The sequence below is a fragment of the Pseudophryne corroboree genome, chromosome 6 (genome assembly GCF_028390025.1).
Source record: "Pseudophryne corroboree isolate aPseCor3 chromosome 6, aPseCor3.hap2, whole genome shotgun sequence".
Classification (NCBI taxonomy): Eukaryota; Metazoa; Chordata; class Amphibia; order Anura; family Myobatrachidae; genus Pseudophryne; species Pseudophryne corroboree.
In genome coordinates, this window is record NC_086449.1 from 771,851,623 (window position 1) to 771,923,711 (window position 72,089).

Consider the following 72,089-nt stretch of genomic DNA (forward strand, 5'->3'; position numbering starts at 1 on the left):
AGGTCTGCCCCAGGGCAATGGTCCGGCCGCACTGCCCTCGTTATGGCCACGCATCACCAGCCCACCCTTGTTAATCATGACATCACAGTGTGGGGCGTGGTTATGATGACGTGACTTGGATTACATCATTAAGCTTCCAGACCAGGATGTAGCCTGGACCTGGGAGGCTGGTCTGAACTATGTGGGAGTCTCCCCGACTTTCTGGGAGAGTATAATGCTATGTACGCATTAGCATAACATCGCAAACCATACGATGTCGTCTTCGACAGGATCCGACATCGGCAGGTGCATACACACTTGCTGATGTCGGCTGCGACGAGGGGAAGGGGGTGGGGGTGGAGCTATGCTGCATTCAGCAGCATGGCCCTTGTAAGCAATATCGCAGTTCCGACGTGCGATGCAGGATACGACCCGCGGGAGCACGCATCACATTCTGTATCATGCGCACGCATTCTACAATATCACAACAAACCGGCCTATATCAGCCGGATGGTATGCAATATTGCATAGTCTGTTTGCACCCTTAAAGTATGATTCAAATGCTACTTAAATTCACCACACACAAAAACAGGAGAAAATTTACATTATGGCCTAAAATGTTCTCTTATGCCATGTTATGCTTTAAGGTCAAACTCAGCTGCCGCGTATCCTGAGCTCTTTGCTTGAGAACAGACTGTTTACCCGCTCGCCAATCACAGACAGCCCCTAATAGGGACTTTTCCAGCAATTTTCCTGCTCCTGCAAGGCTGCGACAGTGATGTCTTTCATCAGGAGCAGGGAGGTGGAGCGCAAGGATTCAGGGTTCCTAGAATAACATTCACTACCAAGGTTATTCATAAACCTTTCCATGTACCCCTGCACAATACACCCGTGCAAGCCTGTATCATTTCATGCACGGGTGGCGATAAGTCAGGGAAAAGCTGTGACAGAGACGTACAGAGCGTCAGAGGCAATTACCGCGAATCACTTCATCTCCAATAATGCGCTCTGTGGAAACACAAGCCGTGTTTTCTTTTATTTTAGGATTCAGACCAGCAGTTCATTTACAATACTAATTCATTGGCTAACAATAGCTCATTGTGTTCTACAGTTACAGAGCCCGTACAGTGTATATCACAAGATATTGTGGAACCGTTGTGTAGAATTCCTGCAGCTATCTCTGGAGTATAGGCAGGCTGGCTCGTGGCGCACACAGCCGAATGTATATACTGTACAGATGTGTCCTTACTAACCTATCCTCAGATCATGCGAATAAGTAATGTTTCACTGAGTTTGCTTCTGTTTAGTACTGCTAATGCAATAAAAGCACAAAGTATGTGCACCCTGTACAGCAGTTGTGGATCTGTGCGCTGTAGCAGTACGACAAAGAGGCTAATCTGAGATATAGGCAAGAGACTGGGCACCGATATGACTGAGCCGCCTTCATGCCTCCGCCATTCAACATCATGCAATTAGATACTGCCACGGTTGCAAAATAATTACAAATTCTAAGCCGCCAGTAAACTTCAAACTAGTTTATGTGCAACCGTGATGCAAAAAAAGACGCTGTTCTGTGCAATAAAAATGCTGAAGTGAAAAAGTCACTTTTTCCAGTAGAGACACAAGGAGCATGCCCCGTGGGGAAGGGGCATGACATAATTGATCCCAGAGAAAGCCGATGTTATTTATTGAACACTGGCCCTCATTCCGAGTTGTTCGCTCGCTAGCTGCTTTTAGCAGCTTTGCACGCGCTAAGCCGCCGCCTACTGGGAGTGAATCTTAGCTTATCAAAATTGCGAACGAAAGATTAGCAAAATTGCGAATAGACACTTCTTAGCAGTTTCTGAGTAGCTCCACACTTACTCGGCAACTGCGATCAGTTCAGTCAGTTTCGTTCCTGGTTTGACGTCACAAACACACCCAGCGTTCGCCCAGACACTCCTCCGTTTCTCCAGCCACTCCCACGTTTTTCTCAGAAACGGTAGCGTTTTTTCGCACACACCCATAAAACGGCCAGTTTCCGCCCAGAAACACCCACTTCCTGTCAATCACACTACGATCACCAGAACGAAGAAAAAACCTCGTAATGCCGTGAGTAAAATACCTAACTGCTGTCACAACTGAGGGCTGGAGACCGTGACTGGGAGCCTCAGTTGTAGGGGCTGACGGGTACTTAAATTTAGGAGGAGCTATGTGACTCCTGGACATGCGTATAGACAGCAGCAAAGAATGCCCGAGGGCGTGACCACGACAACTGGGAATTCCTTAAGTGCTTTTATTAAATAAAAAGTCAAATAACGTGCAAAAGAATAATAGAAAGTCACACGTGATAATTAGGTTCACAAACGGTAAAGGCCAGTAACCTGGAATATGGAAGAAAGTCCTGTAAACAATAAATGAAGCTGGGGTTCGATGGAAGATGAGGAATGAAGCTGGAGTGCACTGGTAATGATGGTTACTGAAAAACCAGAGTTCAAACACAGGAATCTGAGTAAACTTGCAAAGGGTTAATCTCTGGAGAATCGGGTTACACTGCAGAGTGTAATCACCAGAGAAGTCAGGCTGAACTGCAGAATGGATTTGCAGGAGAAAGTCTGTAGTGAAGCTTGCAGGCTGGAATCACTGATGACAATGGAAGCACTGACGATTTCCTGGCCCAGGCACAGGATACTTATACCTGCAGCAAGGCAGGCATTGGCTGGGCAATTATGCAGATTTCCAGAGGCAGTGGATTGGTGGAACTGAAGCATGTGATTGAATCCAAAATGGCTGCGCCCATGTTAGCACTTGGAGGGAAAGTTAGTTTGGAAAACCATGTGGAGATTCAGCAGTAATGGCGGCGAAGGCCACAGAGGGCAGGAGACGCCACACTGGCATCTTGTATACTGGAACCGCATGGATGACAGCGGAGGCTGCGGCAGACATGAGACGTTACACTGGTAAGTCCGTATACGGGAAACACAGGAATGGCGGCGGAGGCCGCGGAGGGCGTACAACCAGAAGGGAGATAGTGTCTCAGTACCCGGATCGTGACAGTACCCCCCCTTTTAGGAGTGGCCCCAGGACACTTCTTAAGTTTACCTGGCCATCTGGAATGGAACTTCCGGATGAAGACTTGTGCCAACTTGGAAGTGGGGAATCCATGACAGAATCCATCGAGGAATGAACCCACGGACGATGAGGAACAGACAAGGAAACCAGTTGCCTAGTGGGTGACTGGCGGGATACTTTGTGCTGGGCACATTTCGGGCAGGAGGCCACAAATTCAGCAATGTCCTTCTTTAGGGTCGGCCACCAATTTGACCTGGAGACGAATTTTAAGGTCTTGCGTATGCCCGCGTGTCCGGCAAAGCGAGAGGAATGTGCCCGATGCAAGAGCTTCCTCCTGAAAGCCGGCTTCACTAAATTTTTCCCTGGCGGGGGCATAGAGTCCATCCTCACTGCGGAGAACGCCACTGGATCAACAATACAATGCTTGACAGTAGACTCAGACTCATTTTCTTGCTCCCGAGAGCGGGAAAGGGCATCAGCCTTGTGATTCGGTGACCCTGGACAAAACTGTAGTTTGGAGTCTTGGCACGGAGGAGACGGGACATCAGAAGACTTGTAGGAGGATATGCAAACTGGAAGCTCTTTTTGGAGACAGGTCTCTGAGCAGGAAGGACCCTATGCCAGGATATGGGCGACTTCCAATCAACTTGAGGATTATGCAGACGTAGCCATGGAAGGCCTAGGACCACAGGATGGGTGGCCCTGGGGATAACCTGGAAAGAAATCAACTCTGTATGCTGATCCCCTACCTTCAGACAGATAGGTAGGGTCTTGGAGGTAATCACCGCATCAGGTATCCTACTGCCGTCCACGGCAGTTAGAGATATCGGTGATGACAGTCTCTCAGTGGGTAGAGACCACTGCTTAACGAACCTCTCTGTAATAAAGTTTCCGGCTGCTCCAGAATCCAATAAGGCAGTGAGATTCTTAGTACGCTGAGCCACCTGCAGAGAAACGGAGAGATTGCAGTTACTTGGAAATGGAGAAAAATTCGTCACTCCTTGCTGGTCTTCTCCTTGGGGGGCTAGGACTTGAGGTTGTCCCGGACGCTTGGGACAGGACTTGATAACATGAGAAGATTCGGCACAATACAAACAGAGACACTCAGCGAGACGTCTACTACGCTCTGCCTGAGATAAACGAGAGCGACCTATCTGCATAGGTTCCTCCCTAGACGGAGATGGCTGACGAGGAATGGAAACAGTAGGAATCTTGGGAAATGTGGATCTTCCTCGTTCAACAGCCCTTTCACGGAACCGTAAATCGACCTTAGTGCAGAGGGAAATGAGCTTGTTTAACGTTAAAGGTAAGTCTCTAGCAGCGAGCTCATCTTTGATACGCTCGGATAGCCCTCCCCAGAAGGCTGCATAAAGAGCGTCATCATTCCAGGAGACTTCAGATGCCAAGGTCTGGAATTGCACCAAATACTGACCGACAGTTCGCGTCCCCTGACGCAGCCGAAGGATCTCTGAAGAAGCTGATGTCACTCGACCTGGCTCATCGAAAATTCGTCTGAACGTTGCCACGAAGTTAGCATAGGATGACAACAGGGCATCAGACCTTTCCCATATAGGTGAGGCCCAGTCTAGAGCAGCACCACTGAGTAGAGAAATTAGGTATGCCACCTTAATGCGGTCAGTAGGGAAACTGCTGGGTTGCAATTCAAATTGGATCTCGCACTGGTTTAGGAAACCCCTGCAGGCTTTAGGGGATCCATCATATTTAGCAGGAGTCGGCAAGTGAAGATAGGGAGCAGGAACAGGTATGGTGGGTGGGGACACCACCGGAGGCGCTGGAGTCGGCACACTGGAGGCCCCTGATCCACGGAGGGCCGCTTGAATTTCATCCAGCCGGGAGGAGAGATCCTGGAGACAGCGAACAACATGGCCTTGAGCAGCCTCCTGACGTTCAAGGCGGGTTGCCAATTCTTGAATCAGCCTAAGCGTTTGGGCCTGGTCTCCGGCTGGATCCATTTGGTCAGTGCTTACTGTCACAACTGAGGGCTGGAGACCGTGACTGGGAGCCTCAGTTGTAGGGGCTGACGGGTACTTAAATTTAGGAGGAGCTATGTGACTCCTGGACATGCGTATAGACAGCAGCAAAGAATGCCCGAGGGCGTGACCACGACAACTGGGAATTCCTTAAGTGCTTTTATTAAATAAAAAGTCAAATAACGTGCAAAAGAATAATAGAAAGTCACACGTGATAATTAGGTTCACAAACGGTAAAGGCCAGTAACCTGGAATATGGAAGAAAGTCCTGTAAACAATAAATGAAGCTGAGGTTCGTTGGAAGATGAGGAATGAAGCTGGAGTGCACTGTTAATGATGGTTACTGAAAAACCAGAGTTCAAACACAGGAATCTGAGTAAACTTGCAAAGGGTTAATCTCTGGAGAATCGGGTTACACTGCAGAGTGTAATCACCAGAGAAGTCAGGCTGAACTGCAGAATGGATTTGCAGGATAAAGTCTGTAGTGAAGCTTGCAGGCTGGAATCACTGATGACAATGGAAGCACTGACGATTTCCTGGCCCAGGCACAGGATACTTATACCTGCAGCAAGGCAGGCATTGGCTGGGCAATTATGCAGATTTCCAGAGGCAGTGGATTGGTGGAACTGAAGCATGTGATTGAATCCAAAATGGCTGCGCCCATGTTAGCACTTGGAGGGAAAGTTAGTTTGAAAAACCATGTGGAGATTCAGCAGTAATGGCGGCGAAGGCCACGGAGGGCAGGAGACGCCACACTGGCAACTTGTATACTGGAACCGCATGGATGACAGCGGAGGCCGCGGCAGACATGAGACGTTACACTGGTAAGTCCGTATACTAGAAACACAGGAATGGCGGCGTACAACCAGAAGGGAGATAGTGTCTCAGTACCCGGATCGTGACAACTGCATAGCAAATTTACTTGGCGCAGTCGCACTGCGGACATTGCGCATGCGCATTCGCGACTAATCGCTCCGTTGCGAGAAAAATATAACGAGCGAACAACTCGGAATGAGGGGCACTGCAAGAAAATGGATTTGGACACAAATTCTCTGTATACCACATTCATGCTTTTAACTCGAGAGCTTGCCGCCATTCAGCCACAATACCCCTCATTAATTAACACATTTCAATATACTGCCACACCCAAGACTCAAACCCACAACCTGCTGCATCCCACTTGTCAATTATCTGTTTTAATTATTTTCACTTGCAGCTTCCCCCCTTTTGAAGACCGGCAACTCCTGACTGCTCGTTTCCTACCCCAACCCCTTTCGTCACTAATTCCTATATAACATTCATGAACTCTACTTGATAGCTCTTAGTTATTTAATAACACTCTCCTTCATTACATTTCAAGATGCTGACATACCCGGGGTTCGAACCCATTGCCTGTGCACTGCAGTCAGACACTCTATTCATTGAGCTATCTGCTCTTACATAGAAATCTTGAGAATTCTAGCTATTTGAAGCTTACCTTGCACTTGCAACTGTGCAGATCTATGTAGTGTGTGGCTGCAAGGGATTGGATGTGTGACTGCACACTACATAGATCTGCTCAATTGCAATGCTGATTATTTTTGTTACAATGTACAAGTCGCTTCATTTGTTTAGGACTCTCATAGTTTTTATGCAGAATAGCTCGATGAGTAGGGTGCTTGACTGGAATGCAACAGGTTATAGGTTTGAATCCTGAGTATGGCAGTATATTGAAATGTGTTATGTAATAAAGGGTGTTGTAACTAAATAACAGCGAGCTCTCAAGTTAATTGCACATTTTCTTGCATGTGTGAGGAGGGGCATCATAGCATGGGCTTTCTCCGGGATCAACTTTGTCATACCCCTTTCCCATGAGGAATGCGCCTTATGTCCCTATTGGAAAAATGGGGGGGTCACCAATCTCTTTCTGTCACAGGGTACCAAAAGGTCTACTTACGGCTCTGCTGTGCACCATACAGAGCCAAAATGCTACATGATTATCAATTCTCTACATACGTGGCTGAACAAAGTGAAGTTCAGATGCTTTCATTATTTAATGAGTCTATTAGCATATTCTAAAAATTATATAACCACAATAATAATCAATTCAAGAAAACACTGAGTATTTTGTTTTGAAATTTTGGTCAAATTTGGTAGTTTCAAATTTGCTTTTCACCAAATATATTAATGTTCTAGTACTAGTGTTCTAGTTCTACTACTTGCTGCAAGTTATCAAGTTATGCATACAGACTATTAAGCAAATGTTTTGTAAACACATAACATTAATTAGTGTATGACTATACTGTATCTGTAATGTCGCAAGTGAGACACTACTGAATGCAGACAACTGGGCGCTACAACCTGCCCAGGAGACAAGCTTATAGAGAGGATGATACATTTGTATAACATTATCTTGCCTCATAGTTTATGCATCCGGACAGCATCTGTTCTGCAAAGGAGTAGCTCTCAGTGTGGTAGGTGATTGTTTCCTCCTGGTCTATCCAGACACTGCAGAGAGCAGCTGGGTGCAGTCCATTGCCGATGTTTTCTAATATCAGGTAGAATAGCTTATACAACTCGCAGCTTATAGGTTTCGCCATAACTTCTGCAAAACCACCTGCGTGACATTGCAGCAATTCTACCCTGTGCGTTTCTTGGCTAGCTGGCCTAGGCAATATGAATTATTACAGTACAGCGGAATCACCATGCTACAGAAGATTACACTGTGAACACTGTTTTTCAGGACATGCCTTTCTCCGTTGACCTTGGCGTATGGCTTCATAATTTTGGGAGTGAAAACATAAACTGCCTGAATTTCAGGCACTTTGCAGCCATGACCACAGTGTGAAACACTCCTTAATGGTTAGCACCTGGCCATGAATAGCAGTCTTTTGTGATGTGTTATAAGCAGGAGGGTAGTGAGATTTAGAAGGAAAGGATCTTAATTTCTTTCAGGCAGTTGATCATAACTCTGTAGGATATGAATTTGGAATATCCTGCAAATTTATGGTAGAGGAATGTCTATTTATTATTGTGCTAATGTGCTCTACAGCTGGTGCATAGAGGCAAATGGTGCAGGATCCTGTAGTAGCAGATACATTAGAAATGTTAGATATAGATAGAAGACATGATACTCACAATGCCACACTAATGTGGACTGCAAGTAACAGAGATGGTGACTTTATTACTCTTGTGTCACCCTGGGATACATCTGTCCTCACTAATTAAATTCTGGGTAAGGATGACCATTTATAAACAAAGGTTGACAACTATTGATGGTTTCATGGCAATAGCATCCAGTGTGCCGTCAATGGGTGGACATCAATGGTGCACATCGGCAGGAAGGTGTATGATGGCCAAAGTCTACCACTGATGGATTTCCACAATGGTTTAAAAACAATTTTGCTAATTTTGCACCATTGATGGTCCCCCCATTGATGGCAAACTAGTTGCTATCGCCATCAAACTATCAATAGTTTAATTAGAGATGTGTGGGACCCCCGTGTTTTTGTTTTGGTTCTAAAACGGTTAAAATCATGTAATTTTTGCAATCCAAAGCCTGAAATTCGGTTTTAAAAATCCAAATTCCTAACTGCAGGGAGATCTGAACCGTGACTTTGGTCAGATCGGAACTGCTTGGGAGATCTGGACCTGGTTTTGGTTTGGTATGGATCCACAATATTCGGATGGATTTCTAAAGAACTGACCCGCACATTTCTAATAAGGTAATAAAGCAAGTAAGTAAGTTGTCTCTTCCCTGTGTTGTGTGCAAAAAGATCCACCTGAAAGTGGCTTCCTATCTTCATCTGCGCACTATAATTGAGCAAGTAAGTCGGCCTACATGCCCCTTTGTTTGTACAGCAGCCGATTAGCCGTTCAGCCCTTTGGTGTCACAGGAGAATGACCATCAGCCACGACATTTGCATTAAGACGCAGTCACAACTGCAACTGAGCCCAAGTCTCAATCAAGCCCATAGAGCAGCCTTTTTCAACAGGTGTGCCGCGACCAGTTGCTAGGTGTGCCGCCACCGCCAGAGGTGCCCGCCGCACAGACCTGCCACCACCTGCCTCCAGCCAGACAGGCCCGCCACCGGCCACCAGAGACCCGCTGCCCGCTAGACAGTCCCACAGCAACCGGCAGCCTAGTATGCCTGCACGGCCAGCATTGCTCTTCCGCGACAGCCGGCCCATGACCTATTGTGACGCATAGGTCACGCACCGCATTTTGCATTATCGCTCAAACCGCCCACCCACCCATTCACTCACTCACACACTGCTGCTCTTTGCTGCCTGGTCCCAGCGCAGCACAGGATATATATACAATCCAACAGTGGCATGTCTGAGATGCAGAAACTTACAGGATATCAGAACTAAGCAGGTCTGCAGGTTGGGGGTGATCTGAGTGATAAATGATAACACTTGCGGGTTCCTTCCTACAAAAGGGAAACGGTGCTTTACAAAAACATGGTACTGTACAATGCCCACCTGCCCACTGCTCGTAGCACTGTGAGCAACCCCCGCCACTGAGGGACAGGGAGGAGGACAGATGACAGGTAGGGGGCAATATTTGTTATTTTATTTTTCCTGTGGGAAGCAATATGATTTATGTGGGGAGCAATGTCATTGATTTATGTGGGGAGCAATATGATTAAACTATGTGGGGAGCCAGGGACGGATTGGGAACTAAAAGTGGCCCTGGTATAATTTCTGGAAGTGGCCTCACATGGGCGTCACCAAATCAACTATACGTGGTACCAACAACAAAGTAGGCGGGACCAGTACATCACTATACCTGGATACATCGGTGATAGGCAAGACAAAAGCTGGCCATGTACCAAAGAAACTTCCCTCCAACCATCCAACTGACCTTAGTGTCCCAAACAGTGACTCCATAAACTTAACCAACTTTGTAATCAGACCAGCCAACTTTCTCCAACTTGTGATGTCACAGAAGTAGGCGGACACCGTCTGCCTACTTCTGCATGTTTTGAACAGTGACACCTCACAGATGCTGCACAGAGAAAATACTAGCTGGTTACTACAGTCTATCCCCACCACTGGGGTGGGGGTGACACATGGGTGACAGAAACATTTATTAAAACAAAGTGACAAGAGTGTCTGTGAGAGAGAGAGAGAGTGAGAGAAAGTGACAGAGATAGGGAAAAGAGGTAAGGGGAAAATAAGTAGAGAAAGAGATAGAGGAGAGAGATAAGGATTGGGGGTGCTATATAAAAAGAGGTGAGTACAGGTTCCCCCTGTTAATATGTCACTGGCTCTCACTACTTAAAAGCAGTCTCCCTGTCCTGTCAGTTATTACACCTCCTTGGAGCAGTCCTCCGTGAACTCTACGTTACTCCTGTAATGTGTAACTAAGGCATATATACTGTATGTGTAATGCCCCAATATTTGTAAAATGTAAATTCACACACTTTGTGACTGATTAAGGGGAATAGCTGCAGGTGCCAGAACCATATTCATTAGTAATTGTACTTAAATAGTCCTCTAGTGGGAAGACCAGGGCATGAGAAACAAGCACAAGACAATGCCAACACAAGAAATCACTGCAATCACTGCCCCTGAAGGAAATGAGCTCATGTAGCCGCAGCGCTGCACCCAACTGTCCACCAGTAAAACTTTTGCTGCAGGGGCACAGTAGTCCCGGAATTAAGATGGCAGCATTACAGTAAGCGAATGGGACATTTTCTTATTGCGGAGCACTTTCTGTGGGAACCAATCAGTATCTAGTGATGTTGCTGCCATGCTTAAGTGCAATCACTGCCTTTTATGTTCCCTCTCCTAATTCCCGCTCAGTGGCATTACATGGGTGCAGGGCATGTCGGGACCTGGCAGCAGTCCAGGCCACATAACAATGGCATCCCCTGCATCCAGGTTTGCCACCAGATTTGATGGGGCCCAGTACAAATGAAACTAACAGGGCTCCACACGACCACCTCACCCCCTACTGCTGACCCAGTGGATGCAGAGGTATTCCATGAGGCACTGGTACCAAGAACGAGTGCATGCTATGTCCCGGCATACTCCAGATCAGGGGTGGCCAACCAGTCAGAGGCAAAGAGCCGAAAAATGTCTGTAGTCAAGCCAAAGAGCCGGTATCATAACTGACATGAGGCCACAACCCATTTTTGTGCGCCCGCCTTCAGTATGACGTTTGTAGGAGCATGACCATGTGTCACACCCCCATTTTTAGTTACAGTGGGGGTGAGAAACACTGAAACATTTTACACATTACGGCAGGCAAGAGTCCCCATTTTACACATTAGGACAGGCACAGTCTGTCACTAACCTAGGTTGGGGGTGTTGTGAACTCGGGGGTTCTCCCGATGGTAGGGGAGAGGAACCACAGTTGGGTCGGAACAGGGATGGCTTGATATAGGTCTTCCTCATACAGGACTCTGACAGTAAAGCTTGGTGAAAATATTAAAGGACTTTATTGCAGGAAGAGAGCAACACAATGTCACATAACAGAGAAGGGGCGTATGGAGAAATGTCCGGGAAGTACTTGTGAGTGATGGTAAAAGATACTGGTGACTGAAGAACTTGACAGCGGTGGTTAGAAGACACTGATGATTTGAAGAACTTGAGAGCAGTGGTTAAGACTCTGATAATTTGAAGAACTTGAGAGCGGTGGTTAAAGACACTGATGATTTGTAGAACTTGAGAGCAGTGGTTAAAGACACTGATGATTTGAAGAACTTGAGAGCGGTGGTTAAAGACACTGATGATTTGAAGAACTTGAGAGCGGTGGTTAAAGACACTGATGATTTGAAGAACTTGAGAGCGGTGGTTAAAGACACTGATGATTTGTATAACTGGAGAGCGAGGGTTAAAGACACTGAGGACTTGTATATCTTGAGAGCGAGGGTTAAAGACACTGAGGACTTGTATAACTTGAGAGCGATGGTTAAAGACACTGAGGACTTGTATAACTTGAGAGCGAGGGTTAAAGACACTGAGGACTTGTATAACTTGAGAGCGAGGGTTAAAGACACTGAGGACTTGTATAACTTGAGAGCGAGGGTTAAAGACACTGAGGACTTGTATAACTTGAGAGCGAGGGTTAAAGACACTGAGGACTTGTATAACTTGAGAGCGACGTTTAACCTGCAGCCCACGCTGACTCCAAAAAGCACTGGTGACTAGAGCGCAGTGGAACCCAGCAACGGCTGGGAACGCTGGCAGCTGTGCAACAACTGACACCTGGAAATGCCGGAGACACTGGGGTATGCTGCAGAGAGATCCGCTGAGAACAGAAGCACTGGCATCCACTTCAGGGGAAAAGACGATACTCAGGCGCCGAGGAGCTGCCCGGCGTCTGCCTTTGAATCTCTTGCCTCCGCTGGATTGGCGGAACAGTCTGATGACGTCACCTGCTCCCCGTTCACATGATGCTGGGTGTCATGGCGGCGCCCCTGCCCCGGAGAACCGCCGGGAGCCGCGCCAGCCAGGCGCCGGAGCTTGTGGACCACCGAAGGCGGAGGCCGCAACACAGACCAGCAGGCACGCAGGGGTAAGCGCGGTGAACACCGCCTATGGCGTGTGACAGTACCCCCTCCTCCAGGAGTGGCCCCCAGACACTTTCCAGGTTTTGTTGGATGTCTGGAATGGAAAATCTGCACCAGTCGGGGAGCCATAACTTCAGTAGCCTTGACCCAGCTCCTCTCCTCGGGGCCAAAACCTTTCCACTCCACCAAATACTGTAGATTCTTGTGAAGATAACGAAAGTCAAGAATAGCTTTGATTTCAAAGTCCGTTCCAACTTCAGACTCTGCAGAGGTTGACCTCGGGGACTTTAAATGGAACCGGTTTAAAATAAGGGGGAGAAGGAGAGAGACATGAAAGGAGTTTGGTATCCGGAGGTGGGAAGGCAATCCCAATTTGCAGACAACCGGGTTCAGGACTTGTAACACGGGGTAAGGGCCAATAAACTTTGGGGCGAACTTCATAGTGGGCACCCTTAACCGGAGGTTGCAGGTGGAAAGCCATACCCTGTCACCAACCTTGTATTGGGGAGCTGCTCGTCACTTCCTATCCGCAAAGAACTTATAGCGGCCGGAAACTCTCTTGAGATTAGCATGAACTCGACTCCAAATTTGGCTGAAGTGCCGAAGAGTAGAGGCTGCAGCAGGAACATCCTCCGGAGGACAAATGGGTAATTCAGGAACTTGAAAAATGGGGACTCACCAGTCGAAGAGTGGTACAGATAATTATGGGCAAACTCAGCCCATGGCAACAGTTCCACCCAATCATCTTGCAAAGGAGAAAGATAAACACGGAGAAAAGTCTCTAAATCTTGATTGATGCGTTCAGTTTGCCCATTGGTTTGTGGATGGTAAGCGGATGAAAACTTGAGTTTTATTTGTAAGGCCGTACAGAGAGCTCTCCAGAATCTTGCAGAGACGATTTCCTGAGGTAAGCCGTGCAGGCGGAAATGTTCTCAAATAAATAACAAAGCCAACTTGGGAGCTGATGGTAACCCAGTCAAAGGTACAAAATGTTCCATCTTAGAGAAACGGTCGATAATTACCCAGACAGTACTGTGACCCTTGGAGAGGGGCAACTCGGTGACAAAGTCCATAGAGATATGGGTCCAAGGCCTCTGAGGAATGGACAGTGGATGCAATAACTCTGCAGGAGGCAAACAAGGAATTTTGTGCTGAGCACACTGAGGACATGAGTTGACATAATCTTGAATATCCTTCTTCATAGTGTCCCACCAGTAAGATCTCTGTAGAAACTCCCACATCTTTTGAACTCCAGGATGACCGGAAAACTTGGAAACATGAGCCCACTGCAACAACCTTGGTCGAAATTTAGCTGGCACAGACATTCTCCGCTTTGGGTCCTCCTCCCAGGAGGAGGACCCAAAGCGTTGGGAGCCGCTGACATAGAAACTGGACTGAGAATCAAAGCCTTCTCAACGGAATTCTCCTCATCCGAAGCTGTTAAGGAACGGGATAAAGCATCAGCCTTGGTGTTAAAAGTCCCAGCCCGGTACTTAATAACAAACGAGAGCTGGGTAAAGAAGAGCGCCCATCTAGCTTGACGGGGATTCAAGCACTGGGCCGTCTTGAGGTATAGCAAATTCTTATGATCAGTGAAAATTGTAATTAGGTGTTTAGCACCTTCCAAAAGATATCTCCATTCCTCCAAGGCAGATTTTATTGCCAAAAGCTCTTTGTCTCCAATGGTGTAATTCTGTTCCGCAGGTGAGAATTTGCGAGAATGGAAACCACATGGATGTAACTTCCCATCTGGAGCGTACTGCAAAAGCACGGCACCTATGCCTACCGAGGAAGCATCATCCTCCAAAAAGAATGGTTTTGAAAAATTTGGTTGTTGAAGGACTGGAGCGGACATAAAGGCTGCCTTTAACTGAGCGAACGCTGCTACAGCTTCCGAGGACCAATGACTTGGGTCAGAACCCTTCTTGGTTAGAGCAGTAATAGGTGCCATGATGGTAGAGAATCCCTTTATGAATTTCCGGTAGTAATTTGCAAAGCCCAGAAATCATTGTACCGCTTTCAAGGAAAGAGGCTGAGTCCAGTCCCGGATGGCAGTGAGTTTCTCTGGATCCATACGAAGCTCCGTGCCCGAAATGATGTAACCAAGAAATGGAATAGAAGGAACCACAAAAGTACATTTGGAAATCTTGCCATAAAGATGATTCTCTCGCAATCGAAGAAGTACCTCTTTGACCTGTATTCTGTGCTCTGTGAGATTTTTAGAAAATATCAGGATGTCATCCAAATATACCACTACACTTAGGTATAGCATATCCCGAAAGACTTCGTTAATGAATCCCTGGAAGACGGCAGGGGCGTTGCTGAGGCCAAACGGCATTACCAGATACTCGTAATGCCCGTCCCTGGTATTGAAGGCCGTCTTCCATTCGTCACCCTGTCGGATACATATCAAATTATAAGCTCCCCTTAAATCAAGCTTGGTGAAAACTCGGGCTCCGCGAACTCTATCGAAAAGCTCCGTAATGAGCGGCAAAGGATACTTATTCTTAATGGTGACATCATTTAGACCACAATAGTCAATACATGGTCTCAGCCCTCCGTCCTTCTTCTTCACAAAAAAGAAACCCGCCCCGGCGGAGAAGTAGAGGGGCGGATGAATTCTTTCTGTAGATTAGACTTGATATAGTCCGACATAGCTTGGGTCTTGGGCAAAGATAAGGGATAAGTGCGACCCCGAGGTGGCATTTTCCCCGGAATGAGCTCAATGGGGCAGCTCCCGAATCACTAGGAACTCTAGGTGTTCTTGATGCGGAGCTCCCACTTGCAGTCTGATTGGTACTGTACAACTTGAAATCAGACCGTTAGAAATTTGGGTACCATTGATAGCAGTCAACGTAATAGGTCGTTCATCCGACCATAGCTGACAACCCAGATCCTGGGCACAGAAAAGGGAAATAAAATTCCCTGCAGCCCCTGAGTCCAGCAGAGCCTTAACGGGTTTGGCTACTGACTCGGAGAACAGAGACACGGAGAGTAAACAGTCCACTGGCGGAGAAGGTTTAGCAGAAACTCCTAGCTCGACTCCTCCGGAACAAGCTAGAACTGCCCGTTTCCCGGGCGAGACTTGCAAAACTTGAGAAAGTGATCCACGGCTCCACAGTAGAGGCAGAGTCTACCCTCTGTTATGAACCACAGGTAGTGGTTCATTCCTATTTTATGTTTATAAAGTTGTCTTGCATGCCAGGATTTCCTGTTGCTCTGTTTTAGAATACTCTTGTCTGCTGCCGCTGGTGAGTCTGTGTAATTGCAGCTTGTTCCCTTGTGTTCAGCCTCACCTGGCTGCTAATTGCATCTGGTCAGTTTGGAATCATGCAACAAGGCAGCTGCATGGGATTATTAATTAGGCCTCTCTGTTATATGCTGGCTGTTTGCAATTCACAGATGCTGGTGATACTCCTGGGTTTTCAGTCTGCTTGAGTTCTGAGCTTGGTTCCTGCTAGTTCCTGAGCTTCCTGTGTCGATTCCTGTGTCAGTCCCTGTGTCGATTCCTATGTCTGATCCCGTGTCCTGCCGTGAGGCGTTCCTGTCCTGAGGTCCAGTACCTTTGCCTGTGCAAGTTTCTGGCTTCTTGGTGTCCACCGGTCTGTCGTTTGGGATTCTGCCTGTCCTCCAGTTCTGAGAGTCTGTGTCAGCAGCATTGGGAGTTCCTGTCCGTTTGCCAGTATTCGTACCGGTTCCGTGAGTAGCGGCACGGCCGCGTCCGTTGGCTTAGGCCGCTGTATTCCCTTATTATTTCTGTCACTGGTGTTTTGCAGAGGGTTCTGCTTATGCTGTCACCGCCGGTACACAAAAGTATTGTCGGCGTGTGGTCAGCATTTCCTTTGTTGTTCTTTTCCTTTGGCGGCAAGCCGCACATACTTTGGCTTTAGGTTTGTTAGTAGCCCCTGGCCTTGTTGTTTAGTCAGAGGGCCCCTTGTTATCACCCTGTCTCGGTTCACTCTTTGTCTCTCATTAAGACCTGAGGGGGCATCGAAGTTGGGCAGACGTAATCCGCCCTTCAAACGCGGCTGCCATGGGCTCAAGCAACCATAGTCTCGCAAGAGTGTACTGACAGCACGGATGAGACAACGGAGATAGGGCGCCAGGGGCTATTCCCTTTCCATTCCTCTTTCCCAGCATTCCGTCCTGGTGCTCTGGACTCGCTTCATAACATCTCCCTTGTTCTGAGCACCAGGAACCTAACATTATCACCAGCCATACCACAAAAAAGAAATAAAACTTTTTTCTTTTTTGGCCCAGTCCAGTGTCTAGTCTAGAATCCAGTCCTGTCTAGATTTCAGTGTGTTAGAATCCATTATTGTCTAGAATCCGGTGTTTAGAATCCAGTCCAGTTCCAGTGTTTAGAATCCAGTCCGGTGTTTAGAATCCAGTCCGGTGTTTAGAATCCAGTCCGGTGTTTAGAATCCAGTCCGGTGTTTAGAATCCAGTCCGGTGTTAAAAAAAAAAAAAAAAAAAAAGTCTTGTTTTGTTTAGCAAAATTTAGTCTTGCCTTGCCTTGCCTTGTCTTGTCTTGTCTAGTTTTAAATCCTCCTATGTCTACTATGCAAGCCCTGCAGGCATCTCTCGCAGCCCTGAACTCTGTATTCAGTGCTTTGAGACCAGAGCGACTAGAAGTTTTGCAGCAATCCCTAAAGCAACTGCAAAACCTTCTGACTAAAATCTTGCTCATTTTGCCAGAAGTCGTTGAGAGTACATCTATCTCTAAAGAGACTCTTGTTCACAGTATGGTGACAAGAGAATCCTCTGGTTTAATTGAAGAGAAAAGGTTTAAAAGTTTTCTGCAGCCCAGGCTCTCAGAAGAGGAGCGTCTGCGTCGCAGAAACTTAAACTTATGCCTATATTGTGGGGGTTTAGGCCATTATCTGCAGACCTGTGAGTTGCGCAAGCCAAAGTGTGGTGACGAGTCTTGCCCTCTGGCCAAGTTGAGTCAGGATACAAGACCTACTCCTGTCTCTACTGTGGCAGGGGTACTTGTCACACAACCCACACTAAAAAGCTCTCTGTCCTATAATTGGGGTCCTTGGGCAAGGGAGCCCCATTATAGATTCAGGAATCAAAAAAGAATGTTTTTCTCCTCTCTTGAGGTTCCTGTGGAAGCGGAGTTGCAAGCCCCTGGAGTGGTGCCCGATGCCCAGGGTCCTGGAGTGGTGCCCGATGCCCAGGGTCCTGGAGTGGTGCCCGATGCCCAGGGTCCTGGAGTGGTGCCCGATGCCCAGGGTCCTGGAGTGGTGCCCGTAGCCCAGGGTCCTGGAGTGGTGCCCGTAGCCCAGGGTCCTGGAGTGGTGCCCGTCGCCCAGGGTCCTGGAGTGGTGCCCGTAGCCCAGGGTCCTCCCGTAGCCCAGGGTCCTGGAGTGGTGCCCGTAGCCCAGGGTCCTGGAGTGGTGCCCGTAGCCCAGGGTCCTGGAGTGGTGCCCGTAGCCCAGGGTCCTGGAGTGGTGCCCGATGCTCAGGTTCTTGGTGCGGTGCCCGATGCCCAGAGTGCTGGAGCGGTACCCGATGCCCAGAGTGCTGGAGCGGTACCCGATTCCCAGAGTGCTGGAGCGGTACCCGATGCCCAGAGTGCTGGAGCGGTACCCGATGCCCAGAGTGCTGGAGCGGTACCCGATGCCCAGAGTGCTGGAGCGGTACCCGATGCCCAGAGTGCTGGAGCGGTACCCGATGCCCAGAGTGCTGGAGCGGTACCCGATGCCCTAGCTTATAGAGGGACATCAAATATTATAGTTCAGGTGTCCATACCGGAAGGGGTCTCAGAAGCTGTCACCCCAGGTAGGGACTTGAAAAGCGCAACCCAAGAAAGGGTCTCTAAAACCATAGTTCTTGAAGGGAACTCGAGAAGCAAAACCCCAGAAGGGATCTTTGAAGTAATATCCCCAAGTGGGGTCTCGAGAGACGCAGCCCCAAAGAAGGGTCTAGAAGTCGCTTCCCCAGGAAAGAACTTAAGAAGCATAGCATTAGTGGAGGATCTGAAAGTTATTGCTTCAGCAAAAGTCCCGGAAGTCATAGTCCCGGGAGAACTTTCGATAATTATCGACTCAGAGAGGGAGGCCGATGGCCCGATCCCAGTCAGGGACGCCAACGGCCCGGTCCCAGTAAAAGAATCCGAGGTGCTGGCCCCAGCGGGGTTCCTGGAGGCCACTGCCCCGGCGGGGTTCTCGGAGGCCACTGCCCCGGCGGGGTTCTCGGAGGCCACTGCCCCGGCGGGGTTCTCGGAGGCCACTGCCCCGGCGGGGTTCCCGGAAGTCACTGCCCCGGGTGGGGTTCAGAAAGTCACTGCCCCGGGTGGGGTTCAGAAAGTCACTGCCCCGGGTGGGGTTCAGAAAGTCACTGCCCCGGGTGGGGTTCAGAAAGTCACTGCCCCGGGTGGGGTTCAGAAAGTCACTGCCCCGGGTGGGGTTCAGAAAGTCACTGCCCCGGGTGGGGTTCAGAAAGTCACTGCCCCGGGTGGGGTTCAGAAAGTCTCAGCCCCGGGTGGGGTTCAGAGAGTCTCAGCCTCGAGTAAGGTCAATAGTGACCAGGTCCTAGCAAAGCACTCCAGTCAGTCAGATGAGAAGGAAACAGATCCTGACTCTGATATCTCAACATCCATAACCTTTGATGGGGACTTCGCCCAATTTCTGGCGCTTTTCAAACACTATTACACTATTATGTTGTCTAGACCATTTCTGGGCATCACTTCAGAAAACCTTGGGCTCTATCTGATTTATTCTTTTAGAGGAGAGCCTTCTGAGTGGGCAACCAGCCTAATGAAAGCTGAAGATCCCATTCTTCAGGATCCCCTAGCATTCTGTGATGCAATTGTTAAAAGATACGGTTCCAAAGAAATTGGTTCAGGTTCCTCTAAGTCACCCGTCTTGTCTGCTGAGAGTCCACCAAATACTGTAAACTCTGCACAAGAGTCCCAGCCCGATGTTTTGACTGCAGGATGTGCTTTTTTGACTTCTTCTTCTAATAATAGTACCTTACCAGAAAGTTCAGCTCCCAAGGGTAAGAGACCTGTCTCTGATTTGAACGCAGCCTTGCTGGGTGGTACCATCAGTTCAGACAATGTTTGGGGAATTACCTTGGTCAGACCTAAAGAGCTTTGTAAAAAGAAGAAGAAGAAAAAGAAATAATTTTTGACTCTTGCCTTGATAAAAAAAAAAAAAAAGAATTTTTTTTTCCTTGTCTTGTGTCCAGTGGCCACCATCAAGGGGAGGGCACTGTTACAAGTTGTTGCTACAACTTGTTTTTTGTTTTCTTGTCTGTTAGACCAGTGTGTCAGGTTTTTTTTTTTTTTTTGTATCCCTTGTTCTGGATAGTCTGAATTTTGGGGTCTTTTGACCCCTCCTCAAGGGGGGGTAATGTTATGAGCCACGGCTGTGGCTCATTCCTGTTTTGCAGTTTTGTTCTGTATTTCATGTTATACTTCTGTTTATGTTCCCCGTGGGTGTCATGGGGTGCTCGGAGCTCACCCTTAAGGAGGGGATACTGTTATGAACCACAGGTAGTGGTTCATTCCTATTTTATGTTTATAAAGTTGTCTTGCATGCCAGGATTTCCTGTTGCTCTGTTTTAGAATACTCTTGTCTGCTGCCGCTGGTGAGTCTGTGTAATTGCAGCTTGTTCCCTTGTGTTCAGCCTCACCTGGCTGCTAATTGCATCTGGTCAGTTTGGAATCATGCAACAAGGCAGCTGCATGGGATTATTAATTAGGCCTCTCTGTTATATGCTGGCTGTTTGCAATTCACAGATGCTGGTGATACTCCTGGGTTTTCAGTCTGCTTGAGTTCTGAGCTTGGTTCCTGCTAGTTCCTGAGCTTCCTGTGTCGATTCCTGTGTCAGTCCCTGTGTCGATTCCTATGTCTGATCCCGTGTCCTGCCGTGAGGCGTTCCTGTCCTGAGGTCCAGTACCTTTGCCTGTGCAAGTTTCTGGCTTCTTGGTGTCCACCGGTCTGTCGTTTGGGATTCTGCCTGTCCTCCAGTTCTGAGAGTCTGTGTCAGCAGCATTGGGAGTTCCTGTCCGTTTGCCAGTATTCGTACCGGTTCCGTGAGTAGCGGCACGGCCGCGTCCGTTGGCTTAGGCCGCTGTATTCCCTTATTATTTCTGTCACTGGTGTTTTGCAGAGGGTTCTGCTTATGCTGTCACCGCCGGTACACAAAAGTATTGTCGGCGTGTGGTCAGCATTTCCTTTGTTGTTCTTTTCCTTTGGCGGCAAGCCGCACATACTTTGGCTTTAGGTTTGTTAGTAGCCCCTGGCCTTGTTGTTTAGTCAGAGGGCCCCTTGTTATCACCCTGTCTCGGTTCACTCTTTGTCTCTCATTAAGACCTGAGGGGGCATCGAAGTTGGGCAGACGTAATCCGCCCTTCAAATGCGGCTGCCATGGGCTCAAGCAACCATAGTCTCGCAAGAGTGTACTGACAGCACGGGTGAGACAACGGAGATAGGGCGCCAGGGGCTATTCCCTTTCCATTCCCCTTTCCCAGCATTCCGTCCTGGTGCTCTGGACTCGCTTCATAACATCTCCCTTGTTCTGAGCACCAGGAACCTAACACCCTCATGACGACGCTGACGTTCTTCTGGGAACAGCCGGGATCGATTAATCTGCATGGGTTCATCAGAACTTGGAATAATCGTTTGCTTAGGCGGAAGAGATCGGACCCTTGATCGATCTGACCGACTACGTTCGCCACCTCGTTCCTGCATGCGAAGATCCACCTTTACACAGAGCGAGATCAACTGTTCTAAAGAATCCGGCAAATCTCTAGTGACCAACTCGTCCTTTAGACGATCGGAGAGCCCGTTCCAAAAGGAAGCCCGAAGGGCATCATTATTCCAGTGCAGTTCTGAGGCTATGGTCTGAAAATTAATCACATACTGTCCCACTGAACGAGAGCCTTGTCGGACACGAAGCAAGTCTGCAGAGGCAGCGGTCGTCCTACCGGGCTCATCAAAGATCCTCCGGAATGACGTAATGAAATTGGTGTAACTAGAAACCAATGGATCAGAACGCTCCCATAACGGAGACACCCAATCCAACGCTGAACCCTCGAGCAAAGAAATAATGTATGCCACCTTGGACCGATCAGTAGGGAAGTTATGTGAAAGCAGTTCAAAATGTACCTCGCACTGATTGAGAAAACCACGGCAATTCTTTGCGAGAAGGAGTAGGGAGCTGAAGGCGTGACCTGGTTCCAGAAGAGGATGGAATATTACTAGAGACAACCACTGGAGCGGGTACTGGAGCTGGGGCCGGTACTACTGAAGCCAGAGAAGTCTGACTTTGATCCAGCCGGCCAGATAATTCCTGGAGATAATGCATCACCTGGCCCTGTGCTGCTTCCTGACTTTGTACTCGAGAAATCAAGTCCTGGATGGTACTTGCCTCTGGGCTCCGATCCCCCAGGTCCATGAGGCCTGAGTATACTGTCACTGACCTAGGTTGGGGGTGTTGTGAACTCGGGGGTTCTCCCGATGGTAGGGGAGAGGAACCACAGTTGGGTCGGAACAGGGATGGCTTGATATAGGTCTTCCTCATACAGGACTCTGACAGTAAAGCTTGGTGAAAATATTAAATGACTTTATTGCAGGAATAGAGCAACACAATGTCACATAACAGAGAAGGGGCGTATGGAGAAATGTCCGGGAAGTACTTGTGAGTGATGGTAAAAGATACTGGTGACTGAAGAACTTGAGAGCGGTGGTTAGCAGACACTGATGATTTGAAGAACTTGAGAGCGGTGGTTAAGACTCTGATAATTTGAAGAACTTGAGAGCGGTGGTTAAAGACACTGATGATTTGTAGAACTTGAGAGCGGTGGTTAAAGACACTGATGATTTGAAGAACTTGAGAGCGGTGGTTAAAGACACTGATGATTTGAAGAACTTGAGAGCGGTGGTTAAAGACACTGATGATATGAAGAACTTGAGAGCGGTGGTTAAAGACACTGATGATTTGTATAACTGGAGAGCGAGGGTTAAAGACACTGAGGACTTGTATATCTTGAGAGCGAGGGTTAAAGACACTGAGGACTTGTATAACTTGAGAGCGAGGGTTAAAGACACTGAGGACTTGTATAACTTGAGAGCGAGGGTTAAAGACACTGAAGACTTGTATAACTTGAGAGCGACGTTTAACCTGCAGCCCACGCTGACTCCAAAAAGCACTGGTGACTAGAGCGCAGTGGAACCCAGCAGCGGCTGGGAACGCTGGAAGCTGTGCAACAACTGACACCTGGAAATGCCGGACACACTGGGGTATGCTGCAGAGAGATCCGCCGAGAACAGAAGCACTGGCATCCACTTCAGGGGAAAAGACGATAATCAGGCGCCGAGGCGCTGCCCGGCGTCTGCCTTTGAATCTCCCGCCTCCGCTGGATTGGCGGAACAGTCTGATGACGTCACCTGCTCCCCGTTCACATGATGCCGGGTGTCATGGCGGCGCCCCTGCCCCGGAGAACCGCCGGGAGCCGCGCCAGCCAGGCGCCGGAGCCCGTGGAACACCGAAGGTGGAGGCCGCAACACAGACCAGCAGGCACGCAGGGGTAAGCGCGGTGAACGCCGCCTATGGCGTGTGATAGAGTCCCCATTTTACACATTATGGCAGGCAAGAGTCCCCATTTTACACATTACGGCAGGAAAGAGTGCCCATTTTACACATTATAGCAGAGTCCCCTTCTACAAAATGAGAGAGAGAGAGAAAGAGAGTGTGTGTTATACTTACGTTTGCAGCCGCATCCACTGGCCAGCTGTCGTCTTCCATCCCACTTCGCTTCCCGCTCCACGCTGCGGTTCTTCGCAGCGCAGGGCACTGTGGTTGGGCTAAGAGAGACGTTATCTCTTCCGGGCAGGGGTAGAGAAGGGGGAGCAGGGAGGCTGCCCTGCTCACGGATGGCCGCGGCGGCCATCCTCTGTAAGTGTAGAGACGGAGATAAAGCCATCTCAATCTCTTCATCAGGGTGGTTCTGCTGCCGCACGTACAGTGTCAGGGAGCGGGCAGCAGGAGCCGCAGCTCAATAAAGAAAGAGCTGCATGCGGCTCGGGAGACATGGGCTGGCCACAGCTGCTCCAGATGCTCCTTAGACTTCACCACATACCCCCAAATCTACCTACATGTCCACAGACATCCCACATTCCCTATGCATGCCTGTCAGACATCCACAATGCAATCAGGCCTTCACATATTGCATACATCTCTATTGTATGTACACGCACATCTGTAGCTCACCTTAGTGCTCTCCTCCTTCTGTCCCCATTCCCTCTCATCCCATTATACTTACCACCCTGTTCCTGGTCCTCTTCATTCCTGACGCTGGGGCACACACCTGCACATCACACCTGAAGCGTAGTGGGAGCTGGAGCACAAGCTGTGCCTATTAAGTGTACAACACACACACACACACACACACACACACACACACACATATATATATATATACACACATATACATACAGAGCCGGCGCTACCCGCTCAGCAGCTCCTGCAAAGCAGGGAGGCGCTGGTCGGAAGAGGCGCTCTCCCCGCTCTGCTGTTGCTGCTGGCTCCCGGCTGCGGCTGCGTCTGTCACACTGTATGACAGACGCAGGCAACATGAAGCGCGGCTCCGGCTCCCACCCTCCTGCTTCTACCCCCTCCTCCCCAATTAACTCTCCCGCACAGAGACGGATTTCCACCCCCTGCCGCCCACCGCAGATCCGATCTGATCTACGGTGCTGCGGTCCCTGCTCTACGCTGTACATATAACAGAGCCGGCGCCGCATACTCATAGCGCTACAGGACAGCTGAGCGACGGCTCAGCTGTCCAATAGCGTGTGAAACAGCAGCCTGCGGCTCAGTCATTGGCTGGGCGCGCAGGCTGCACAGAAGAGAGAAGAAGGAGGAGGGCTGATCCTGGGCGGCATGTGGAGCCCTGTGTCACAGTAGCCTGTCAGCAAACAGTAAGGCTGCCTTTTTAATAAGATTTTTCTTTGCCCTGCTGCTAACATTAAAATTTACATCTTAGGCTGTGGGTCACACACACACACACACACACACACACACACACACACACACACACACACACACACACACACACACACACTATATAGTATGTATGTGTGTCTGTGTGTATATATACTATATAGTGTGTATGTGTGTGTGTGTGTGTGTGTGTATATATATATATATATATATATATATATATAGCACAGTGACTGATGGCGGCACTCTTGGACATAGGGGGTTCTTCTCTGCGGTGCGAACGAATCGGAACTGCGCATGCGTGGCGTGCACATTGCGCACATGCGTCGTTGCCCGGTGACGGAGGTGCGCAAATCGAACAAAGAAAATGCAGCGCCGAACGCAAGAAGATTGACAGCGGAGAGGCGTTTCGGGGCGGATACTCACCGTTGATGCCATTTTCGTGGAGTGGTCATCCGATCACAGGCGTGTGCAGGCAAATGGAGGCGGATGTCTGACGTCAACGCCGGGAGTTGGGAGGATCTGTCGCACAGGGTAAGTATAACCAGCCTTACTCCTCAGCAGCACAAAACTTTTTTTAGCTCAGCAGGGCTGCACAAGCGAACGCAGCCCTGCTAAGCTAAAATACACTCCCCCATAGGCGTGGATTAGTTGATCGCACCAGCAGCAAAAAGTTGCTGGCTGCGATCAACTCGGAATTACTACCTTAATACAGAAAGAATCACACACGACTAACAAGTCCTTGTTAGTCGAACATTTCGGTGTTGCCACGTCAAATCCGGAACTGAATAGTCTGAAGTGACCGCAAGCGCTGAGTAGGTTTTGAGCTACTCTGAAGCTACACAAAAATTGCGATGCAACCGTTCGCACTTCTGCTAAGCTAAAATACACTCCCAGTGGGAGGCGGCATAGCGTTTGCACGGCTGCTAAAAACAGCTAGCAAGCGATCAACTCGGAATGACACCCATTGTGTATAAGGAGCACTACTGTGTGTCGTAATGTGAATTAGGTACAGAACTATCTGGTGCACTATGAATCAAAGGCACTACGTGTGGTATAATGTGAATATGATTGTGATACTGTGTAGCGTAATTTGAATTGTGGACACTATTATGTGGCCACGCCCCTTCCATGTGAGACCGTGCCCCTTTGGCGAGCACTGTCCCTTTATTACATATGGGAGGGAGGGCGCAAATGTATTGTTTGCAGGGGGGCGCCGGACACCCTAGCACCGGCCCTGTATACATATATAGACACACACACATACATACACACTTAAAATAGGAATATACAATTATTAAAAAATAAAAAATTGTGCTAACCTGCCATCCTGATGAATGATGTGGCACTGTACACTGTGTTGATTTTGTTGGTCTGCACAACCAGCCATGGGGTGGTGTGGATTGTACACATGGAGGAGAAGCAGAGTGTCCCTCTGCAGATGGTGGCAGGGGTATGATGAAAAGTCAGCAGGGTACAGAGTGGGGAATATCAGAGGCATAGATAGATAATGTGGCAAAAGTATAGATGGGAAAGTGGACACGAGCACATGAGAAGGGGGCTGAGGTACAGAAGGGAGATGGGCAGAGGCACACATGGAGGGATGCAAGAGGCACAGGCAGCTGACATAGGTGGTAGAGGCACATATGGTGGTAGTGGGGGGGGGGGGGGAGGTTAGAGGCATAGCTGAGGAATCTCTGAGTGTCTCCCTCTGTGCTGCCCAGTGCCCAGCCCGTGGAAGCAGATGGGGAAGTGAGGAGCTGTAGAAGACCTGGGGGCGGGGCAACATGTTGTACACTAGTTTGTGCAGGGTTGTGTCTATGTTGCCTTCGTGCTAAGGACCTGGACGTGACAAAACGAGAGGGCAGGAGAGCACTTCCGCCCTTACACCATCTAAATGTCTCCTTCGTTCTCCAATCGTTTGGGGCAAATGTATTTCTCTATGCAGCATTGGACGCTCGCCACGCATCGGGCTCGGTGTCTCGCTCCGCTCCGCTCGCCACACTTTACTATTCCAAATAGATTGTGACATGGACCCAGGGGGTTATGGCAAAGGTCCTTAGCGCGAAGAGAATCTAGACGCTACCGTTTGTGCAGGGCTTGAAGTCTGAGGACAGGGAAAACTGTAGTCCTGTGCTAGATTGGTGAGGGAGGGACACACAACCCCCATCTAAAACCTAAATCTAATGATTAGTGTCTGAGGCTGACAGAGGGGCACGCTGGTGCTGATGATCTCAGCCCGAGCTGCTTCTTTACTCACAATCTCAGGCAGACATGCCTGTGGATGAGAAGCAGGCTGCAGCCACGATCATTAGCTCCAGCTGTAACCCTCCAATCAACCTTGTTCTCCCGGTCTTCAGATTAATGCAGCTTCCCTCCCCCTCTCTGCTCCACCTGTGTCCCGCTCCTCGGTCTCCCAGTCCAGCTTCTGAGCCCAGCCGTCTGTCCTGCCCGCTTAGCTCCGCCCACCTCCACTCTCTACTGTAGTCATCCCGGCCCCTCAGAGTCAGCCCTAGGAGTACTGTCTACGCTGCTTGTCATTTAACACGGCCCGGCCGCCCTGCACACCCTCGGCTGCCTGTAAAAAACAAAACAAAACACATGGCAGACACGTGGCCTCACTTGCGCATCGGCCAGTCCGGCCCTGTGGGGAGCAATGTCATTGATTTATGTGGGAAGCAATGTGATTGTTTTTTCTATGGAGGAGCAATTTAATTGTTTCTTTCTGGTGAGGCCAATGTATGTGTTTGTTTTTACTTTGGAGGACAATGTATGTATTTTTTTCCTGTGGAGGCCAATATATGTGTGGGTTTTTTTTTACTGTGGGGGCCAATGTGTGTGGTTTATTCCCATGGGGGACTGATGGTGTGCCTTGGCATTTTTAAAATATTGCTCGGTATGCCGCGAGTTAAAAAAGGTTGAAAATCACCGGCATAGAGTAATGTCTGCTGCTGTCTAATAATTGATACTGTAATGTTTTACAGACAAAGGCGTTTACCAGTAGGAAAACTGGCAGCAAGTCCCTCGATTTTCTGTGCTTCCTAATTATCTAATCAGAATCAAAAGACCTTTGTGGTTTTCTTAAAAATAATCAATACGTATCAAGTTTTGGGTTACTCTGGAATGTTAGGAATCACCCGCTGACTACAGACTGACTGGTCGTATCCTGGTTTGCCACCAAAATAGTCTTGGGAATGGGATTTATGTCTGCTAATGAGACAATGTATCATTGTTAGAATGACCCGGCACATACATATATTAAAGTAGCATCATTATGAGCAAATATGTTGTGGTTTTAGTTTGCTAGAGCCGGAGTTTTCAGTGGGCAATCACTGCAGCCAGAACTTATATAGATTTAATAGAGAAAATGGGAAGCAGTTGCAGGGGAAATATGTATTTGACTTATACATATGGTTTATTTTACCTGAAGCAGACCACAAGGAATGTGTATAAAACATGCTGTATCTACTATACGCAGGACTATATTTACTGTGATAAAGCTAAATATTTATCGTGTATATAACCCTTTATGAGGTCTAAGAACACTGTACGCTATCTACGTAAGAAGTACCGTAAGGGTACGCAAGTTGCGTATCGATCGCTTAGCCGTGATCGAGACGCTCAGGCGTCACGTTCACTCACGGCCAAGTGATTGCAGGCAGGCAGACTATTGGCTGTTGACTTATCGTAATGATTCGCTATAGCGTAGCAGCGCTAGGGACCACGAGGAGATCACCAGCGATGCAGACGCTCACAACGTTAAACCTTTATATCTATACCTTTAGCAATGAAATACACAGCAAACCTTAATGTAGAGACAAAGTGTAAGTGCAACCTTGTGTAACCTGATTAACTACAAAGCTGCTTGAGTGTCACCGATGCTCAGGGAGTACTTAACACTATAAAGAATACACAGATACCTGGGCTTAGGGTCCGAAACCTATTATGTGTATTATGACTATTATACTTGCAAAAGGAATCACAGTACAAAGCATACACTACAATATAACATAAACCAACTAACCAGATAACTACACAGGAAATACAATACAATACAATTCAAGTCTAATCAAGGAAAAATACGAGAGAAAGAGAAGAGAGGGAGAGAGAGAAATGGCTCACAGTAAGACAATATGATTACGGAGAGAACTTACGCACAAGGGGAACGATCGCATGCGCCTCGATATCCAGCTCCCGATTATCAGCAATGAGAACCGTTGAAGAGAGTGAAGTTGGATATGGTCGGCCTGCTATTTATGCCCCACACACAATACAATTCAATGGTCCCTACAATCTCATTGTTCATTGGACACAGGAATTCGACTTCGCATTATAACAAAAGGTCATAGGTTGATTCATACAGGTGGGCTGTGACTATTTCCAACTGCTCAGGTGGGAGGGAAACTGGGTTTCCCGCCGCATGGGTAATAAAGTGCAAATAAAGTAAATGTTCATAAACTTCTTATGTCCATAACTATTCGCACGAGCGATTGATCTGCTTCAAACCAACACCGGAATATTTCGAATTAAATATTCTTCCGATGGATACTAAACACCACTGTATTACTCCTATCTGACCCTTCGTATCAAACAAAGAGGGATTCCTCTGTTCATAAACATTCTATATTAACCAAACTTTCAGAATCTATCAAAGGGACCATGATCTATAAAATACATTATTTGTGAAAATGTGTAACGATTGAGTCGCACGCTACGACTACACAAACTTTACCGTAAATACGCATACCGTGCACCAGCGGGTGCACGCAACAGCGGGTATGCGCCTTCACGGGAGAGCGCACGCATGCGCAGCGCGGACCAGTGTGAGGTGCAAATATGGCAGTGTGTATAGAGATATTTTTCTGACTTTGACAGTCCACCCTTTGGCAGTCAATAATAACTGCCACCTTCTAAAACATTTCAAAAGGAGAAAAATATATGTCAGGGGTTAATTCATTTCCATGGTTGGGTGAGGGAGGAGAGAGGAGTAGGTGTGAAGAGGGTATGACCTAGTGTGATAGCAGAAGCATGTGTGTATGAGTCCATGTTTGGGGGGTCATGTATCATCGTGCCGTACGTGTTGTAAATCAAGCTTCGAGGTATTGCGAAGTATACATTTGAATTCCTTCTTATCCCGTGGTACAGGTCTGTGGATGGGCTGTCAAACTTTACCGAGCTCTTTTCGGATTTTGAACAAAATGGGGAGCACATTTTAGTTGATGATACATGAATGGGGGAATATGTGATTGCTGATATCTGTGCCTGTATTCCCTATACTATGTGTGTCATTACCTGAGGGTTGTAGAAATGAAGAAAAGACATAATTACGGTAAATGCGGTGGTATTCTATGTCAGGTTAATGTACATCTGTCGGTTGAAGTTTTGTTCGGTATCAGTTGAAAGTCGTCTTCTTTGCGCTGTTTTGCTCATTAAGCGTGAGCAATAAGCTTTGTCAATGCCATTAGATTTACAAAAAATGTTGGGCTAGCGTAATTTTAAGAATTCTAGGGAAACTGGGGATCCATGGCAAAGTTCATCAAGTGTCCATATCTCAAGTGGTCAAAACTTCTTCTTTGGTCTATCCGTTGTCTGTATAGCGTCTCATCAACTTCCTCGTCCAAGGGGGTCTTGTTATCTTGGAGAATAACCAGAAAAACAGGTGAAAGAAACGGACCGTAGAAATCGCATTTTCATCACATCATTGTTTCTATCGTTGGGTCGTAAATCAAATCCAGGTTAATTACAGTTTCCTCACTCCTCAAACTCATCACTCTGGTACTTTGTTTGCACCTCATTAAAGCCTGCCCGCATCTAAATATCAATCCAATCGATATAACGACACCTAAGATACATAGTAGAAACTTCCCAACATCCATTATGACTCCTTGAGCCCAGTCTCCTAAACCAGAGAACCAATTTCGCGGGTTCAACCATGACACCCAACCAGTCAGCTCATTACCTACAGCAGCAAGGGTGAGATTGTGTTTTCGGCGAAATTCCCACTTTAATTGGAGAATATCGTCCATCTTTTGGTCTATGACCTCTACCGGATCCTCGGTGCTATTTGTGATATACGTGCAACACTTCACGCCGTACTGTGTTGCCAATGTAACACAATATCCGCCTGTCACTGCTGTGAGGTAATTAAGAACCATTCTATGCTGTACCAGTTCTGTTTTATAAGCTTGAAGTTCTCTTCCAGTGTATCTAAACGTGTCATCATACATTTCAGTGATATTATCTAACAAATTGGCGAGTGCGGAAATGTATCTATAATTCATCACTCCTCGAGCGGTGCGAGTGAAATCTAACGCCACCAGAACCTGAATCCCGGTGGATTCATGGATCAGATCAGAGGCCGGATGCTCTAACCTTTCTGACAGTTGTCTTTTAACGAGGTGCTCGTAATGAGTGTGAGTATAAGGAGCTTGGGCACCACGGTGTATGTCTTTCATTTTATCATGAGTTACAGTCATTACTTCAGGCAATACTCTTCCAATATAACACAATCCTTCAGAGTTTGGGGCAAGCCACTTGTACGCCTTTCTCCCGCATATGAAATATGCATCATCGGGGAGAACATATGGGACGGAGAAAGACATTACCATATTACACACCTTCCAGGTGAAATCTCCTAGCCCTAATTCTTCCATCTGCTTAATGCACGTATCAGGTTGTACGATATGTGCACAGTATCCTGGTGATACTTCTCCAACTCTAGTAATCCTATTTCCTAAGGTGTATCTATACCGGAAAGATTTTCCTCTACTGGCTATGTGGCGTACAAGCTCTGTATCTGTAGGCATTCTATCTGCTCTATGTGAAAAGGTCATGGTGTGGTTACTCCATGATACTTCCCAATTTCCCGGCTTTCTGGGATTGGAGATGTTAAAACATAATAGGGACCTATCCACGTGGTATTGGTGGAGCTTCAAACTAGGAGGGCTGGAGATATTAAACCTCCGGTCCACCGGTCTCCCACCATTTAACTCAAGTACCTCCCCTATCGTTAAAGGAAATGGTACTAGCCCTGATTTGCTATGACCCTGAGGTACTTGAGAGCATACCCAACAATCTGTTTTGTTTAATACATTACCCACTAAGGAGTGATAATCACTCAATGGATGCCGGTCCATATGGATATTAAAACTGGATTGGCATTTCTTAATGCACCCATCTTCAATGACATTGTTACAGAGCCTACAGATACAATTTTCTTCAGCTAACAATCCGTCACAATTTCTTCTATGGTCAATGCTATCGGATCGTTTTCTGATACTCGCCTTTGCTAGTTGGTTAGGTTGATCTTGGAAAACTACGCCTCCATCTTTATCATCAGAACTCATTCCAGAACCTCTATCGACCTCCATGGTACTCTCGCCGGAACAGACTGCTCTGGTCAACATCATGGTCAACAGGAAAATCCGGATCACAGTCTCTTGGGGCAAGTCCATCTTTGAGGAGGAGACGAAGAAGAATGAGAAGGAGGAAAAATACATTTGAGGGAGAGGGGATGGGAAGTGGAAAAAAAACAATAAAAGGGAGTGGGGAGTCGACAACAGCTCTCGGTCTTCAAGGCTCAGGTGCCGCCTCAGTCCTCCTGGAACAGACACTCCAGTGATACAACCTCTACCGTCTGTTCCTTATCACGGGACTTCTCTGGATCAGCAACCTTCTTGCAGTGGGATGAATGGACCCAAGTCTCTCTCTCAGCAACCTTCAATGCTGTAGTGCTAGTCAATAAGACCTGGTATGGTCCTTCCCATCTGTCAATAAGGCAACCTGAGCGTAGAAAATTTCGTATCATTACATAATCCCCAGGTTCAATGTCATGACAATTACTATCAGGTAGATCAGGAATCACCAACTTTAGATTATCATTTTGATTCCTTAACTGTTTACTCATGTTAATCAAGTACTTTACAGTTACTTCATTGTTACATTTCAAATCATCCTGAGGGTTAATCATGACATGCGGTTGTCGACCAAATAAGATTTCAAAGGGGGACAGATTAAGAGGGGACCTGGGAGTGGTTCTGATACTGTACAATACAATGGGTAAAGCTTCTGGCCATGTCAATCCTGTCTCTGCCATTACTTTACTCAATTTATTTTTAATAGTGCTGTTCACTCTTTCGACCTTCGCACTCGCCTGTGGACGGTACGGAGTGTGCAGCTTGCTATCAATTCCCATCAACTTACACATTCCTTGAAAGACATCACCTGTAAAATGGGTACCCCTATCACTTTCGATTATTCTAGGGATACCATATCTACATACAAATTCCTGCACAATTTTCTTAGCTGTAAACATAGCGGTATTTGTAGCTGCAGGAAATGCTTCGACCCAATTCGAGAAAACATCTATACAAACAAGTACATATTTCAAATTCCGACAAGGGGGTAATTGAATGAAGTCAATTTGTATTACCTGGAAAGGGCCGCCGGCAGGTGGGATATGGGATGGTTCTGTAGGTATTGCCTTTCCAATATTCTTTCTCAGACAGGTAAGGCATGACATTGCTCTTTTACTCGCATGAGAGGAGAATCCTGGGGCGCACCAATAGGCTCTTACCAATTTGCACATTCCCTCCCTGCCTAGATGAGTCAGCCCGTGAGCTGCTTCAGCCAGACATGGAAGATATGCTCTGGGGGCCACTGGTTTACCATGTCCATCCGTCCAGAGTCCTGAGGACTCTTGGCCACATCCCTTTGCCTTCCAGACTGCCTTTTCCTGTGTGGAACACAAATTTTGCATTTTACACAACTTCTGTGTGTTGATGGTATTGAATACCATCAGTTGTGTGGTGTCTGTCTGTATGGGGGTAGCAGCTGCTAACTTAGCAGCTTCGTCTGCTCGGCTGTTACCAAGTGATACCGGGTCTTGGCTATATGTGTGTGCTTTACATTTGATAACAGCCACTCTGTCGGGTTCCTGTATCGCTGTTAGAAGCCTTTTTATGTGAGCTGCATGCGCTACCGGTGTACCAGCTGCCGTCATGAAATTTCTGAGGCGCCATAGGGCTCCGAAATCATGGACTACCCCGAATGCGTATCTAGAATCGGTGTAGATATTGGCTGACTTACCCTTAGCCAATTCACATGCTCTGGTTAGGGCGACCAGTTCAGCAACCTGGGCTGAGTGAGGTGGGCCTAGCGGTTCCGCTTCTATGGTGTCTTGGTCATCTACGACTGCGTATCCAGTACACAAGTCTCCCGAGTCTGACTGTCTGTGACAACTACCGTCCGTGTAGAACGTGAGTTCTGCATCTTCCAGTGGGTTGTCACTGATGTCAGGCCTTGCGGTAAAATTTTGGGTCAAATATTCCATACAATCATGTGTATCTTCCTTTGTATTAAATCCTCCTTCCCCAGCACTCTCACCTTCCACCCTTTGTGCCTGACCAGGCACACCTGGGAGATATGTTGCAGGATTTAATGCACTGCATCTCCTTATGGTGATGTTTACGGGGGCCATTAGTGCTAATTCCCATCTTGTAAACCTCGCTGATGAGACGTGTCTGGTTTGGGCAGAATTCAATAAGGCTGATACCGCATGTGGCGTATGGATTGTGAGGTTGTGGCCTAGCACGACATCTTCGCTTTTTGTCACTAGCAATGCTATCGCAGCAACGCTTCGCAAGCATGTGGGGAGGGATCGCGCTACCGTATCTAGCTGAGCGCTGTAGTATGCAACTGGCCTGCTGGCATCACCGTGTTTTTGGGTTAGTACGCCTGCCGCGCAACCAGCACTTTCTGTTCCGTATAGTTCAAAGGGTTTCCCATAGTCTGGCATACCTAGTGCTGGTGCCTGCGTTAGGCACTGTTTGAGTCTCTCAAATGCTGTTTCGGACTCGTCTGTATGCGAAATCCTATCAGGTTTGTTCGAGGAGACCATTTCCTGCAAAGGTAACGCTAAAATGGAAAACCCTGGGATCCAATTACGGCAATACCCACACATTCCTAAAAACGTTCTGATCTGTTGCTGGGTTTGTGGCAGGGTCATGTCTCTAATTGCTTGGATTCTATCAGCGGTCAGGTGTCTTAGTCCTTGTGTTAGACAGTGTCCCAAATATTTTACCTTAGTTTGGCATAATTGCAACTTGTCTTTGGACACCTTGTGTCCGGTGTCTGAAAGATGAAACAGGAGCTGTTTCGTATCCTTCAGAGATGCTTCCAGTGAATCTGAACACAGTAATAAATCGTCCACATACTGTATCAATACTGATCCACTGTCTGGTTGGAAAGACTGTAAACAATCATGCAAAGCCTGAGAAAATATACTTGGACTATCTATGAAACCTTGGGGCAATCGAGTCCACGTGTATTGGACTCCTCTGTATGTGAATGCAAACAAATATTGGCTGTCAGGGTGCAGAGGTACCGAAAAGAAAGCGGAGCAGAGGTCAATAACAGTGAAAAATTTGGCAGTGGGAGGGATTTGCATTAGGATGACAGCTGGATTTGGCACTACGGGGAACTGACTCTCAACTATTTTGTTAATCCCCCTTAGATCCTGCACTAGCCTGTAACCCCTCCCCCCACTCTTCTTAACAGGGAAGATGGGACTATTGGCAGTGCTGGACGTTCTTACCAGAATGCCCTGTTGTAGCAAGCGCTCTATTACTGGGTAAACTCCTAACTCCACCTCTGGCTTCAGAGGATACTGTGGGATTTTTGGAGCTATCCTACCATCTTTTACTTGTACAACTACTGGAGCTACGTTTGCCATTAATCCAGTGTCCTGTCCGTCTTTTGTCCAAAGTGACTCTGGTATCTGAGATGTCATCTCTTCTACTTGGGATGGATTCCTATTTGTCATAATGGTATGTGACATTAATTTTGATGGGGAGTCTAACATGTCTCGCACTTCCTGAGCGTGTTTCTCAGGTATGTCCAAGAATACACCTTCAGGAGTACAATAAATGACGCACCCCATTTTACACAGTAAGTCTCTTCCCAGGAGATTGGTTGGTGCCGATGCAGCCAGCAAAAAGGAATGCTTGGTATGCAAAGGCCCTATTGTAATCTCGGCTGGTTTGCTAACAGGGTAGTGCTGGACTACTCCTGTTACTCCCATGGCTGGAATTGTCCTACCAGTGGTTCTCATGCCCACTGTCGAATTTATCACTGACTTGGCCGCCCCTGTGTCTACAAGAAAGTTTAAAGTTTTACCAGCTACATTAATTGCGACCTCGGGTTCACTTTCAAGGTTGGCAATCAATTTCACTGGCTGCAGGTTACAGGTATGGCCACACCCCTATTGGGTATGGTGACCTCCCTGAATCCCGCTGGCAGCAACTATTTGTGAGGGAGATAGTTGGGAACTACCAGAGGCATGCCAGTCTCTGTTTGGGGGATATCTTTTTGTTTCCCCTGTATGTGGCTCATAACTCCGTTTCTGCGGACCTTGCTCCCAATGTCGTGTGTCGTGTCGTTGTCTAGGGGGTTGGTATGATCTTTGCGAATTTTTCGCTCTACAGTCTCGTGCATAGTGTCCCTGTCTTTGACAAGAATAACATGTTATCATAGTTGACTTACCCACAGGGTTGGATGGTACATACGCAGGCTGCTTTGTGGTCAGAGCCTGTATACTTACTGACATTAGCTTATCACTCTGCGACTCCCTGTGTCTGGTGATGTTTCGGTCGTGATCAATAGCAGCCTCTCTCAAAGTGGACACTGACAGACCTCGCCAACATGGTTGCGTGGTCTGTACCCTTGCCTTTAATGTTTCCTTCAAACCATCCATTAGTACAGATACTGCTACTTCTCGATGGTTTGGATTTGTCCTAATGTCCTCTATACCAGTGTACTTTGCCATTTCTAATAGTGCCCGGTGAAAATATTCTGCAGCTGTTTCTGACTCTTTTTGTTTAATGGAAAATATTTTGTTCCATTTAACAACTGCTGGGAAATGCTCCTTTAACTGTAAGTTTATCCTTCTTACGTTATCTTTGTTGTACACATCTGTAAGAGGTACATCCAGATCTAGTCCACAATCAGCTAAAAATTGAGCTGAGTCGACATTGGAGGGTAAACAAGCTTTTAGCAATATCTGCCAATCTTTATTATTGGGCTCTAAAGTGTTTCCTAAGTCTGTGATGTATTTTTGGCTGGCAACTAAATCTTTTCTAGGGTCAGGGAATTCAGACACTATGGTCCTTAATTCCATTCGGGAAAATGGGCTGTACATGGCAATGTTCCTTATGGGAGTGGCTCCTGATACATCTGTTTTCCCATTGGGAACTGCTATTACCCTAACAGGAGTAATTCTAACAACCTCATTCTGTGTAGATTCTACAGCTTGTGGTGAAATAGTCTCAGCATAATGCATGGTGCCGTACTTACCAGTTGATACGACCTCACCTATCCCTCCGCTAGGGGCCTTTACTAATCTCGTGGGTGTTGCTGTGCCTACTGTGGTCTCTGCTATGGTGGCTGCTAGAGAGAGCGCTGAAATCGTTGTCGCTTCGTCCTCTTGATCACACTCCTGAGGAAAGTTCAAAACAGGGTACAACTTGCACGGGTTAATACTTGCATGGGTTAATGGGTTAACATTATCATTAATATTTACACAGTTACTAAGTGATTTTGTGTTACACTTTAGTGCGTCTTTCTCCGTAATCAACTTCTCTCCTGATATATATGGTGGCGGCGGGGCCGTGGCAATCAGTTTTCTGTTAGAGCCAGATCCCGCCGCCTGAGCCAAACCTCTCTGTATCTCACCTTCCTGTTGCCACAACTGTAAATAATCATAATGCTGAACTCGTCTCTTTGTTGATTTTATGAGACATATCCTCCTCCTTAAATTTTGTAACACCTCTGTGCTGAAGCTACCTATTCTTGGGAATTTCTCCCGGTCTTGTACCGTCATTCTCTCCCATTCATCACATAAAACCTCTGTGTGACTTCCATATTTCTCACACATGATATACCTGGCCGACCCAATTGGTCGGACCACTGAATCAACCCGAACCGAGGTTGATCACCCCCTACCTGAACAACTGGCCCCCATAACTCTGCAGGCGTTGCTTGCTCTACCTCTGATCTCTATATCAAGGTCTTCAGCGAACCCTTACAGAAAACCAGATTGTTCACAATAGGCTGACGGTGGCGGTTTACCGAGTACCCCACTCACTCGCCCACGCCGACCAATGCGACCTGATCACACCGATATGGTGCTGGCGCACTCGACCCAGGGCACCTATAAAAACCGTTGTTTACTGGAACATGCGAGGGTTATCCGCAGAACACTTACTCTTTCCAGTAAAGGTGAGGTTTGTCAGATAGTTCCTGAGTGACCAGCGAACTTCCCTTCTTGAAAAATAAAAAATTACACAAATCACGTCAGAATGTACAAATAGCGTTTGTGACCCCTTTACTCTAATGGTACTAGGTCAGATTACTAACTACTGTACACAATTACGTGCGGTCCAGTCGTTCAGTACACAAACAACTAAGCTTGTGTACGGAAAGACCAATGGAATCGAAACGTACGACTGCGAATTCCTTCAGCCAGAGCTTGTACGGCCTATATGGGTCTTGCACCAACCCTTCTCTTGGTGTTGTGCCTCTGAACTGTATAGCGGACTTCCCTGTTTACTGTACCTGGACCTGCTGGTCTACTATGACCTCCTGGTCTTGTTCTGTACGACCTCCTGGTCTGACCTCCTGGTCTTGTTCTATACTGGTCCGCTATACTCTAATGCTCAAATATTATGTTTAACCAAGGATGCCTCCCTAGCCACCGTGCACGTCACTTACACGCGTGTACCTCACGAGTACTCGACTTTTCTTGTGGTTCAACCTTTAAGTTATATAAACTTATGTAATACAAAAACACTCACTCATCACATGTACACTTTTGCTTCTATTTCTATTTCTGCGCAGAAATTTTTCTTTAGCCCAGCTGTGTTACCAATTAGGAGCAGGATCTGTTAATTTAAATTTTGGATTTCCAAAAATAGACTTGCGTTATTTATCGCCTGTGGCGCTATTTACCGCTTTGCGTTACTTATCGCGTTGCGTTAAAAATCAACTTATCGTGACTTGAGCTACGTGGGCGTAACCGGACGCTCCGTTGCGTAATGTACGCTGCGTGCGTCCGCCTTTGGATTGCGTACACAAGTCTTTTGTTAGGGACACGTGTACGCAAAGCAAAGATCCACCGTAACACAATTTATATTTTTATCAATGTAGATGATCCCTGGTCATCTACCACACAACACACTGACTTCGCCTTATCTCCCAGGCAAAACTGTGTGTTTGTCTATCTTTTAACTATATTACCTTTACTCTTAAACTATGAAATAACAGCAAATCTCTTTTGGCACTTTTTTTTTTTTTTTTTCAACTATAAAACTGGCAGACAGGAGAATGATATACGAAAATGAAACGGAAATGCAGATATATATGTGTGCGTGCGTATGTACGCAAGACAGAAGAATAAACAGTTTTAAAAGACACTAGCGTTTTGTTCTTACCTCCGGTTCCCGGATTCCTTCAGCACTCTTTTATCTAAGCGAAGCAGACGCTTATCCCGTCAGCACTACGAGACAACCTCCCGCCCTTTGCTGAGGGATAATGTCTGCTGATCTACCTAGTGCAGATATGTGAAGGACAGGACGAGCCCCCAATTGATAAAGCTAAATATTTATCGTGTATATAACCCTTTATGAGGTCTAAGAACACTGTACGCTATCTACGTAAGAAGTACCGTAAGGGTACGCAAGTTGCGTATCGATCGCTTAGCCGTGATCGAGACGCTCAGGCATCACGTTCACTCACGGCCAAGTGATTGCAGGCAGGCAGACTATTGGCTGTTGACTTATCGTAATGATTCGCTATAGCGTAGCAGCGCTAGGGACCACGAGGAGATCACCAGCGATGCAAACGCTCACAACGTTAAACCTTTATATCTATACCTTTAGCAATGAAATACACAGCAAACCTTAATGTAGAGACAAAGTGTAAGTGCAACCTTGTGTAACCTGATTAACTACAAAGCTGCTTGAGTGTCACCGATGCTCAGGGAGTACTTAACACTATAAAGAATACACAGATACCTGGGCTTAGGGTCCGAAACCTATTATGTGTATTATGACTATTATACTTGCAAAAGGAATCACAGTACAAAGCATACACTACAATATAACATAAACCAACTAACCAGATAACTACACAGGAAATACAATACAATACAATTCAAGTCTAATCAAGGAAAAATACGAGAGAAAGAGAAGAGAGGGAGAGAGAGAAATGGCTCACAGTAAGACAATATGATTACGGAGAGAACTTACGCACAAGGGGAACGATCGCATGCGCCTCGATATCCAGCTCCCGATTATCAGCAATGAGAACCGTTGAAGAGAGTGAAGTTGGATATGGTCGGCCTGCTATTTATGCCCCACACACAATACAATTCAATGGTCCCTACAATCTCATTGTTCATTGGACACAGGAATTCGACTTCGCATTATAAAAAAAGGTCATAGGTTGATTCATACAGGTGGGCTGTGACTATTTCCAACTGCTCAGGTGGGAGGGAAACTGGGTTTCCCGCCGCATGGGTAATAAAGTGCAAATAAAGTAAATGTTCATAAACTTCTTATGTCCATAACTATTCGCACGAGCGATTGATCTGCTTCAAACCAACACCGGAATATTTCTAATTAAATATTCTTCCGATGGATACTAAACACCACTGTATTACTCCTATCTGACCCTTCGTATCAAACAAAGAGGGATTCCTCTGTTCATAAACATTCTATATTAACCAAACTTTCAGAATCTATCAAAGGGACCATGATCTATAAAATACATTATTTGTGAAAATGTGTAACGATTGAGTCGCACGCTACGACTACACAAACTTTACCGTAAATACGCATACCGTGCACCAGCGGGTGCACGCAACAGCGGGTATGCGCCTTCACGGGAGAGCGCACGCATGCGCAGCGCGGACCAGTGTGAGGTGCAAATATGGCAGTGTGTATAGAGATATTTTTCTGACTTTGACAACTGTATAAGCTATATACGTAGAAGAGCACGGCTGCGCAGGGGAACGGGAATAGAAGAGCATGGATTCGCTGGGGGATGGGCATAGAATGGCATGGTTATGTATGGTGACTGAGTCTGAGATAGAAGGGCTGGGGCTGGGAAAGAAGGACATGGCTATACAGGGGGGCTGGGATAGAAGAGAATGGCTATCAAAGGCACTGTGATAAAAGGGAATGAGCATGACTATGTGGGGCAGAGGGGGGGGGGGCTGGGATAGAAGGGCATGGCTACACACAGGGCTGGGATAGAAGGGCATGGCTATGCAGGGGGCGGGGATAGAAGGGCAAGGCTACGCACAGGGCTGGGATAGGAGGGCATGGCTATGCAGGGGGCTGGGATAGAAGGGCTTGGCTATGCAGGGGGCTGGGATAGGAGGGCATGGCTATGCAGGGGGCTGGGATAGAAGGGCATGGCTATGCAGGGGGCTGGGATAGGAGGGCATGGCTATGCAGGGGGCTGGGATAGGAGGGCATGGCTATGCAGGGGGCTGGGATAGAAGGGCATGGCTATGCAGGGGGCTGGGATAGGAGGGCATGGCTATGCAGGGGGCTGGGATAGGAGGGCATGGCTATGCAGGGGGCTGGGATAGAAGGGCATAGCTTTGCAGGGGGCTGGGATAGAAGGGCATGGCTATGCAGGGGGCTGGGATAGGAGGGCATGGCTATGCAGGGGGCTGGGATAGAAGGGCATGGCTATGCTGGGGGCTGGGATAGAAGGGCATGGCTATGCAGTGGGCTGGGATAGGAGGGCATGGCTATGCAGGGGGCTGGGATAGAAGGGCATGGCTATGCAGGGGGCTGGGATAGAAGGGCATGGCTATGCAGGGGGCTGGGATAGAAGGGCATGGCTATGCAGGGGGCTTGGATAGGAGAGCATGGCTAAGCAGGGGGCTTGGATAGGAGAGCATGGCTAAGCAGGGGGCTGAGATAGAAGGGCATGGCTATGCAGGGAGGGCCGTAACTAGGTGTGTGCCGATAGTGCCTTGCCCACAGCACAAGTGCAGTGAAGGCGCACCATCTGGCAGCACACCCCTATGTACGGCCGTGCTAGTCAATGATGGACAAGTGTAATTTAGGCTGTCTACCGGTGCCTAGCTCCAGCTGCCGCCTCTGTGAGGGAGGGGAAGCGCGACATTTGTTATTCCACACAGCCCATTGTGCGCAGTAATGCCGCCTGTTAGCACCGCCACCGCCTCTGTCCTTCAGCCACCTTCCCCGTTATATATGAGACGCTGCTGTCTCTGCTGATGGCCCCTGTGAACCCCGCCGCTGCCTGTCAAATGGAGAGGGAGCGCTCCTTCAGCCGGCGTCTCCTGTATAGGAGAAGCCGCCAGTGAGACCCGCCGCTGCTGCACTGGATGAGGGACTGTGAGCGGCTGGAAAGAAGTCCTGGATGCTGCATCACCCCAACAGGTACACAGACACACCCAGACACACACTCACTCTGCTGACTAATGTGTGACCAAGGGGGATCCTGCTGACTAATGTGTAACCAAGGGGGTCCTGCTGACTAATGTGTAAACAAGGGGGACCCTGCTGCCGCAATGTGTAAACAAGGTGGACTCTACCTGTCTAATGTGTAAAAGGGGACTGTGGCTACCGTACTGTGTAAAAGGGAGCTCTGCCTGCCGTACTGTGTAAAAGAGAGCTGTGTGGCCACGCCCCTTCCCCATGAAGCCACGTCCCTGTATATTTGATGTGCGCCTACGGCGCGTATTGGCCCTGTTCTATATTTGGTGTGTGTGTGTGTGGGGGGGCGCCGATGCTGTTTCTTGCACACAGCGCTAAAATGTCTAGTCACAGCACTGATGCAGGGGTGCTGGGATAGAAGAGCATGGCTAAGCAGGGGGCTCGTATAGACGGGCATGGCTATGCAGGGGGCAGGGATAGAAGGGCATGGCTATGCAGGGGGCAGGGATAGAAGGGCATGGCTATGCAGGGGGCTGGTATGGAAGGGCATGGCTCTGCAGGGGGCTGGTATAGAAGGGCATGGCTACGCAGTATGCACACTTATACCACACTAATACCCCTTTCACATCGCACAAATAACCCGGTATCGACCCGGCATATTGACGGGTCGGCGTGCGGTGTGAAAGGGGCATAGCCGAAATCGCGGGGCACCTGACCCGGCAATTCAACCCGGGAATAAAGCAGTGTTATAGCTGGGTTGAATACCGGGCCAGTGGCTGCGTAAACAAGCTCCCGGGTCAATGTGTCCTGGGACCCGTTTACTACAGCAGGGAAAGGCGCCGCCTCCACCTCCGCTCCCGCCGCTGGCTCCGACCCCCGCTGCTATGGCAACCCGCCCGGCATATTGCCGGGTCGGGGAAGCCTGCAGCAGCTGACAATGCCGGATCCCACCCGGGAAGGACCCGTTCCCAATTCCCGGGTGGGATCCGGCATTGGCAGTGTGAAAGGGGTATTATTTGAATTTAAACTATAAGATAGCCGGTGGCTACTTACATTTCTCTATATGCATAAATACAAGTGACCCACCCACCAATACACCCTCTTTGACATATAGGGCCTAATTCAGAGTTGATCGCAGCAGCAAATTTGTTAGCAGTTGGGCAAAACCATGTGCACTGCAGGGGGGAAACAGATGTAACATGTGCAGAGAGAGTTAGATTTGGGTGGGGTGTGTTCAAACTGAAATCTAAATTGCAGTGTAAAAATAAAGCAGCCACTATTTACCCTGCACAGAAATAAAATAACCCACCCAAATCTAACTCTCTCTGCACATGTGCAAAAAAAATAAATTACCAAGGTAATTTGTCCGGCGCTGTTAAGAGGGTATGCTTATCCTTTACAGCTGCTGTTTTAAAGGGATAGTTGGTCCCTGAATGAGTAATAAAAAGTAAGGTATATACAGCGCTAACAGAAAACTGGATATGGGAAAATAATCACAATTTATTAAAAGACATTGTTGCAACAAATAAATTCATATATAAAAGAAGGACATTATTTTGTCATTAAAAAATAAATAAATAAAGAAATATATATAGGGCAGGCACAGCAATTTTTGTTTGATAAATTACCACACGAGGAGACCGAATAGATGTACTGGTATAAGTCCTTGGAATGGTAGCCACAGTCCTAGGGAGCAGTTTGCAGTGCTAGCAGGTGAGGTCCAAATATAAGAGGCAAATCTTTCAGATGTTTGATCCGGACTGAGGTGCGTCCTGTTGGATTGGTGGATCTTTCTGTGCCTCGTGGACATCCGCTATTTTTCCCAATTAGCTGGTGGACTTCTAGGCTGGTTTCCAAGTTCCAAGAATGGTTCCAGTAATATACGGCTCCTCAGAACCAACGCGTTTCGCTGTATTCACAGCTTTTTCAAGGTGTCAAAAAGCTGTGAATACAGCGAAACGCGTTGGTTCTGAGGATCAAACATCTGAAAGATTTGCCTCTTATATTTGGACCTCACCTGCTAGCACTGCAAACTGCTCCCTAGGACTGTGGCTACCATTCCAAGGACTTATACCAGTACATCTATTCGGTCTCCTCGTGTGGTAATTTATCAAACAAAAATTGCTGTGCCTGCCCTATATATATTTCTTTATTTATTTATTTTTTAATGACAAAATAATGTCCTTCTTTTATATATGAATTTATTTGTTGCAACAATGTCTTTTAATAAATTGTGATTATTTTCCCATATCCAGTTTTCTGTTAGCGCTGTATATACCTTACTTTTTATCTCTCTGCACATGTAACATCTGCCCCACCTACAGTGCACATGGTTTTGCCCAACTGCTAACGAATTTGCTGCTGCGATCAACTCTGAATTACCCCCCATAGTCCTATTTTCTGAGAACACAGTCAGGTATCTGAGATGATGGAGCGGCATCAGTAGGAGGACCACTGATGCTGTTTTCCGCTTCGGTCTGCACTCCCATAGAATATATACACGAGTGACTCAATAGACAGTACCAGTCTGTGCCCCCTGACAATGTCAGCAAGAGTTGGTCCAACTGCTATTCTCTTTGAGTCCTGGCAGCTGGTTGCCAGAACCCGAATACTAGGCCCTCTGCGACTGACTTTTTCCACCCCTGTTATAACTCTCCTCTTGCTATAACATTAGTTTTGGCCTGAGCTTTATGTTGGTGTTATAGTAGAAAGTGAAAAAGGCTGGGGAAAGTAATTACAGATGTGCGGGACCCCCCGTATTTTTGTTTTAGTTCTAATTCATCATTTTGGTTTTGCCAAAACCACCCTGAAGTGTTTTAGCTCTAATTCGGTTTTTGGTTTGGTTAAAAATCAATAAAAAAAATAATTATTGATAAAAATTGATACAACGGTTAAAATCATGTAATTTTTGCAATCCAAAACCCAAAAATCGGATTTAAAAACTACGTGAAGATCTGAACTATGACTATATTCGGATCAGCTCTCCTTGGGAGATCTGGACCAGGTTATGGTTCCATACGGATCCACAAGGTCTGATGGATTTGGATTTCTGGAGAACTGAACCGCCCATTTCTAAAAGTAATAAGTTAATAAAGCAAGTAAATCAGTTGTCCCTTCCCCATGCTGGGTACAAAAAGATCCATCTGAAAGCGGCTTCCCATCTTCATCTGTGATTGAGCAACTAAGTCGGCCTGTATGTCCATGACACTCCCTTGACTCTCCTCTGACTCTCCAACCCAGTTACCACTGTTTTCATGGAAGATGTAATCCGTCAATGGATGGATCAATCCATATGTACTAGTAATCTCCTTTCGTATGCATATGTTTGCGTCGGCACATGTGCAGTCACCTATTTGTTGCACGCACAGTATACTGAAATTCATATTTATATATTTTTGAGTTTGCCTGACTAACTTTGTGGTGGACATGTAAGGCATCAGCTCTTCTAGGGTTACTCCTGGCAGCGGAAGTTCAGGCCCGTAACCCAGCATGAGTTGTCACAGGAAACTGGGTTCTCGTATCCTCTTTTCTAATGTAGGACTGCAGTGGCAAGGACACTTAGCATTAATATGGCAATATATAGTGGGCAACCACAATGATATAAGCCTTTAAGTGTCTTTTAACACCAGGTCACCAATACTCATAGTCAGACAGGCAATTATCTATCCACCACAGATAAGCAGATAAAGATGTAGCAAGCGAAAGTCCAAATAAACAGGCAATTAGTCAAGTGCCCGGAAAGGAAAGTAATAACAACCAGGGGTGACACGGAAACAGTGCCGTAAGTAGGCATTTTAGCGCTGTGTGCAAGAAACAGCATTGGCGCCCCCACCCCCATGCAAGATAGGGGCTGTGCACGCTGTAGTCGCGCAGAAAATATATAGGGGCGTGGCTTTATGAGGAAGGGGCATGGCCACAAAATAATACCAATTCATATTACTGTGCACAGTAGTCTTCATTATTCAAATTACGCCACACAGTAGCGCCACTACACCAGGTAGAGCCCCTTTTACACATTACGGCAGCCAGTCCCCCTTTTTACACATTACGGCAGCCAGTCCCCCTTTTTACACATTACGGCAGACAGCGTCTGCTTTTTACACATTACGGCAGACAGCGTCCCCCTTTTTACACATTACGGCAGACAGAGTCCCCTTTTTACACATTACGGCAGACAGCATCCCCCTTTTTACACATTACGGCAGACAGCGTCCCCCTTTTTACACATTACGGCAGCCAGTCCCCCTTTTTAGACATTGCGATAGATAGATAGATAGATAGATAGATAGATAGATAGATAGCTAGATAGATAGATAGATAGATACTTACCATCTCTCCCAGCTGGCTCAGGCTCCTCGGTGTAGGCTTCATGCAGCAGATCCCGGGCAGGGGAGGAGGAGGAGGTGAGGGAAACTGGAGCCGCAGCAGCGCAGTGTAATTGGTGGTGGCGCCGCTGCAGCTGTCCATCTTCTTCCGCATTGGCTGCTCGACGCCGCTGTGAATGCTGGGATGAGGGAAGCGCATGCGGAAGGAGAGGGACTGCTGCAGCGGCGCCACTACCAATTACACTGCGCTGCTGCGGCTCCAGTCCCCCTCCCTCCTCCTCCTCCCCTGCCTCTGGCGCTGCTGCTCTCCTCTTCTCCTCCAGCACACACAGCACAGCACAGGCGGCTTGTAATGAGTCAATTTGACTCATTACAAGCCGCTGGCCTTGCGCCCTCAGGGCAACTGCGCTGTGTACCAGGCACACCTGGCACACATGTAGTTACGGCATTGCACAGAAACGTTATTCATAGACAAGTCCTATTTTCGGTACACAGCAGGGAATGTTAGCTGATAAGAGGGGTGGTCTTCTGTTTGCCGGCGGTCGGGCTCCCGGCGCTCAGTATACCGGCGCCGGGAGCCCGACAGCCGGAATACCGACAATTATTTTCCCTCGTGGGGGTCCACGACCCCCATAGAGGGAGAATAAAATAGTGTGGCGCGCGTAGCGTGGCGAGCGCAGCGAGCCCGCAAGGGGCTCATTTGCGCTCGCCAAGCTGTCGGTAAGCCGGCGGTCGGGCTCCCGGCGCCGGGATGCTGGTCGCCGGGAGCCCGACCGCCGGCCAGCCGTAGTGAACCCGATAAGAGTATTGCAAAGCAGGGGTCAGCAGAAAAGTTAAAATGATACATGGTTAATCCAGTATGGAGGCAGACAGGAGATTATTCACAAAGAAAGCCAGAGGTCAGAAGTCGATGTGTCTTTCAAATGTTTCATAGAGTGTGCACTACTGCTGGATCACAGAACAATCACCTAGCATTGACTGCTAGGTGAGATTTCTATGGGCATTACATCTAAGAGCCATATAGCCCAGCCAAGTAAATGGCATGAATTCTGAATGCGCACTTAGGTAGCGAAAAATATATTAATTACTGTGGCAGTGAGCGCTCACAAGGATAATCTGAGTATAGGGACTGCGAACATCAACAGTGAGTGTATCTCCAAGCAACCCATCACACACCTGGCTGGAACATACTGTACCCAACCAGGGTTTATATGGTGATTTTAGCTCTCTTCTTTAAACGTGTGAATGTACCACTCTGGAAGGAGGCCACTGAGAAGTGAAGGACAGTGCAGTGAGTAAGACAGGAAGGAAAGTGAAGTCTGGGCTAAGATTCATAACTGGGCCCTGGAGACATTAATCTGTTCTAAGCTGTAATTCTCCATTCAGGAGGTGTACTGTCACAAAAGTCTTTGTAACAAAGAATAGAATGCACATGATCGTCACATTAGAGAAACACTTTACATTTTAAATGACGTGATTAAGTGGTTTATTTACTATGCCTTGGATGGAGATAAAGTGGACGGAGATAAAGTACCAGCCAATCAGCTCCTAACTGTCATTTTTCAAACCCAGCCTGTGACTTGGCAGTTAGGAGCTGATTGGCTGGTACTTTATCTCCAGCCACTTTACCTTCATCCAAGGCTTAGACAGTAAATAGACCCCTAAATGACTTGAAGGTGTATCATACTTGCCTACTCTCCCGGAATGGCCGGGAGGCTCCCGAAAATCGGGTGACCCTCCCGGCCCCACGGAAGAGCAGACAAGTCTCCCGGTTTTTAACTTACCCCCTGCCCGGCCGCCCACTTTGAGAGTAAAGTGGGCGGTCCGGACAGTAGATGACGCGATTCTTGTTGAATCGCGTCATCATAGTCACGCCCCCTGCTATAAAATGCCGGTTATAGCGGCATTACCTAGTGGGGGCGTGGCTCAATGGTGTAACCCTGCCCTCGTTCCGCCTCTGTCCCTCCTCCACCCCGCCCCGTTCCGCCTCCTCTCCGCCCACTCCTCTCGTCATTTTCCTGCCCAGCCCCTCCATTGAGCCGTCCTGGCAGCTCTCTCCCGGAGAGAGCTGCCAAAAAGTAGGCAAGTATGAGGTGTATACAACCTTGCAGAATCTTTTCGCCCCACAGAAGGGCTTGATTTTAACGCCAACTCGGAAGAAGCGTTAGCAGCTACTTTCAATAGAATGCCAAAGAGTTACCTAGCATACAATAAAGCACTAACAACCTAATATTGGATATTTCAAACTACACAGATCTGTCAGTTTAAATAAGGGTTGCTCCAATGACCCCATACTTTCATCAATTTAATGAGGGTCAGATGAGAAGTACATTCAAAAAATTGCAAAAAGTTTAAAGGCAATCCAGGTTCAACGGCCCAATACAGGGTGCACCAATTAGCTCATAAGTAACTGAATGCCTCCTGAGTGTGGAGCAGAGGTTTGTGAAACTAGTAGACCGTTTGCATACAGTAAGTAGATCATTAGTAGAGCACAACGAGCCACAAAGAGGATGCTTCTATACAAGTTTTTGTGCGCTGGAACTCAAGTTCCCTTTTGTGTTATGCCCATGCCACTTGACTTGAAAAAGTCTTATTCCTGCCAAACCAAATTACTGATCCTTTTACAGTACAAGATATTTCTATCGTCTTAACAACTTTCTGGCATCAGGTGCTGATGACATCATAATTACTTGTCAAGCACAAGGCTGGGAAAAAAAAACATATAAAAAATCTTTTCCAAGGATGCAGAACCCTTTATGGGCTGAACGAGCTGTGATCCGGCTTTTAAATGCATAGTGTAATAATGAAGTAGATAATGTTTAAATATGGATTACCACTGGCCACAAACATTTATTTATCTGTTAAATTGAATGATTTGATTGCCAATGCACAAAATGATCCCACTATTGATCAGCACGCAAAAAATTTCTATTTCTGATCAATTTGTTCCCAGATTAGATTCTCCTAACAGTTCTAAAGTATTCGTTTTAATTCAGAACCACTTATGAAAAAAAAAAAAAAAAAAAAATCTCTCCAATTGTTCATTAATGCCAAGTCTGGGATTTGTTATGCACAAATGCTAGAACTACTGTTACGTTCCTGATGCTCAGAACTAGAAAGATGTTGCGAAGTGAGTCCAGAGCACCAGGACGTGACGCTGAAATAGGGAGGGAATGGGAATAGCCCCTAGCACCCTACCTCCGTTGTTTTACCCGTGTGGTCAGTTCACGCCTGAGTGACTATGGTTTCTTGGGCCCACGGCAGCCGCGTTTGAAGGGCGGATTAGGTCTGCCCAACTCCGATGCCCCCAGGTCTTAGAGTGAGACAATGCGTGAACCGAGACAGGATAATAACAAGGGGACCTCTAACTAAAGCAAACAGAAGCTAGGGGCTACTAACTACCCTAAAACTAAATATATGTGCGGCACGCCGCCAAAGGAAAAGAACAACAAAAGATATCACTGTCCACTCCCCCACACGGCACCGCCGAGTTCCGGGGAGGACAGTGAAAAGCGGAAACCTCCGCAAAAACCACCAATACAAAAAGTACCAAAAGGACTAAGCGGCCTAGGCCGCAACACGCGGCAGAAGCCGCTACTCACGAAACCGGGAGAGAACCCCAACAAACGAGAACCCCCAGATGACTGAAACAGGTTCACTTGAACAGGAAGGATTCCCAGGACCGGCTTCAGAACTCCAGGACTCAGGAGCACAGGGAGCAGGATCGACCAGATACAGCTGGCCAGGAACAGACATTACAAGGCAGGAACAGCATACAGGAAGCTATCACCGGCGTCTGTGCCAGGTAGTGAGGGAGAATATAACAGGGAGCCCTCCAATAGCTGCAGCGAAGCTTAATTAGTAATGTCGTGCAGCTGCCCTGCTGCACGACCAGAGCTAACAGGTGTATTGATTGATAGGAAGCAACGGGGAACGCGGTTCGTCTGTGGCGTCCCCGTTGCTAAGGGTCCGGCAGCTACGCGCGCACGGCGTCCCAGCGTTGCCAGGGACCCGGCGGCTCAGCACGCACGGCGTCCTGGCGTTGCCAGGGACCCGGCGGCTCAGCGCGCACGGCGTCCTGGCGTTGCTAGGCGCGCGGGGCGGGCAGGAAGGGAGGTGCGGCGGCCGTGAGCGTTGCTCGGAAGCAGACCGAGCGGCGCCGCGGACCGCGGCACCTAACAGTACCCCCCCCTTGAGGAGGGGTTAAAGAACCCCTAAAGTCGGGTTTCTGAGGAAATTCCGGAAAGAATAATCTCTTAAGTTTAGGGGCATGTAGATCCTTATCCAGGACCCAAGACCTTTCTTCCGGGCCATAGCCTTTCCAGTGAACCAAAAAATTAAGCCGGCCCCGAGAAACTTTGGAATCTAAAACCTTCTCCACCAAGAACTCTTGTTGCCCCTGAACATCCACCGGAGGTATACCCTGGGAAGTCTTCCGAGGGAATCTCCTGGAAGAAAAATACTGCTTCAGAAGGGAACAGTGAAAAGTATTGCCAATTTTGAGTGATTTAGGCAAGCGTAGCCGAAAAGCAACTGGGTTAACCTTCTTAATGATAAGGTACGGTCCAATAAATTTGGGTCCCAATCTAGCCGAAGGTTGTTGGAGCTTGATGTTGCGGGTTGACAACCACACCTTATCTCCCACCTTAAAAGTGCATGGGCGTCGGAACCTATCAGAATTTTTTTTTTCTCGGAAGGCAGCCTTCTTAAGGGCAAGGTGCACCTTTTTCCAAATCATTCTGAGACGGGAAGTTAAGGTCAACGAGGAGACTGGAAAATGAGGGTAAAAAGAATTGGCTCTAGGATGAAAGCCCAAGACCGAAAAGAATGGGGACTCCTTGGTGGAAGAATGACAAGAGTTATTATAGGCAAACTCGGCCAAAGGAAGAAATTCAGACCAATCATTCTGAAGTTTGGCTGAATATAGCCGTAAATGCTGTTTTAACGACTGATTAACACGTTCAGTTTGTCCGTTAGACTGTGGATGGTACCCAGATGTTAAAGAGAGTTTCATATTTAATGAGGCACAAAAACGTTTCCAGAAACGGGCGATGAATTGCGGTCCCCGATCAGAGACAATATCCCTGGGTAAATCATGGAGCCTGAACACATGGCGGAGAAATAAAACTGCCAACCCTTGAGCAGAGGGTAATCGGGGGAGAGCAATGAAGTGGGCCATCTTACTAAAACGGTCTACTACCACCCAAATGACTCAAAATCCAGCTGAAAGAGGAAGGTCCACCACGAAATCCATGGATATATGTGACCATGGCCTGAGAGGAATGGCTAAAGGTATGAGTTGCCCGACCGGCAACGATCGAGATACCTTGTACTGAGCACAAACCTGACAGGAACGGACAAATTCCCTTACATCTTTAGAAAGATTAGGCCACCACACTGAGCGAGAGATTAACTCCAAGGTCAAAGTGATACCCGGATGACCAGAAACCTTATTATCATGAAACTCAGCTAGAACAGTGCCTCTCAGAAATTCAGGGACGAAGAGACGATCTGCAGGAGTGACTTTGGGAGCCTGCTGCTGAAGCTGGACTAGCTGTGTAAATAAATCCTGTGTGAGGCCAGCCCGGATGACAGACGATGGAACTATGGGGGTAGTAGCCGGGTGGTTGTTGTGAACCGGAAGAAAACAACGTGACAGGGCATCGGCATTTGTATTCTTGGAACCGGGCCTGAAGGTGATAATAAACCTGAAACGAGTAAAAAACAACGCCCAACGTGCCTGTCGAGCATTAAGCCGTTTAGCTGACTCAATATACTGCAGGTTCTTGTGGTCAGTAAACACCGTAATGGAATGCCTAGCTCCTTCCAGCCAATGCCGCCACTCCTCGAAAGCCCATTTAACTGCCAACAATTCTCGATTACCAACATCATAGTTGGATTCTGCGGAGGAGAATTTCCTGGACATGAAGGCACATGGGTGTAATTCCTGAGACTCCGGGTCTTCCTGAGAAAGGATAGCCCCCACTCCAACCTCTGAGGCATCTACCTCGACAATAAAGGGGAGCTCCGGGTTAGTGTGTCTGAGCACTGGAGCTGAGACAAAGGCCTGCTTTAAGGCAAGAAAGGCAGACTTGGCTTCAGGCGACCAATTGGAAGGGTCCGCTCCTTTTTAGTCAATGCTACTATAGGAGCAACCAAATCAGAGAAGGTATGAATAAAACGCCTATAGTAATTTGCAAACCCTAAAAAGCGCTGAATTGCTTTTAGGTTCGTGGGTTGTGCCCAATTTAGGATGGCCTGGAGTTTTTTTGGTTCCATGAAAAACCCCTTAGGAGAAATAATATACCCCAGGAAGGACACTTCTGTGATGTGGAAATCACATTTCTCCAGTTTGACGTATAAATGATTTTCCCGTAACTTCTGAAGGACCAGTCGCACATGGGTAATATGTTGTTCTAAAGACTCGGAGTAAATCAAAATGTCGTCTAAATAAACGACCACGAACTTTCCTAGAAAGTCGCGAAGGACGTCGTTAATGAGATCTTGAAATACAGCAGGAGCATTTGACAGCCCAAACGGCATCACCAGGTATTCATAATGTCCCGACTGTGTGCTGAAAGCCATCTTCCACTCATCCCCAGATTTAATTCGGATGAGATTGTAAGCCCCTCTAAGATCGATCTTGGAAAAGATAACGGCAGTCCGGAGCTGATCAAATAGTACTGAAATCAGTGGCAAGGGTAGGTGTTTTTAACAGAGATTTTATTCAAAGACCGAAAATCAATACATGGTCTGAGCGACCCATCTTTTTTCTCAACAAAAAAGAACCCTGCACTCAATGGAGATTTCGAGGGCCTAATGAAGCCTTTTTTTAGGCTCTCCTGCACATAATCATTCATTGCCGTAGTTTCCGGCCCAGACAGGGCATATAGTCTCCCCTTAGGTAAAGAGGCACCGGGAACTAAGTCAATGGCGCAGTCATAGGACCGATGAGGAGGCAGAATATCCGCATTACCCTTGGAGAAAACGTCGGCAAAGTCCTGATATTCCAAAGGAATAAGTTCTGGGGTGACTGCCGCAACCCGGACTGGACGGGAAATACATTCCTTAACACAAAAGGGACCCCATCGGGAAATCTCCCCAGACTGCCAATTTATGGTGGGATTATGAAAGGCAAGCCAGGGGTGACCCAGAACTACGGGGACAGCCGGACAATGGGTAAGGTAAAATTTGATTTTCTCTGAATGTAGGGCCCCCACTGTCAGTTGTACTGGAGGTGTGCGGTGAGTGATTACCCCGTTAGAAAGCGGACCACCATCCAAGCCGTGCATGGTGATACGTTTATCCATAGGTATCTGTGGAACGCCCAAAGCCTGAGCCCAACCAAGATCCATGAAATTTCCCGCAGCTCCACTGTCGACGAAGGCCGACACCAACGAACTGAGGCTACCAAAGGAAATTTTTACAGGAACTAATAAGGAATCATTAGAGGAGATTAACTGCAGACCCAAGTGAACCCCCTCACTATTCACTTGGTCAGAGCGTTTCCCTGTTTATTCGGGCAATTACGTGCGATATGTCCCTTGCCACCACAATACAAGCAAAGACCAGAATTTAGCCTTCTGGTTCTTTCCTCTGGGGACAGCCGGGAGAGACCCATTTGCATGGGCTCCTCGACGTCCTCAGGGAAAGTATACAGACATGGACTAGGCCTGAAACTAGCTCCTCTTTCAGCCCTCCGCTCCCGGAGACGATGATCAATTTTAATAGCAAGCTCCATGAGTTTGTCTAGAGTCTCTGGAGCGGGGTACTGAAGGAGACTGTCTTTAATAACATCAGACAAACCGAAGCGAAACTGACTGCGCAGGGCCGGGTCATTCCAGCCACAGTCGTTCGACCAACGGCGAAACTCGGTACAATACGCCTCTGCTGGATTTTTCCCTTGCTTAAGTGCACGCAGGTGGCTCTCAGCCGACGCTTCTCTATCAGGGTCATCATACAAAAGGCCTAAGGACTTAAAAAAGGCATCTACAGATAGCAAGGCAACATCATCGGCTTTTAGCCCAAAAGCCCAGGTTTGTGGATCGCCTTGTAGTAATGACATCACAATCCCGACCCATTGAGACTCAGTACCAGGGGATCGGGGCCTTAAACGAAAATAAAGCTTACAAGCTTCCTTGAAATTAAAAAAATCCTTTCGGTTACCCGAAAAACGGTCAGGTAGATGCATCTTTGGTTCTGGAATCATACTCGGGGAGGCTCGCAAAAGATCTTCCTGCGATCTCACCCGAAGAGTAAGATCCTGAACCATCTGAGTTAGTTCCTGAATCTGGTTGGCCAAAAGCTGGCTGGGATTCGGTCCTAATACTGCCTGATTCATGAGGACGAATTTCAAAGCCCACCAAATACAAATAAAAATTTTTTATTCTTTCTTGTGTGTTTTTGGGGGCCGGTGATAATTAGAGATGAGCGCCTGAAATTTTTCGGGTTTTGTGTTTTGGTTTTGGGTTCGGTTCCGCGGCCGTGTTTTGGGTTCGAACGCGTTTTGGCAAAACCTCACCGAATTTTTTTTGTCGGATTCGGGTGTGTTTTGGATTCGGGTGTTTTTTTCCAAAAACACTAAAAAACAGCTTAAATCATAGAATTTGGGGGTCATTTTGATCCCAAAGTATTATTAACCTCAAAAACCATAATTTACACTCATTTTCAGTCTATTCTGAATACCTCACACCTCACAATATTATTTTTAGTCCTAAAATTTGCACCGAGGTCGCTGTGTGAGTAAGATAAGCGACCCTAGTGGCCGACACAAACACCGGGCCCATCTAGGAGTGGCACTGCAGTGTCACGCAGGATGTCCCTTCCAAAAAACCCTCCCCAAACAGCACATGACGCAAAGAAAAAAAGAGGCGCAATGAGGTAGCTGTGTGAGTAAGATTAGCGACCCTAGTGGCCGACACAAACACCGGGCCCATCTAGGAGTGGCACTGCAGTGTCACGCAGGATGGCCCTTCCAAAAAACCCTCCCCAAACAGCACATGACGCAAAGAAAAAAAGAGGCGCAATGAGGTAGCTGACTGTGTGAGTAAGATTAGCGACCCTAGTGGCCGACACAAACACCGGGCACATCTAGGAGTGGCACTGCAGTGTCACGCAGGATGTCCCTTCCAAAAAACCCTCCCCAAACAGCACATGACGCAAAGAAAAAAAGAGGCGCAATGAGGTAGCTGTGTGAGTAAGATTAGCGACCCTAGTGGCCGACACAAACACCGGGCCCATCTAGGAGTGGCACTGCAGTGTCACGCAGGATGTCCCTTCCAAAAAACCCTCCCCAATCAGCACATGATGCAAAGAAAAAGAAAAGAAAAAAGAGGTGCAAGATGGAATTATCCTTGGGCCCTCCCACCCACCCTTATGTTGTATAAACAAAACAGGACATGCACACTTTAACCAACCCATCATTTCAGTGACAGGGTCTGCCACACGACTGTGACTGATATGACGGGTTGGTTTGGACCCCCCCCCAAAAAGAAGCAATTAATCTCTCCTTGCACAAACTGGCTCTACAGTGGCAAGATGTCCACCTCATCTTCACCCTCCGATATATCACCGTGTACATCCCCCTCCTCACAGATTATCAATTCGTCCCCACTGGAATCCACCATCTCAGCTCCCTGTGTACTTTGTGGAGGCAATTGCTGCTGGTCAATGTCTCCGCGGAGGAATTGATTATAATTCATTTTAATGAACATCATCTTCTCCACATTTTCTGGATGTAACCTCGTACGCCGATTGCTGACAAGGTGAGCGGCGGCACTAAACACTCTTTCGGAGTACACACTTGTGGGAGGGCAACTTAGGTAGAATAAAGCCAGTTTGTGCAAGGGCCTCCAAATTGCCTCTTTTTCCTGCCAGTATAAGTACGGACTGTGTGACGTGCCTACTTGGATGCGGTCACTCATATAATCCTCCACCATTCTATCAATGTTGAGAGAATCATATGCAGTGACAGTAGACGACATGTCCGTAATCGTTGTCAGGTCCTTCAGTCCGGACCAGATGTCAGCATCAGCAGTCGCTCCAGACTGCCCTGCATCACCGCCAGTGGGTGGGCTCGGAATTCTGAGCCTTTTCCTCGCACCCCCAGTTGCGGGAGAATGTGAAGGAGGAGATGTTGACAGGTCGCGTTCCGCTTGACTTGACAATTTTGTCACCAGCAGGTCTTTCAACCCCAGCAGACCTGTGTCTGCCGGAAAGAGAGATCCAAGGTAGGCTTTAAATCTAGGATCGAGCACGGTGGCCAAAATGTAGTGCTCTGATTTCAACAGATTGACCACCCGTGAATCCTTGTTAAGCGAATTAAGGGCTGCATCCACAAGTCCCACATGCCTAGCGGAATCGCTCCGTGTTAGCTCCTTCTTCAATGCCTCCAGCTTCTTCTGCAAAAGCCTGATGAGGGGAATGACCTGACTCAGGCTGGCAGTGTCTGAACTGACTTCACGTGTGGCAAGTTCAAAGGGCATCAGAACCTTGCACAACGTTGAAATCATTCTCCACTGCACTTGAGACAGGTGCATTCCATCTCCTATATCGTGCTCAATTGTATAGGCTTGAATGGCCTTTTGCTGCTCCTCCAACCTCTGAAGCATATAGAGGGTTGAATTCCACCTCGTTACCACTTCTTGCTTCAGATGATGGCAGGGCAGGTTCAGTAGTTTTTGGTGGTGCTCCAGTCTTCTGTACGTGGTGCCTGTACGCCGAAAGTGTCCCGCAATTCTTCTGGCCACCGACAGCATCTCTTGCACACCCCTGTCGTTTTTTAAAAAATTCTGCACCACCAAATTCAAGGTATGTGCAAAACATGGGACGTGCTGGAATTTGCCCATATTTAATGCACACACAATATTGCTGGCGTTGTCCGATGCCACAAATCCACAGGAGAGTCCAATTGGGGTAAGCCATTCCGCGATGATCTTCCTCAGTTGCCGTAAGAGGTTTTCAGCTGTGTGCGTATTCTGGAAAGCGGTGATACAAAGCGTAGCCTGCCTAGGAAAGAGTTGGCGTTTGCGAGATGCTGCTACTGGTGCCGCCGCTGCTGTTCTTGCGGCGGGAGTCCATACATCTACCCAGTGGGCTGTCACAGTCATATAGTCCTGACCCTGCCCTGCTCCACTTGTCCACATGTCCGTGGTTAAGTGGACATTGGGTACAACTGCATTTTTTAGGACACTGGTGAGTCTTTTTCTGACGTCCGTGTACATTCTCGGTATCGCCTGCCTAGAGAAGTGGAACCTAGATGGTATTTGGTAACGGGGGCACACTGCCTCAATAAATTGTCTAGTTCCCTGTGAACTAACGGCGGATACCGGACGCACGTCTAACACCAACATAGTTGTCAAGGACTCAGTTATCCGCTTTGCAGTAGGATGACTGCTGTGATATTTCATCTTCCTCGCAAAGGACTGTTGAACAGTCAATTGCTTACTGGAAGTAGTACAAGTGGGCTTACGACTTCCCCTCTGGGATGACCATCGACTCCCAGCGGCAACAACAGCAGCGCCAGCAGCAGTAGGCGTTACACGCAAGGATGCATCGGAGGAATCCCAGGCAGGAGAGGACTCGTCAGACTTGCCAGTGACATGGCCTGCAGGACTATTGGCATTCCTGGGGAAGGAGGAAATTGACACTGAGGGAGTTGGTGGGGTGGTTTGCGTGAGCTTGGTTACAAGAGGAAGGGATTTACTGGTCAGTGGACTGCATCCGCTGTCACCCAAAGTTTTTGAACTTGTCACTGACTTATTATGAATGCGCTGCAGGTGACGTATAAGGGAGGATGTTCCGAGGTGGTTAACGTCCTTACCCCTACTTATTACAGCTTGACAAAGGGAACACACGGCTTGACACCTGTTGTCCGCATTTCTGGTGAAATACCTCCACACCGAAGAGCTGATTTTTTTGGTATTTTCACCTGGCATGTCAACGGCCATATTCCTCCCACGGACAACAGGTGTCTCCCCGGGTGCCTGACTTAAACAAACCACCTCACCATCAGAATCCTTCTGGTCAATTTCCTCCCCAGCGCCAGCAACACCCATATCCTCCTCATCCTGGTGTACTTCAACACTGACATCTTCAATCTGACTATCAGGAACTGGACTGCGGGTGCTCCTTCCAGCACTTGCAGGGGGCATGCAAATAGTGGAAGGCGCATGCTCTTCACGTCCAGTGTTGGGAAGGTCAGGCATCGCAAACGACACAATTGGACTCTCCTTGTGGATTTGGGATTTCAAAGAACGCACAGTTCTTTGCGGTGCTTTTGCCAGCTTGAGTCTTTTCAGTTTTCTAGCGAGAGGCTGAGTGCTTCCATCCTCATGTGAAGCTGAACTACTAGCCATGAACATAGGCCAGGGCCTCAGCCGTTCCTTGCCACTCCGTGTGGTAAATGGCATATTGGCAAGTTTACGCTTCTCCTCCGACAATTTTATTTTAGGTTTTGGAGTCCTTTTTTTTCTGATATTTGGTGTTTTGGATTTGACATGCTCTGTACTATGACATTGGGCATCGGCCTTGGCAGACGACGTTGCTGGCATTTCATCGTCTCGGCCATGACTAGTGGCAGCAGCTTCAGCACGAGGTGGAAGTGGATCTTGATCTTTCCCTAATTTTGGAACCTCAACTTTTTTGTTCTCCATATTTTATAGGCAGAACTAAAAGGCACCTCAGGTAAACAATGGAGATGGATGGATTGGATACTAGTATACAATTATGGACGGACTGCCACGGTTAGGTGGTATAAAAAAACCACGGTTAGGTGGTATATATTGTAATACAATTATGGATGGACGGACTGCCTGCCGAGTGCCGACACAGAGGTAGCCACAGCCGTGAACTACCGCACTGTACACTGGTTGATAAAGAGATAGTAGTATACTCGTAACAACTAGTATGACGGTATAAAGAATGAAAAAAAAACCACGGTTAGGTGGTATATATTATAATAATACAATTATGGATGGACGGACTGCCTGCCGAGTTCCGACACAGAGGTAGCCACAGCCGTGAACTACCGCACTGTACACTGGTTGATAAAGAGATAGTAGTATACTCGTAACAACTAGTATGACTGACTATGACGGTATAAAGAATGAAAAAAAAACCACGGTTAGGTGGTATATATTGTAATACAATTATGGATGGACGGACTGCCTGCCGAGTTCCGACACAGAGGTAGCCACAGCCGTGAACTACCGCACTGTACACTGGTTGATAAAGAGATAGTAGTATACTCGTAACAACTAGTATGACTGACTATGACGGTATAAATAATGAAAAAAAAACCACGGTTAGGTGGTATATATTGTAATACAATTATGGATGGACGGACTGCCTGCCGAGTTCCGACACAGAGGTAGCCACAGCCGTGAACTACCGCACTGTACACTGGTTGATAAAGAGATAGTAGTATACTCGTAACAACTAGTATGACTGACTATGACGGTATAAAGAATGAAAAAAAAACCACGGTTAGGTGGTATATATTATAATACAATTATGGATGGACGGACTGCCTGCCGACTGCCGACACAGAGGTAGCCACAGCCGTGAACTACCGCACTGTACACTGGTTGATAAAGAGATAGTAGTATACTCGTAACAACTAGTATGACACTATGACGGTATAAAGAATGAAAAAAAAACCACGGTTAGGTGGTATATATTATAATACAATTATGGATGGACGGACTGCCTGCCGACTGCCGACACAGAGGTAGCCACAGCCGTGAACTACCGCACTGTACACTGGTTGATAAAGAGATAGTAGTATACTCGTAACAACTAGTATGACACTATGACGGTATAAAGAATGAAAAAAAAACCACGGTTAGGTGGTATATATTATAATACAATTATGGATGGACGGACTGCCTGCCGAGTGCCGACACAGAGGTAGCCACAGCCGTGAACTACCGCACTGTACACTGGTTGATAAAGAGATAGTAGTATACTCGTAACAACTAGTATGACTGACTATGACGGTATAAAGAATGAAAAAAAAACCACGGTTAGGTGGTATATATTATAATACAATTATGGATGGACGGACTGCCTGCCGACTGCCGACACAGAGGTAGCCACAGCCGTGAACTACCGCACTGTACACTGGTTGATAAAGAGATAGTAGTATACTCGTAACAACTAGTATGACACTATGACGGTATAAAGAATGAAAAAAAAACCACGGTTAGGTGGTATATATTATAATACAATTATGGATGGACGGACTGCCTGCCGACTGCCGACACAGAGGTAGCCACAGCCGTGAACTACCGCACTGTACACTGGTTGATAAAGAGATAGTAGTATACTCGTAACAACTAGTATGACACTATGACGGTATAAAGAATGAAAAAAAAACCACGGTTAGGTGGTATATATTATAATAATACAATTATGGATGGACGGACTGCCTGCCGACTGCCGACACAGAGGTAGCCACAGCCGTGAACTACCGCACTGTACACTGGTTGATAAAGAGATAGTAGTATACTCGTAACAACTAGTATGACTATGACGACGGTATAAAGAAAGAAAAAAAAATACCACGGTTAGGTGGTATATAATTATACAATTATGGATGGACGGACTGCCTGCCGAGTGCCGACTGCCGACACAGAGGTAGCCACAGCCGTGAACTACCGCACTGTACTGTGTCTGCTGCTAATATAGACTGGTTGATAAAGAGATAGTATACAACAATATACTACTATACTGGTGGTCAGGCACTGGTCACCACTAGTCACACTGGCAGTGGCACTCCTGCAGCAAAAGTGTGCACTGTTTAATTTTAAATTAATATAATATTATGTACTCCTGGCTCCTGCTATAACAACCTGCAGTGCTCCCCAGTCTCCCCCACAATTATTATAAGCTTTTATACATTGATGTGCAGCACACTGGGCTGAGCTGAGTGCACACAGACTGAGTCACACTGTGTGACTGCTGTGTATCGTTTTTTTCAGGCAGAGAACGGATATAGCAGAGAACGGATATATTAAATAAAAGTTAACTTAACAACAACTGCACTGGTCACTGTGGTAAACTCTGTCTGCACAATCTCTCTCTCTCTCTCTCTCTTCTAATCTATTCTAATGGAGAGGACGCCAGCCACGTCCTCTCCCTATCAATCTCAATGCACGTGTGAAAATGGCGGCGACGCGCGGCTCCTTATATAGAATCCGAGTCTCGCGAGAATCCGACAGCGTCATGATGACGTTCGGGCGCGCTCGGGTTAACCGAGCAAGGCGGGAAGATCCGAGTCGCTCGGACCCGTGAAAAAAAAAGTGAAGTTCGTGCGGGTTCGGATTCAAAGAAACCGAACCCGCTCATCTCTAGTGATAATGTTACGTTCCTGATGCTCAGAACTAGAAAGATGTTGCGAAGTGAGTCCAGAGCACCACGACGTGACGCTGAAATAGGGAGGGAACGGGAATAGCCCCTAGCACCCTACCTCCGTTGTTTTACCCGTGTGGTCAGTTCACGCCTGAGTGACTATAGTTTCTTGGGCCCACGGCAGCCGCGTTTGAAGGGCGGATTAGGTCTGCCCAACTCCGATGCTCCCAGGTCTTAGAGTGAGACAAAGCGTGAACCGAGACAGGATAATAACAAGGGGACCTCTAACTAAAGCAAACAGAAGCTAGGGGCTACTAACTACCCTAAAACTAAATATATGTGCGGCACGCCGCCAAAGGAAAAGAACAACAAAAGATATCACTGTCCACTCCCCCACACGGCACCGCCGAGTTCCGGGGAGGACAGTGAAAAGCGGAAACCTCTGCAAAAGCCACCAATACAAAAAGTACCAAAAGGACTAAGCGGCCTAGGGACCCGGCGGCTCAGCGCGCACGGCGTCCTGGCGTTGCCAGGGACCCGGCGGCTCAGCGCGCATGGCGTCCTGGCGTTTCTAGGCGCCGGGCGGGCAGGAAGGGAGGTGCGGCGGCCGTGAGCGTCGCTCGGAAGCAGACCGAGCGGCACCGCGGACCGCGGCACCTAACAACTACATGTTTAATGGCATACATGTAAATAGGGCAGTAGAGAGCCTGGCTGGGCCCCTCCATCAGACCTGGGCCAAGGCAATTAGTACCCTCCCCCCCCCCTCTCTGCGCCACTGCTTGTAACATGTAATTAAGGAGGAGATGTAACTTTCGACAGATAAAGTGAGGTTGCCCATAGCAACCGATCACTACTTCTGATTTATGTAGCACAGTCTATAAAATGACATCAACTGGGAATGGTTGCTATGGGATACATCTCTATTTTTTCTCTCAGAGGTTTGATACATCTTCCACTAAGAAATTTTCCGACTCCACTTAGCTATTGCCCCCCATATAGCGCATAATACGGAGCATCCACTGCTACTTGACCATTGACATCTGACACTTGACCATGACATTTGACACATTGGAGATCCCCATCACTACTCCACAGCAGATAATGGTTGGTTGGTTGGTTGGTTGGTTGGTTGGTTGGTTGGTTGGGTGGGTGGGTGGGTGATGTTCTGCACATGGTACTTTATTACTTAAATAATAATATTCTATTGTCCACCCTACCAAGCAGAACAGATTTGGACAATACTTGTCCCAACCACCATTGAACTAATATAATCTTAGTCATTGGACCTTTACAATCTCTATGTATCTTGCAATCTGTTTCCACATCTCACCAGCTAATGTGGATAAATCTATTTTAGGAGTTGTCTCTATAAATGTGAAGGGTGCTTGAACGAGACTATGAAGAGGAGACGTAAATGATTGCTCTCTTAAGTTTACAGTACCTTTCAAACTCTGTGTGTAGGAAGAGTCCTTGACTTGCTAAATTAATGTGGTCTGGAACATATCAGCAGATGCTTGAGACTTAGCAATAACTAGTGCAGTCTCCAAAAAGGATAAACGTCCTATGGCTGCAAGGTCATATAATGTCATTCCTAACAAGTCCCAGAGAGATCGCTGTTCAGTATTAAACAATGTAAAACTTTGAAATGCAGCGACAAATGAGAAGGCTCTGGCATCCCCTATTTTACTGGCTATGCAAAATGTTCTTCTGTTTGTGCATGTTTTACTGCATGCTTCACTTCTTTATTTACCGGTCTGCCCGGCACTAAGTAAGGAATTGTTAATTAAGTAATACCACAAAGTATTTGCCCATTAAGTAATACCACAACCAGCCCCCCCCCCCCCTCCGCAAACTATAATTTTGCGCCTTCCCATAACTGAAAAAGGGACAAGGCGCGCCAAAGGCACCACAAAAAATGAGTGTTGTCTCACAAGGAAGGGACGGTGCCACACAACAGTACCTCCAATTCAAACAGTAGTTTCCCTTATACACATAGGAACCAGGCTTTTTTCAATAGCAATAATGTGTATTCAAACAATTTGTTAACGTGTAGGCATATTTTCTAATGAAAAAAAAAAAAAACCATGAGTGCCACTTGGTTCCTATTTCAGCTGTTTGGGGGATATGCAAGCTACCTCCATGGAACCTTGTTTGCATATGGTATTAGAGAAGGGCACCACAGTTGCCTGACACACCTAAAGTGACAATTATTTACTATATATATATAATATATATATATTAAACAAATGAACACAGGCGCCTCCTAGTGTGATGACATAGCACTCAGGTAACCTTCATCATCCATCCAACTCGTTTTCACGAGTTGAACATTCATATTAGATCCCTAAAACAGCCTTAATCATACTGACACCAGAACCAGTACCAGAATCGTGATATTGTGGTGTGTACACTCTGTCTAAAGGTGGTCGGAATCCCACCACTAACGGTACACCTCCCATTTATAGGGTGTTATGGATGGTGAAGGTTACCTGATTGTTATGTTATCACACTAGGAGGTGCCTATTTTTATTTATTTATTTCAGATTGTTTGGAGGTCTGTTGGAACAGCAGACTAGTTGGAAAAAAAGGGCAGCCACTCTGGAAAGAAAAAATAGGATTTTAATACCTACCGGTAAATCCTTTTCTCTTAGTCCGTAGAGGATGCTGGGGTCACATCAAGAACCATGGGGTATAGACGGGATCCACAGGAGACATGGGCACTTTAAGACTTTCAAAGGGGTGTGAACTGGCTCCTCCCTCTGTGCCCCTCCTCCAGACTCCAGTTATAGGAACTGTGCCCCGGAAGACGGACATTTCGAGGAAAAGGATTTATTGTTAAACTAAGGTGAGATACATACCAGCTCACACCTCAAGCACGCCGTACAACATGGCCTTTAACACAACGCAAGTCAACGGCATGAACAACATCAGCAACGTAACACAACATGTGTGTAACCACAACTAAGAACTGCAGATACAGCCTCTACGGACTAAGAGAAAAGGATTTACCGGTAGGTATTAAAATCCTATTTTCTCATACGTCCTAGAGGATGATGGGGTCACATAAAGAACCATGGGGTTTATACCAAAGCTCTAGAACGGGCGGGAGAGTGTGGATGACTCTGCAGCACCGATTGACCAAACATGAAGTCCTCATTAGCCAGGGTATCAAACTTGTAGAACTTCGCAAAGGTGTTTGAACCCGACCAAGTAGCTGCTCGGCAAAGTTGTAATGCCAAAACCCCCCGGGCAGCCGCCCAGGACGAGCCCACCTTCCTGGTAGAATGGGCCTTCACCGATTTCGGTAACGGCAATCCAGCCATAGAATGAGCCTGCTGAATTGTATGACAGATCCGGCGCGCAATAGTCTGCTTGGAAGCAGGAGCCCCAATTTTATTGTGGGCATACAAGACAAACAGAGCCTCTGTTTTCCTAAACTGAGCCGTTCTGGCGACATAAATTTTCAAAGCTCTTACTACATCGAGAAGCTTCGATTCCAGCAAGGCGTCAGTAGCCACTGGCACCACAATAGGTTGGTTCAAAAGGAACGATGACACCACTTTCGGCAGAAACTGCTGACGAGTCCTCAATTCTGCTCTATCTTCATGGAAGATCAAGTAAGGGCTCTTGTGAGACAAGGCCGCCAATTCAGACACCCGCCTTGCTGATGCCAAGGCCAACAGCATGACCACTTTCCAAGTAAGGAATTTCAACTCTACCTCCTATAAAGGTTCAAACCAATGAGATTGAAGGAACTGCAACACCACGTTATTATTATTATTATTATTATCCTTTATTTATATGGCGCCACAAGGGTTCCGCAGCGCCCAATTACAGAGTACATAAACAAATAATCAAACAGGAAAACAGCAACTTACAGTTGACGACAATATAGGACAAGTACAGGGTAAATAAACATAGCTACATCAGCAGATGACACTGGAATAAGTATCAGGTGGCAGAAGACTGCTGGATTTGGTGCAGCTGAAGATTATTAAAGTAAGAAAAGGGTAAGCACATGAGGGAAGAGGGCCCTGCTCGTGAGAGCTTACATTCTAAGGGTAGACAGACAGGGGTGAGACAGATGGGGTACATGAGATTTGGCTGGGTTTGGTGAAGAAGTGGGTCTTGAGAGCCCGTTTGAAGTTTTGTAGAGTGGTGGAGAGTCTGAGGGGGAGAGGTAGAGAATTCCAGAGAAGTGGTGCAGCACGTGAAAAATCTTGGAGGTAGGAGTGGGAGGAAGTAATCCGTAGGCAGGAGAGTCGGCGAGCATTAGCAGAGCGAAGAGGACGGGTGGGAGTGTAAAGCGAGATAAGATCAGAGATGTAGATGGGAGAGGAGTGGGTGAGGGCTTTGTAAGCAAGTGTGAGAAGCTTGAAATGGATTCTGAAAGGGAAAGGGAGCCAGTGAAGGTCTAGTAAGAGAGGAGAGGTGGACGTAGTGCGTTTGGTGAGGAAAATGAGCCGGGCAGCAGCATTGAGGATAGATTGGAGTGGAGAGAGGTATTTGTCAGGAATGCCAGTCAGGAGGAGATTACAGTAGTCCAGTCTGGAGATGACCAGTGAGTGGATAAGAGTCTTAGTAGCATCCTGGGTCAGAAAGGGTCTGATCCTGGAAATATTTTTTAGATGAAAACGGCAGGTTTGTGAGAGGTGCTGAATGTGTGGTTTGAAGGAGAGGGAGAAGTCAAGGATTACTCCAAGACAGCGCACTTGGGGGGTAGAGGAGATAGTAGTGCCATCAATAGATAATGAGATTGTAGGAGGTGAGGTTATGCGGGAGGGAGGGAAGATGATCAGCTCGATCTTAGACATGTTAATTTTAAGAAAGCGCTGGGACATCCAGGAAGAGATAGCAGAGAGACAGTTGGAGATACGAAGTTCCCATGGTGCCACAGGGGGCACAAAAGGAGGTTGGATGTGCAATATGCCTTTCACAAAGGTCTGAACTTCTGGAAGAGAGGCCAATTGCTTCTGGAAGAAAACTGATAAAGCTGAACTTTGAACTTTAATTGAGCCCGACTTAGGCCCGCATCCACACCGGCTTGTAGAAAATGGAGAAAACGTCCTAACTGAAATTCTTCCGTAGGAGCATTCTTGGATTCACACCAAGACACGTATTTTCTCCAAATACGGTGGTAATGTTTAGACGTTACTCCTTTCCTGGCCTGAATAAGAGTAGGGATGACTTCCTTGGGAATACCCTTTCGGGCTAGGATCCGGCGTTCAACCTCCAAGCCGTCAAACGAAGTTGCGGTAAATCTTGGAACACACACGGCCCCTGCTGTAACAGATCCTCCCTCAGAGGAAGAGGCCAGGGATCTCCTATGAGTAATTCCTGAAGATCTGGATACCAAGCCCTCCTTGGCCAATCTGGAACAATGAGGATCGCTTGAACCTTTGTTCTTCTTATGATCTTTATCACTTTTGGAATGAGTGGAAGCGGAGGAAACACGTATACCGACCGAAACACCCATGGTGTCACTAGGGCGTCCACTGCTATTGCTTGAGGGTCTCTTGACCTGGAACAATATCTCTGAAGTTTATTGTTGAGGCAAGATGCCATCATGTCTATTTGAGGAATTCCCCAAAGACTTGTCACTTCTGCAAAGACCTCTTGATGAAGACCCCACTCCCCTGGATGGAGATCGTGTCTGCTGAGGAAGTCTGCTTCCCAGTTGTCTACTCCTGGAATGAAGATTGCTGATAGAGCGCTTGCATGCCTTTCCCCCAAACGGAGCACCTTTGTGGCCTCCGGCCTGGCGGTTTATGTACGCTACTGCTGTTATGTTGTCCGACTGAATTAAGACGGGCCGATTGCAAAGAAAATGTTCCACTTGCAGAAGGCCGTTGTGAATTGCCCTTAACTCCAGCACGTTTATGTGTAGACACATTTCCTGGCTTGACCATTTTCCCTGGAAGCTTTCCCCCTGCGTGACTGCTCTCAAGCCTCGGAGACTCGCATCAGTGGTCACTACGATCCAGTCAGGGCCGGATTAACAATGGGGCGGATGGAGCTGCAGCTCCAGGCCCCCCATTGAAAATAGGCCCAAAGCATCCCAGGCAGTTCAGCAAGTGGTGACAGGAAAACATTTTTCCTGTCACCACTACAGCCCATCTCACTCCCCTTCCACCCATCCAAAATAACACCACCTAATTACCCCTGCCCGCAGCCGTCCGACAGAAGCCTCTTTCTCCTATGTAAGTCCGATGTTATGACTATGTCAGGACCCCGGCTGTGGATAGGCTGTCTCTGCGGCTGCCTGAACGCTGGAGGATCTGGAGGGCAGGGATGCGGCGCGCCGATGGACCCTGATGAGTTCTGCCACCGGAGAACAAGGACCCGCACCTGCTCTGGAAGGATGGAGGAGATCAGAGGATGCTGGGAGAGGCAGGGCCAGAGACTAGCCCGGCTGCATAACCCGGCGCGGTGCAGGCAGTGAGAGAGGAGCCCCGCAGTGAGCACCCTGTCTGGAGGACCCCCAGGAGTCAGACCCGGAAAGCCTGCCCTGCCGGAGACATTTCAATGGAGGAGAGTCTGATGGTGGGAGCGTCGCAAGGAGAGGAGCCACCAGCACCAACTGAGAGAGGAGCCGTGCAGCGCCCTAGTCAGCTGGAGCAGCTGCGGGTGACACTGCCATGGGTGAGACCCCTGGTTAAGTTGCTTCAGCTGGGCTGGTAGCAGGCAAGTGCTGGTTTCTGAGGTCAGGTAGATGCCGCTGTGGAGTAGAGAGGGGAAGATGTGCCCAAGTAGAAGCTGATGTAGGTGCCGTTACATTGGGCCCTGTGTTCTGCCTTCAGCTTATAGTGGGTGTGTTAGTGCCAGAGGATGCCTGGTAGGACTAGGAATAGAGTGATATGAGAGCTCTTTATTGTCTGTTGGGAAATTGTTTAATCATTGGGGACAGGCCTCTGCTAGGAGAGTGTCGGATTCATCTACACTGTAAAGACCCATACACACTGGACGATTGTGAGCTGAGAGCAGGTCACTTTTGGTGTGTTGAGCTGCTTTCAGCTCAAAGCTGCACAGTGTGTATGCCTCGGCGATGAGCGGTGATGCACGCTTCCGCTTCATCGGTATTACCAGTAGATGAATGGCGGGGTGAGCGGCTTTCCATAGCTATGGAAAGCCGTTCACCCCCGCTGACTTTGCTGGGCGGGGTGAAAAGCGCTTATTGTGTACGCACTGAGCGCTTTTCAGCCCAGCGATGTCAGCGATCATCTCTGTGCATACACGCTGGGCAAAAACGCCCAGTGTGTGTATGCACCTTAAGTCTCCGCTGGGCCAGTCCCGTTCTCGGCTCTGTCGGCCCAGGGTAATTCATACGTCGGCTGGGCTGGCTGCAACGCTTCCAGGATTTTCACTCCACTGTGGAACGCAAACCAGAGGCTGCCATCTGCTCTGGCTTGCTGGCACTTCCAGGTGCCATTAGCTGGGCAGGAGCAGCAGCTGCCGGCTCAGGGCTTCCAGGTGGGCAGGCTGCATGAGGGTCTGGCTGGGGTGGTGTACATTCTCAACCACATTTCCCACTGGTAAGTCAGATACTACTGTATCTGTTGATATTTGGGCTATTTTGTTTTATGTATGAACAAAATGTTTCAGTGTACATTATTAAATCTCATGTTTTTTATGTGATAATGTGTATGCATGTGCATGATAGTGTCTGTGTTTGTACAGTACATACTGTATGAGAGACTATGTGTACACATCTGTGTGTGGTGTATGAGAATATTTATACATTAACATTGACAAAAAAGCATGCCATGGAATAAGACAACAACAAATCATTAAATAAAGCAAAGCACATCATGGAGGGAGCATGTGCGTGACTCAGACTAAAGAGGACTCAGTCTGGGAAACAATTATTAACAAAAAACTCCTGAGGCCTAAAGGGTCACAGAGATGGGGGGTGGGTGGTTGTTAGCCGGTGTTGGCACATGTGCTTTACAATCTCAGGGCCATTTTCATGAAGAATACCCTGAGAATTGTTGTAACTGGATTTTCGGGGACGGAGCTTTCTCGCAAGATCTGCCCCTTTATGTGATAATTGATACATCCTTATGATGTATTCAATTATCACAATGCGATTTTGGTTGAATTTATCGCATCCCATCCACATCTCCGATGTGGATTGTGATAAATATGCCTCATAGGGGGTCATTTCGAGTTGATCGCATGTAGCAATTTTTTGCTGCTCATGTGATCAACCTGACACCACCTATGGGGGAGTGTATTATAACATAGCAGGGATGCGATCGCTTGTGCAGCCCTGCTATACTAAAAAAGTTTTCTACAAAACAAGACCAGGGTGAGACTTACTTACCCTGTGCGATGGATCCAGGGATGAAGGTCCTGGGATTGACATCAGACAACCACCCTCCAAACACCTGGACACGCCTGCGTTTGGATCTCCACGCCCGGAAAACTATGAGTATCCGCCCCGGAACGCCTCCCTGCTGTCAATCTCCTTGCGATCGCGCTAGCGATCACTTTCTTCTCTCTTCTGGTCGTTGCCCGGCGACGGCTGTCGATGGGCAACTATGCGCGTGCGCATTGCGGCCACCGCGCATGTGCAGTTCTGACCCGTTCGCACCACGGCAAAGAACCGCTGCATGCGGACGGGTCAGAATGACCCCCATAGTGCGTATGTACTGTAGTAGTGATATAGTGAAGAGATGTAGTGTGGGAAGGAAGTGCAGTAATGTAGTATGCCACATCACCCCATGTCCACACCGTAAGATATTCTCTGTGGCGCTAATCACACCCACTGCGCAATACACAATAGGCCCGTCAAAAATGTCAGCTCCAGGCCCATGTGGACCTTAATCTGGCACTGGATCCAGTCCTGGACCACGAACCTGCGTCCCTCTAGGCAGTGGCGTAACTAGAAATTTTTCTCCCCCAAGCCAAAAAATTCTTTGGCGCCCCCCCACCCGCTGCATAATTGGGAGCAAGAAAGGGATAAATATGCGCGCGCCAAAGGCGCGCGCTGCAAAAAAAGGGGCGTGGTTTTGTTGGGATGGGCGTGGTTTCTCATAAAGGGGCGTGGTATTGCAGGAAAAGACTACCTTATACCCCAGTTTTGCAACCTGCACGCCCAGACGTTAGCCAGCACAGGAAAGAAAAATAATCCTGATTCATGCCCCTTACATTATTTGTCATTTTTCCTCCTTATAGTAATGCCCAGTATACATTATGCCACATACTGCAATGGCCCTTAGACATTATTCCACACACAATAATGCACATGACACATTATGCCACACACCATAATGCCCCCGACACATTATGCCACACACCGTAATGCCTGTGACACATTATGCCACACACCGTAATGCCTGTGACACATTATGCCACACACCGTAATGCCCCCGACACATTATGACAGGAATCGCAATGCCCGTTATACATTATGCTATACACTGCAATGCCCCTGATACATTATAGCACATACAATGCCTGTGACACATTATGACACACACCGCAATGACCTTGAGACATTATACCACAATGCCCGTGATATAGTATACCATACACCGTAATGCCTGTGACACATACCGCAATGCCCTGCCCGTTATACCCTATGCCACACACCGCAATGCCCGTTATGTATTATGCCACACTGCAATGACCCTGAGACATTATACCACATACCACAATGCCCGTGATATAGTATACCACACACCGTAATGCCTGACACATTATGACTAGAGATGAGCGCCTGAAATTTTTCGGGTTTTGTGTTTTGGTTTTGGGTTCGGTTCCGCGGCCGTGTTTTGGGTTCGAACGCGTTTTGGCAAAACCTCACCGAATTTTTTTTGTCGGATTCGGGTGTGTTTTGGATTCGGGTGTTTTTTTCAAAAAACACTAAAAAACTGCTTAAATCATAGAATTTGGGGGTCATTTTGATCCCAAAGTATTATTAACCTCAAAAACCATAATTTACACTCATTTTCAGTCTATTCTGAATACCTCACACCTCACAATATTATTTTTAGTCCTAAAATTTGCACCGAGGTCGCTGTGTGAGTAAGATAAGCGACCCTAGTGGCCGACACAAACACCGGGCCCATCTAGGAGTGGCACTGCAGTGTCACGCAGGATGTCCCTTCCAAAAAACCCTCCCCAAACAGCACATGACGCAAAGAAAAAAAGAGGCGCAATGAGGTAGCTGTGTGAGTAAGATTAGCGACCCTAGTGGCCGACACAAACACCGGGCCCATCTAGGAGTGGCACTGCAGTGTCACGCAGGATGTCCCTTCCAAAAAACCCTCCCCAAACAGCACATGACGCAAAGAAAAAAAGAGGCGCAGTGAGGTGGCTGACTGTGTGAGTAAGATTAGCGACCCTAGTGGCCGACACAAACACCGGGCCCATCTAGGAGTGGCACTGCAGTGTCACGCAGGATGTCCCTTCCAAAAAACCCTCCCCAATCAGCACATGATGCAAAGAAAAAGAAAA